We start from the raw sequence: 72,089 nt of genomic DNA, 5'->3' as shown, positions 1-72,089 counted from the left end.
GTATGTTTCTCACGAGTTTGATCAACACCTTAAAGACTGTGGGATTGCCTTACAATTAACTCCACCTGGAACACCTCAGTTGAATGGTGTGTCCGAACGGAGAAATCGAACACTACTTGATATGGTTCGATCCATGATGAGTCACACCGTGTTGCCTGACTCATTATGAGGTTATGCTCTTTCCGTCATTTGCTCTAATACTTAACCGAAGTCCGTCTAAAGCTGTTGACAAGACTCCATATGAACTATGGAAGGGAACAGTCCCTAACTTGTCCTTTATACGGGTTTGGGGCTGCGAGGCTTATGTCAAGTGGAGACACGAGGATAAGCTTGGACCGCGATCGGTCAAGACATACTTTATAGGTTATCCTAAAGGAACACTTGGTCATTACTTTTATTCGCCAACCGAACAACGTGTATTTGTTGCGGCTAGTGCGACATTCTTAGAGAAGGAATTTCTCGAGAATGCAAAGAGTGATAGAACCTTCGAGCTGTCAGAGATTCCAGAAACAAATACCGAGCAACCATTGGAGGAACTAGTTCCTTCAATCCCGGCTGCGGTTAATATTCCTGAGGAACCTAGGAGGTCGGGAAGAGTCTCTATTCCTCCGGACAGATACATTGGTATGGTCGAGGAACATGACATAGATGACATTCTACTCTTAACGAGTAGTGAACCCGCAACCTATAAAGGTGCCATGACTAGTTCCGACTCAAAGCTATGGCTTGAGGCCATGCAATCCGAGATGGACTCCATGTATGAGAACAACGTATGGGATCTTGTTGACTTACCTGCTAAGGTTCGTCCCCTTCAATGCAAATGGCTTTACAAGATAAAGCATTCTGTGGAAGGTCAACAAGATATCTATAAAGCACGACTAGTTGCTAAAGGTTTCACCCAAGTGCAGTGTCCGCACTACGATGAAATTTTTGCACCCGTAGTCATCTTTGCGTTCCATTCGGATTATCTTAGCGATTGCCGCTTTTCATGACTATGAAATTTGGCAGATGGATGTGAAAACCGCCTTCTTAAACGGTTATTTGGAGGAAGAGTTGTACATGGTACAACCCGAAGGTTTCATCGATCCAGAACATCCTAAGAAAGTGTGCAAGCTTAAACGTTCCATTTATGGACTTAAGCAAGCTTCTAAGAGTTGGAATCATCGTTTCGACCAAGTGATAAAAGAAAATGGATTTACTCGATCGGTCGAGGAACCATGTCTATATATCAAGTCGAGTGGGAGCAAGATTGTCTTCCTAATATTGTATGTCGATGACATACTCCTGATTGGGAATGACATACCTCTCTTAACTTCGGTAAAATTATGGTTGAAGAACCATTTCCAGATGAAAGATCTGGGTGAGGCACAAAGAATTTTGGGCATCCGTATCTATCGAGATAGATCACGTCGGATGTTATCTCTCGTCGGAGTCTTACATAGACAAGATCCTAGAGAGATTCAAAGATGACTAACTCCAAGAAGGGGTTTCTTCCTATGGCTCCAGGGGTGCATTTTAGCAAGTCTCAGGCACCAGAGACACCGGAAGAGAAAGAGCGCATGACACGGATTCCTTATGCCTCGGCTATAGGATCAATCATGTATGCCATGATATGCACACGTCCGGACGTGGCATATGCATTGAGTATGACAAGTCGATTCCAACAAAGCATCCGGTGAATCACATTGGATGGTGTCAAGAACATTCTTAAGTACCTACGGAGGACTAAAGCTTGGGCATTGACTTATGGAGGCGAACAAAAGCTATGCGCAACCGGTTACGCAGATGCTAGCTTCCAAACGGATCGAGACGACTCAAAATCTCAGTCTGGATTCGTTTTTACTCTTAATGGCGCTGCATGATCATTTGGAAGAGTTCCAAACAAAGTGTTACAAAGAGATTCTACGATCGAGTCCGAGTACTATGCCGCGTCGAAAGCGCAAAGGAAGCGATATGGATGCGTCAATTCTTACAAGGACTATTTGTAGTGCCTAGTTCGAATGACCCGATCACCATCTATTGCGACAATAGAGGTGCCATCTTCCAAGCTAAGGAGCCTAAGTCTAGCAACAAGTCTAGACATGTACAACGGAAAGCTCATCTAATCCGAGATTACGTGGAGCAAAAGGAGGTAGTGATAGAAAAGATTGCTACAGAGATGATAACATATGAGATCCTCTCACTAAACCATTACGACAAGATAAGCATGAAGGGCATGTTAATTCCATGGGAATTAAACATGTTCCTGAGTTGTAGTACTCTTTTATGGATTAGATTCATTCTCTTTTGTACTCTAAACGACATCATCGTTTTGATATTTATATATTCTGTTTTTCGTGTGGATTTGTACGACAATTTTGAACACCACAAAGTGAATTGAACAAACATTATATTTTTGGTCCTTAATTGCCCACGTGAGCTGATAACTCTGGCAATTATTTTGTGACGTTGGTTGATGGTGGGTTCAACGAGCCATAAGTCAAAAGGTTGAATGACCAATCACAGAGGCGATTTATACGGATATCTCGTAGGACACAATTGTGACATCGACGTGGAGTCCTAAATGTTTTATAACATTCGGTGCCAGGTCATGGATAGGACCTCCATGGTGATTCTAAGAGTCGATTCTTTTGACTATCGACTGTCTCTTGAGACTAAGGCATATTTTGGGTGACTTTGGTTTCTTTCTCACGGTCATCCGTAACAGGGGGCCAAGTAGATTTTTTCTGGGTCATTTCATGCCGTGCTTAGATCGGAAGGAGTCGAGTTGAAGGAAATATTCAGCCTTTATCAGGTACTCGATATTTCTCGGGGCCACTCGAGGAGTCAGAATCGAAATGCATGGCCATGCTCGAATACGGTCGTTTTATCGGTTGAGTTACTCTCTAGTCGGGGAAACCACTCTTGATACAGATCGATTGTAAAATACGACCTTTGCGGATCCGGATCTGCAAATTGTTTTACATTGAGTGGGAGAAATTTTAAATGAATATGAGAATCGGTTATCGCACATACACTTGTACGGACAAGTGGGAGTTTGTTGGAGCCGTGTCCTCCAGTTAGTGCGGATAACGTTATTGCACATACACTTGTACGGACAAGTGGGAGCTTGTTGGGGTGGTGTCCTCTGATTAGTGCAATAACATTTAAATCTCTAAAAGGATCAAAGGGTATAGTTTTGTATTATTATCAGTTGGTCCACGTTTATCAATAACGGTTGGCTTGCTAGATAAGTTTGACGTTATTGTCATACTGATGGCGGTGATCAACTGGTCCCTAAAAGTCACACCTATAAGATACGTTTGAGAGATGTGACGGTATGAAAATACAGTCATATTGATGCCTGAGTTGACTAAGCAGTTAGTCGGAGTTATTGACTAATAATTAGTCAAACGCGATGTTGAGATATTTTATTTAATACGGATTAAATAATAATGGCTAAGGCGAATTAAGCAGTTAATTCGTAATTTAAATATAAACGATTATATTTAATTGATGTATATTGAATTAATTATACAATATTGTCTTTGTCGGACATGTATTAATATATCGACTGAGTCATGTTACAAGTTGATATTTTAATAACCGATAACCGATGAAGATTTATAATAAAATCGCGTCATATACATTTAGCATTTTCGAGTCGGACCACGAGTTAAAATAAAGAGGAAGTGAAAGCCCACTTCCCCGTGGGGCTCTCGGTTTGGCCGAACCAAGGAGAACAAAAGGAGAGCTTTCTCTCCTTTTGTAACCTAATCATTCATTTTGCAAAAACATTAGGGTTTCGGGGCATTTTTCCTCTGAAATTTCTAGATCTCACATCGTAAAAACTCACAACAACTCTCTCAATATTGCAAGTCAATTAGAGAGTATTTCTAGCACAAGGGGCATAGTCTCAGACGGTCTTGGGTGCAACGATTAGGAGGAAATCTACGTTGATTTCTATCTTAGGCCGAATTCTCAAGGACCCGAGGTTAATTCTTATGCTTTATCGTTTTCTCTTGTATTTTGTTTTATGACAATAATCACATGTTAAATTTTGCGTTATAGTCCTAAAATTTAAGGGTTTTATACGGATATTACCCCACAAACCGGTTGGCCCTTCTGGAGTTTCGCATCAAAGAAGCGACAGGTATGCTCATAAGTAACGATTATCGGTGCTTTTGAGAACTCATTAGTGAGCGTGGTGAAAATCTTGTTTGCACCTTGGGCAATGAAGCGTCTTTGCAAATTGGTTTTCATTGCAAAAATGAGTACGTTCTTTATCGCACCCGCTTCCATAACGAAGTCACTATAAGCAATTGACTCGTTAGCTCTTGCATTGGGGTTTGGGTTTGGCAGTATTGGCTCAGTTAAGTACTTGAGCTTACCGTCAGCAATGGCAGCATTCCGCAATGACGCCTCCCAGTCCGCAAAGTTGGACCCATCATTCTTCAGTCGTGTGAACTGATTCATGTGGTCCATGAAAGCTTTTAGCCAGGACTCGCGTCCAAGTGTGGCACTTAGCATAGGGATTTCGTTATTTCCAGCCATTTGTTGTAACAGTATTATCAATATAAACGAATTCTACACTGCGAAAAGAAAAAAATATAATAAGCATACTCATCGTATTGATTTAAGTCTAATGCAATACTGTTATAACGCGAAGACTCAAGCATTTATACAATTGACCTCCCTCAAGAATTATATAAATGATCCCAAGACTCAATTATCTGTAAATTGATAAGCCAACCTCTTGGCTAATTCTACTGTTAGAATTCTTGGTTGATAAATTTCTGTAAATTCTATCTATAGTCCATCATAATCACGAGAAACTCTTCGGATTATAATGTTGAGGTAAAATAAGTCAACACAAACTACTTACCCAACGTAGAAGGGGTCACATGGAGAGTAAGGTCCTATATGCCTACCGACGAAGAAGGGATTCATAGTTGTTTGCCCTTATAAAGACTAGTCTCAATTTTATTTTAGAGGAAGATCCCATCAACTTTATTTTAATTCATTTTAAGTGAACTAATATCTAGCATGCGAGAATGAATAAACTAAGATGATGGCTTAAAATAGTGTGACATCTTTATGTCCATGATGACTAACATTCAATCTGTATGAGTCAATTTTCATGCATATAAGTAGGTGGTTTGGTTTAGGCGGAATATGATGCACTAATTATCATGCGAATGATAAGCAACGAGAATGAATAACGTAAAACCAAAATAAAGTCCTAGTGTGGCCTATCTACCAAAATGAACATAAATACAACTTTGGAATCCTTCCTAGGACCCGAGAAGCTTGTCTTGATGTTCCATCCTGGTCCATGTAGCGGGAGTGAGCAATCCAATCTCCATCTTTAGTCTTCTCAAAATTACAATTAAAATTACAAAATAAACCTATTTACATTCTAATTTCAAAAACATAATACTAAAGAAAACCAAAAGTAGATTCGAGGTCTCAAAATTACATTAAAATTATGTTTCCATCATTACAAAAACATAATTAACTAAGGCCACACTAGGTAATACAAAATTACAACCGATTGCAAAAATACGTAAATTAAACCATTCAACAATTCATACAACTAAATAAAAATGCATCAATTATAAATTAACCATTCAAGACATAATTCCTTAATTATGTAGAGTAATTTATCCAAACCACCTATTTTATAATTACCAAAATTATGTGACAATTCCTCAATTACTCACAATAATTCCAATCTTAATTCACATTAACTAGTGATATGAATTAATCCAACATTATTTTAAACCTCTTTAAAATAATTAGGTATCTAAAATTTGTGAACCTTTTCACAACAAACAATCATACATTATAAATTTAATGTATAATCATTATTGGCCAAAAAAAATAAAAAACCGAAACCAATTTTTTTTTTTTTTACTCTCGGCAAATCTGGAAAAAAAAAAGGAAAACAGTTTTTTTTTAATTATCTCGGCATTATGCCCAAAAATAACAAAAACAATTTTTTTTTTATTTCTTGCGGCATTTAGCCCTAAAAACAAAAAAAACAGGTTTTTTTTTCTTTTCATTTCTTGCGGCATTTTGCCCTAAAAACAAAAAAAAAATTATGAACAAGTTTGTTTAATGTTGCTACTAGAACAAGATTGGCATAATCATCAACTTTTAACTTAAACAAAGATTCAAACTAGATGATTCAATTTAACCTCTTAAAATGAATATCCAAATTATGATTAAATCGATTATCCGAATATTTGATTCATCACAATTGATTTGAACATTATTAAATTAACTTGTATGCCAAAACTATATAGCAAAAACAAATCATCAACAATTAAAACAATTTCCATTTACATTTTAATTTAATTCTTATTAAATCAAAACATCTACAAATTTATCATATTATCATCTTAACTAATTAAAACAACAATATGAATAAATCAAAATGGAAACAAAAACACAAAAATTGGCTCGGCAAAAAAAAAAATTCATTCGGCCGAAACCTAATTTTTTTTTTCTTCAAATTTTTTTTGTTTAAATCCATTTATGAAAATCATATAAAATAATTTCGTGGCCTATGCTCTGATACCACTTGTAGGAAATATCGGTATACTTCCTCTAAGAAATTCGGATTATAACGAAATTATAATTATGAAAAACTAGTCATAAACGAATTTACATAAACAAAAGAGAAGAGATTAAGAATTAACCTTTTGTCCTAGCAAATTTGGCCTAAGAACAATAGTCAAAAATGATCCTTCTCATCCCTCATATAACCGAAATGGGGAGTCAATAAAGGGAGATATTTTTCTTTCCTTTTTCCTCTAATTCGGTTTGACCGAGCCTCCAAAAAAATGAGGATAAAATCCTCTTATTTTTAGATGTTATCTTAATGTATAAAAATGTGCATCTTTTATAAATTGCCAATTATGTCGACATGTATTAATAAGTCCACACACAACAGCTTGCAGTCGATTTATTAATACCGGTCTGTCAACATTTACACTGACAATATCGTATAATATATACATTAACTATAAATATCGCATATTTATAATTTACTAATTAAATATAACCGATTATGTTTAATTACGAATTAACATCTTAATTCGTTTAAGCTAACATTATATACATTAATTAAATATAACATATTATATTCAATTTACGAATTCACAGTTAATTCGTCTCAGCTAATATTATTTAATTGTATTAAATAATCGTCTCATCATCACATTGACTAACTTTTTAGTCAATTACATGGACTAACCTTTTAGTCATATAAGGCATCAATGTGATTATATTTCCATAATCACATCTCTCAAACACATCCTTTAGGTGTGACTTTTAGGGACCAGTTGATCACCGCCATCAGTATGATAATAACGTCAAACTTTCTAGCAAGCCAACCGTTATTAAGTAATCGTTAATCAACTGATAAAATACTAAGTATACCCTTTTGAACCTATAAGAGATTTATATATGTTATCACACTAACTGTGGAGGACACAAGCTCCAACACATACATACCTCGAGTAATCGTCTACAAGAACGAAGACGTACCTTGATCCTCCTCTACTCCTTACCTTCATAGGTCCACATAAATCCATGTGTACTAATTCCAAGGCTTGATTTGTGCTGACCACTCTTTTAGGTTTGAATGATGATCTTACTTGTTTGCACCTGGCACACGTATCACACATCTTTTCTTGGTCGAACTTGATTTTAGGTAACCCTTCAACCAAGTCCCACTTCTTGAGTTTGTTCAAGGTTAGTGAGCTAATGTGACCAAACCGTTTATGCCATAAACAGGGATCATCAAGTATAACTTTCATGCATGAAAAAGAGTTAGTAGGCACAGCATTTAAATCTACCATATAAATATTTCTTTTCCTGTGGCCTTCAAGAATAACATTGCTAGTTCCTTCGATTATAATGCGACAACTATCAGTATGGAAAATAACTTTGTTACCTTTGTTGCATAGTTGAGATATGCTTAATAAGTTATGTTTTAGACCATCCACGAGATAGACATCAGTGATCGCGTGAGACTTAGACATTCCGATTTTGCCAATGCCGATTACTTTTCCCTTCTTGTTGTCCCCGAACGTCACTTTTCCTCCGTTGAAGGGCTTGAGTGAAAGAAATAGATTCTTATCTCCAGTCATATGTCTTGAACATCCACTGTCAAGATACCATTGATTGTTTTCTTTCACTACTTCCCGCAGAAGGGATTAGATACAGTTTTTAGGTACCCAAGCTAAGTTGGGTCCCTTATAATTAGTTACTCGATATACTAAATCCTTTCGAACCCAAACTTGTCTAATAACTATTTTTCTAACCCTTGAGTTATTCTGCTTGGGAGGAGTTTTAGGTTTAGGGTTTTCTCTCGGTCTAGGAATTTCTCTGGGTCTATCTTGACTGTTTCCCTTGTGAATAGATTTACTAGGTTTAGGTTGACAAGGGTTTTGTGAAGTGCTAGGTTTCTTGGTGTAGTCAAAGGCCATGTCATAGAACCAACGAAATTTGTTATTCCTTTCTTCGTTAGGTTCATTTATGGGGGTTTCATCATCCTCGACAATTGTGTCAACTGTTTTAACATGTTCGGCATTTTTTCGTATATCATGAGTCTTTTTGACACAGTTGTTTTGGATGTGACCCGTATGACCACAGTAATTGCAAATCAGATATTCAGGAAGATCAGCATACTTCCTTTTTCTGAAATCAAAATCCGAAGGTGTAGATTTGCATTTAGCGTGATCTCTACGGCTGTAGCACTCACGTCCTAACCCCATCTTCATATTATTGTCAGATTGTTCGGTTAGGAAGTTTAGGACTTTAGTGCTACCCTCCCACTTATCATGGACTTTCCTAGCATGTAAGAGTAAGTCCTTCAGGGTTTTGATTTCTTCTTGACATTTCGTGTGATCTGAGTCATTCTCTTTTTTGTAATTGTCACGAAAGTCTTGGAACCTTTTGTTAAGAATGAGTACAACATCTGAGTGTTGTTTCTTAACATTGATCATCTCAGTTTTAGATTCCTTTAATTGCTTTGAGAGAGAATCTATCTCTTTCTTTTGGTCTAAGATCACTGCTTCATCAGATGTGACCTTAGTTTCCAAAAGTTCTTTGGCTTTTCTAAGTTCTAAAGTTATAGCTTCATTAGCTATAACTTTGGCTTGAAGATGTTTGACATTAAGCTTTAGGTCGGAAGTTATAGCTTCATTAGCTATAACTTTGGACTCTAATTCCTTCTTTTCAGCCATAGTAGAATCTAACGTTGTTGCTTTCTCAGCTATAACCTTAGACTTTAACTTCTTAGCTTTATCCTTCAGAGTGTGATTCTCTTCTGCAATTTCGAGAATTTGTTCCTTTAGATCTTTTAGCTCCAAGTCCTGTTCGTGACACTTATCGAGAGATTGTTCAAAGAATTCAATTAAAGCACTTTTAGACAATTTCTTAACCCGTTTTTTAAGTTCAAGATAACTTACCTCTTCATCGTCATCTTCGTCTGATTCTCCGAGAAAGCAATAGTTTGAGTGAGAGTTTGTGCTTTCATCGTCGCTGTCGGAGATTAGGTCAAGACTAATTTCGCCGAGACAAAGGTTGGCTACTTCGTCATCTTGGATCCTCGTCATCTTCTGAGTCAAGGTCTCCCCAGCACGAAGCCATCATTACTTGTTTGAACTCTTTCTTTGTCTTTTCGCGTTTTGTCTTGTCCTTGATCTTCTCCCATGTAGGGCAATCCTTGATCATGTGATCAGATTCTCCACACTTGAAGCAACCTCTGTTTGCGAAGGACGAATTTGATTATGTAACCTTCTTGTTGGACGACTTGTTGTTGTTGTAATAGGATGTTTTTGTTTGTTTGTTTCGAAAGATCTTATTTTTGAAACGGCGTGCAAACAGGACAGTTTCTGTTGGAATATGTCTCCTCCGACAATAATGCGATCACAATTATCGATCATGATGACCACATATTTAAATCTCATTTTAAGAATACATGTGGGATGTAATATTTTACTGTCAACTGGTCCACACATATCGGTAATGATTGGCTGACTAGAGTTTGACATTACTGTCGTGCGACGGTGGTGATCAGTTGATCCCCTTAGGTCATACCTAAAGGGTAACACTCTTAATTGATTATTTAATTGATCGTATGACGATACGGGTTAATTAAATTACTTAAAATTGACGGACGATTTTGGAAGTAATATTTACGTATCTCATTATAATTTGATTAAATAAGATACGGTCTAAGTGATCGAATTGTTTTATTGCTTAGATGAAATTATTGTTTAAGGAAACAATTGTTGGAGCTTGTGTCCTCCACAAATTAGTGTGATAACATTTGTAAATCTCTTACAGGTTCACAAGGGTATACTTCGTATTTTAATCAGTTGATTAACGATTACGTAATAACGGTTGGCTTGCTAGAAAGTTTAACGTTATTATCATACAGATGGCGGTGATCAACTGGTCTCTAAAGGTCACACCTATAGGATGTGTTTGAGAGATGTGGTTATAGAAATATAATCACATTGATGCCTTATATGACTAAACAGTTAGTCAATGTGTTGATGAGACAATTATTTAATGAAGATTAAATAATATTAGTTAAGACGAATTAACTGTCAATTCGTAAATTGAATATAATAAGTTATATTTAATTAAATGTATGTAATGTTAGCTTGGACGAATTAATCTGTTAATTCGTAATTAAATGTAATCGGTTATATTTAATATCAACAAGATGAATGTGTCATAGTGGTAATAGTGAGGGTACTCAAACCAAGAGGTCATGGGTTCGATCCTGACTAGATGACAATTTACACATTTTATACATTTTTGGAATAACCGAAAATAAGAGAAATAACTCTCCTAATTTCGGTATTTGGGCCGAATGATTAGAAAAGAAAAATGCCTGCCTAATCTACCTCATACACGGTTTAAGAGGTAGATGGGGTGATTTTTTCTAACCTAATTCATTCTAACTCATTTTCTTTGCCTCTCATCTAAAAACACAAAAACCTAATTAATCAGTTAATTTTTGGTGGATCGATTCTAGCAAACAAGTTAAGGGCATTTCTCATATCGTCTTGGGTGCAATTAATAGGCGAATACAATTGCGATATTGTTCTTAGGCCGAATTTGCTAGGACCGAAGGTTGTTTCTTAATCCTTTATATTTTTGTTTATGCAATTTGATTCTATGACTAGTAATCATCACTTTAGTATTCGTTATAATCCTTGAATTTAAAGGGATGCATACAGATAAATCCCACAAGTGGTATCAGAGCCAAGGCCACGAATTTATTTTGATGATTTTCATAAAATTGTTTGTAAACTAATTAGGGTTTCGAAAAAAAAACCATTTACACGGCTGAATTTTTTTTGCCGATTAATTTTTTTTTTTTTTTTGCCGTGTGGTTTTGTTCTTGTTGTGATACGATTTATCATTTTTTATTTTTCATATCATTGTTTTAATCAGTTAAAATTATCATCTGAAGAATTTGTAGATGTTAGGTTTAATGAGGATTAAATCATAATGTAAATGAAAATCGTATCAAGTTGTTGATGATATAAAAATTGTTTGTGCTATATAGTTTTTAGCATATACGATTAATCATGCTTTATTAATTCATATGCTAAATCATGTTCTAATAGCAACTATAAACATTTTCTTCATCGAATTTTTGTATTAGGGCTTTTTGCCGCAAAAGAAAAAGAATGACGGCTCGTTTTTAGGGTTTGCCGAAAGCATAAAAAAAAATTTCTGTTTTTTTTTATGTTTCTTTTTTCTGAAATGCCGGAAAAGAAAAAATGGAAAGGATTTTTTTTTCGTTTTTGCCTAATTGCCGAATTGAAAAAAAAATATGGGCTGTGTGTTTTTTTTTTCCAGCCGAGAGCAGCTGGGAATTTAAAAAAAAAAAAAAAAAAAAATCTTGTTTCCCCGTGTTTTGCCGAAACCAAAAGAAAAAAAAAAAAAAAATTCGATTTTGTTTGGTTTGTTTTGGCCTAGAATGATTATACATTAAATTTGCAATGTATGATAAATAATTGTGAAGCGGTTCATAATTCTTAGATACCCAATTATTTTAAAGCAGTTTAAAATATTGATGGATTAAATTCATATTACAATTTTAATATGAATTAAGATTAAATTAATGTGATTAATTGAGGAATTGTCACTTAATTTGTTAATTTAAATAGGTGGTTTGGATAAATTAATCAACATAATTAAGGAATTGTGTCATGAATGTTTAATTTATTTTTAGTTGATGCATTTTAATTTTGTTGAATGAATCGTTGAATGAATTTATTTACGTATTTTTTTGCAATCGGTTGTAATTTGTAATACTTAGTGTGGCCTTAGTCAAATTATGTTTTCGTAATGAAGGAAACATAATTTTTATGTAATTATGAGATCTCGAATCTCCTTTATTTTTCCTTTAGTTTTGGGTTTTGAAATTAGAATGTAATAAATAGGTTTATGATGTAAATTTATTTATTGTAATTTTCAAAGAAGATCAAAGATGGAGATTGGAGCTCACTCCCGCTACATGGATCAAGATGGAACATCAAGACAAGCTTCTCGGGTCCAAGGATGGATTCCAAACTTGTATTTAATGTTCATTTTGATAGGATAGGCCACACTAGGACTTTTTATTGCTCTTACGTTTTCATTCCTATTGCTTTTCATTCACATGATAGTTTATGCATCATATTCCGCCTAAAACCAAACCACCTACTAAAATGCATGAAAATTGACACATATAGATTGTATGTTAGTTTTCATAGACATACAGATGTCACATGCTTTTAAGCCATCACCTTAGTTTATTCATTCACGCATGCTAGATATTAGTTCACTTAAAATGAATTAAAACGAAGTTGATGGGATCTTCCTCTAAAACGGAAATTAAGATTAGTCTTTATAAGGGCAAACAACTATGAATCCCTTCTTCGTCGGTAGGCATAATATGACCCCTTCTACGTTGGGTAAGTAGTTGTGTTGACTTAGTTTACCTCAACATCACAGTCCGAAGAGTTTCTCGTGATTATGATGGACTAAAGATAGAATTTACAGAAATTTATCGACCAAGAATTCTAACGGTAGAATTAGTTAAAAGGTTAGCTTATCAATTTACGGAGAATTGAGTCTTGGGATCATTTATATAATTCTTGAGGGAGGTCAATTGTATAAATGTTTTGAGTCTTCGCGTTATGACATTAGATCATTAGAATTAAATTAAAATTGATGCACATGCTTATTATTTTTATTCTTCTTCTCGCAGTGTAGAACACGTTTATTTTGATAATACTGTTACAACAAAATGGCTGGAAATAACGCAATCCCAATGCCTAGTGACACAATTGGATGCGAGTCCTGGCTGAAAGCTTTCATGGATCACATGAATCAGTCCACACGACTGAAGAATGATGGGTCCAACTTTGCGGACTGGGAGGCGGCACTACGGAATGCTGCCATTGCTGACGGTAAGCTCAAGTACTTAACTGAGCCAATACCGGTCAACCCAGGCCTCAATGCAGGAGTCAACGAGTCACTCGCTTATAGTGACTTCGTTATGGAAGCAGGTGCGATAAAGAACGTACTCATCTTTGCAATGGAAATCAATTTGCAGAGACGCTTCATTGCTCACGGTGCAAACAAGATTTTCACCACGCTCATTAACGAGTTCTCAAAGGCACCGAGAATCGTTACTTATGAGCATACCTGTCGCTTCTTTGATGCGAAACTCCAGAAGGGCCAACCGGTTAGCCCACACATTCTTCACATGATTTAGAATGTCGAGAAGCTGGAGGCACTTGATTGTAAAATCAGTGAGAGCATTGTCATAGACCGAATGCTTCATTCTCTTCACGATGGTTTTGCCCTTTTCAGGGCGAACTACTACATGAATGACTTGAAAAAGAGTCCTCGTGAGCTACACTCCCTTCTCGTATGAGGCCGAGAAGGATATGAAATTGAGTGGGAGCATGAAGCAGGATGTTCTCACGATTTCCAACAAGGGTAAGGGTAAGGGCAAGGCTCATGGCGACCTAGCTGTAGGTAAGCCAAAGTTTAAAAAGCCAGGAAACGGTAAGAGTGGGCCCGGTGAGACTAGTGGCTCACAGGGCAAGGCAAAGAGCAAGGGCGGTGACATTGAGTGCCACCATTGTCACAAGACTAGACATTGGAGGAGGAACTGTCCCGTCTGCCATGAGGACATCAAAGCAGGCCGCGTCGTTCCTGTTGGTATGTCATCTTATATTCATATGATTGAGATTAACTATGCAAGTGTCGGAACTTGGGTACTAGATACTGGTTGTGGTTCTCATCTGTGTAATCATTTGCAGGGCCTAAAGAACATCATACCTCTCGAAAAAGGTGATGTGGACCTGCGAGTCGAGAATGAAGCACGAGTTGCTGCTGTCTCGAAGGGAACATATGTAATCCAACTCCCTAGTGGTTTTGAGTTATTTTTAAATACTTGTTACTATGTACCCAGTTTGTCTAAGAACATTATTTCTGTTTCCGTACTTGCTAAAGACGGTTTTGCATTTTCAATAAAGGATAATAGCTGTATTTTCTCTTTCAATGAAATGATTTATGGCAAAGCAGTTTCCATGAATGGAATTTACATCTTAGATCAAACCACAGAAGTATTACACATGAATAATAAGAAATTAAAGGTTGGTGACAAAGATCAAACCTATATATGGCATTGTCGAATGGGACACATTAATGAGAAACGCGTAAAGAAACTTGTCGACAATGGGACTATTCCCACATTCGAATTTTCTACATATGGCACGTGTGAATCATGTCTCATTGGCAAAATGACTCGAATTTCCTTCAAAGGTGTTGGAATGCGCGCTAGTGACCTATTAGGACTCATACATACTGATTTTTGTGGACCTATGTCAATTACCGCTAGAGATGGCTATAGATATTTTATCACTTTCACAGACGATTTGAGTAGATATGGATATGTCTACTTAATGAAGCATAAAAGTGAGTCCTTTGAGAAATTCAAGGAATACCAGAACAGGGTTAAGAACCAACTGGGTAGAAAGGTTAAAGCACTCCGTTCAGATCGGGGTGGCGAATATCTTTCAAATGAGTTTGATCAACACCTTAAAGACTGTGGAATCGTTTTGCAGTTAACTCCACCTGGAACACCTCAATTAAATGGTGTGTCCGAACGGAGAAATCGGACCTTACTTGATATGCTTCGATCCATGATGAGTCACACGGTAGTGCCTGATTTATTATGGGGTTATGCTCTTTTGTCAGCTGCTCTTATACTTAACCGAAGTCCGACTAAAGTTGTCGACAAGACTCCATATGAAATGTGCAAGGGATAAGCTCGGCCCGCGATCGGTCAAGACATACTTTATAGGTTATCCAAAAGGAACATTTGGTCATTACTTTTATTCGCCTACCGAACATCGAGTTTTTGTTGCGGCTAGTGTGACGTTCTTAGAGAAAGAATTTCTCGAGAACATGACGAGTAATAGAACCTTCGAGCTGTCGGAGATTCCAGAACCAACAACCGTGGAACAGATGGAGGAAGTTGTTCCTCCAACTGATGACACGGTTAATATTCCTGAGGAACCTAGGAGGTCGGGTAGAGTCTCTCATCCTCCCGGACGAGATACATTGGTATGGTCGAGGAGAATGACGTTTTACTCCTAGAGAGTAATGAACCCGTTACCTATAAAGGTGCTATGACCTGTTCCGACTCAAAGCTATGGCTCGAAGCCATGCAATCCGAGATGGACTCCATGTATGAGAATGACGTATGGGATCTAGTTGATTTACCTAATAAGATAAAACCTCTACAGTGCAAATGGCTTTACAAAATAAAGCGTTCTGTAGACGCGCAACCAGATACCTATAAGGCACGACTAGTGGCAAAAGGTTTCACTCAAGTGCACGGATTGCATTATGATGATATTTTTGCACCTGTAGTCATGCTACGTTCCATTCGGATAATCTTAGCGATTGCCGCTTTTCATGATTATGAAATTTGGCAAATGGATGTGAAAACCGCCTTCTTAAACGGTTATTTGGAGGAAGAGTTGTACATGGTGCAACCCGAAGGTTTCATAGATCCTGGACATCCTAAGAAAGTATGCAAGCTTAAGCGTTCCATTTATGGACTTAGGCAAGCTTCTCGGAGTTGGAATCATCGTTTCGACCAGGTGATAAAAGAGTATGGTTTCACTCGATCAATCAAAGAACCATGCTTATATATCAAGTCGAGTGGGAGCGAGATTGTATTTTTGATATTGTATGTCGATGACATACTCCTGATTGGGAATGACATTCCTCTCCTATCTTCGGTTAAAGAATGGTTGAAGAACCATTTCCAGATGAAAGATCTGGGTGAGGCACAACGCATTTTGGGAATCCGTATCTACCGAGATAGATCACGACGGACGTTATCACTTAGTCAGGAGTTTTATTTGGATAAGATTTTTGAGAAGTTCAGCATGACCAACTCCAAGAAGGGGAACCTTCCAATGACGACGGGATGCGGTTGAGCAAGTCTCGATCACCCACGACGCCTTTGAAGAAGGATTGAGCGCATGAGTCGTGTTCCTTATGCATCCGCAATAGGATCGATCATGTATGCCATGATATGCACACGCCCCAGGCGTGGCATATGCATTGAGTATGACGAGTCGGTACCAAAAGACTCAGGTGAAAACACTTTGGATAATGTTAAAAACATCCTCAAGTACCTACGGAGGACTAAGGATTGGGTATTGACTTATGAAGGAGATAATAAGCTATGCGAACCCGATTCTGCAGATGCTATCTTCCAAACGGATCGAGATGACTCAAAATCTCAATCCGGGTTCGTCTTCACTCTTAATGGTCTTTGCGGTCGTGGAAGAGTTCCAAAAAGCAGTGTTCAGCAGCATTCTACTATCGAATTCGAGTACTATGCCGCTTCGGAGGCAAAGCAAAGGAAGCGATATGGATGCGTCAATTCTTACAAGGACTTACCGTAGTTCCTAGTTCGAATGACCCGATCACCATCTATTGTGACAATAGAGGTGCCATCTTCCAGGCTAAGGAGCCAAAGTCTAGCAACAAATCTAGACATGTACATCGGAAAGCTCACCTGATCCGTGATTACGTAGAGCAAGAGGAGATAGTGATAGACAAGATTGCGACGGATGATAACATCGCGGATCCTCTCACTAAACCGTTGAATTATGATAAGCATGTAGGGCACGTTATTTCCATGGGAATTAAACGTGTTCCTGAGTTGTAGTAGTTGAGTATGGATTTGATACATTATCTTTTTCATATACTATAACTTAATCGTTTTATATATAATATTTTGTTTTTCATGTGGATTGTACTGACAACATTGAACGCATACAAAGTGAATCGAATTACATTATATTTGTTTTGGTCCGTAATCGCCAATGTGAGCTGATAACTCCGGCTATTATTTTGTGCAGTCGATTGATGGTGGGTTCAACGAGCCATAAGTCAAATGGTTGACTGATCGATCACAGATGCGAGATTATAACGAACCTCGTAGGACAACTTTTTGTGACAACGTAATGGAGTCCTAAATGTTTAATAACATTCGGTGCCAGGTCGTGGATAGGACATCCATTGTGTTCCTAGAGTCGATTCTTTTGACTATCGACTGTCTCTTGAGATTAAGGCAGTTTTGGGTGACTTTGGTTTTTTTCACGATGCCGTGAATCGGAGGCTAAGTAGATTTTTTTTTCGGGTCATTTCATACGTGCTTACATCTGCAGGATTCGAGTTGAGGAAAATATCCAACCCTTATTAGGTATAGTTATTTCTCAGGGCCACTCGAGGAGTTGTAACTGAAATGCATGGCCATTCTCGAATGTTGATTCGTTTATCAGTTAAGTTACTCTCTAGTCGGGGAAACCACTCTTGATGATGATCGCTTGTAAAATACGACCTTTGTGAATACGGATTTGCAAATTGTTTTACATTGAGTGGGAGAAATTTTTGGATATGAGAATCGGTTATCGCACATACACTTGTGAGGACAAGTGGGAGTTTGTTGGAGGTTGTGTCCTCCACAAATTAGTGTGATAACATTTATAAATCTCTTACAGGTTCACAAGGGTATACTTCGTATTTTAATCAGTTGATTAACGATTACCTAATAACGGTTGGCTTGCTAGAAAGTTTGACGTTATTATCATACAGATGGCGGTGATCAACTGGTCCCTAAAGGTCACACCTATAGGATGTGTTTGAGAGATGTGGTTATAGAAATATAATCACATTTATGCCTTATATGACTAAACAGTTAGTCAATGTGTTGATGAGATAATTATTTAATGAAGATTAAATAATATTAGTTGAGACGAATTAACTGTCAATTCGTAAATTGAATATAATAAGTTATATTTAATTAAATGTATGTAATGTTAGCTTGGACGAATTAATCTGTTAATTCGTAATTAAATGTAATCGGTTATATTTAATATCAACAAGATGAATGTGTCATAGTGGTAATAGTGATGGTACTCAAACCAAGAGGTCATGGGTTCGATCCTCACTAGATGACAATTTACACATTTTATACATTTTTGGAATAACCGAAAATAAGAGAAATAACTCTCCTAATTTCGGTATTTGGGCCGAATGATTAGAAAGAAAAATCTGCCCTAATCTACCTCATACAGGGTTTAAGAGGTAGATGGGATGATTTTTTCTAACCTAATTCATTCTAACTCATTTTCTTTGCCTCTCATCTAAAAACACAAAAACCTACTTAAAAAGCTAATTTTTGGTGGATCGATTCTAGCAAACAAGTTAAGGGCATTTCTCATATCGTCTTGGGTGCAACTAATAGGCGAATATCATTGCGATATTGTTCTTAGGCCGAATTTGCTAGGACCGAAGGTTGTTTCTTAATCCTTTATATTTTTGTTTATGCAATTTAATTCTATGACTAGTAATCATCACTTTAGTATTCGTTATAATCCTTGAATTAAAGGGATGCATACAGATAAATCCCACAACAATTGCATTTGAATGAATAATTCATTATAAATACAAGATGTTGTGATTTATAATTGGTAAATTATTTTGGTACAAGTAATTATGAATTACTAAGTCGATTTTGTATATGACGTATTTTTATTAATGCGTTGATTTTTAATATGTTAAAAAATGCATAACAATTTTACATGACTTGTGACATGTGACAAATTGACAAAATAATGTGTAAAATGGATTTTCCATTTTACACCTAAATGTGCCGAAATAAGGAGGGTTATTAGGCTTATTTTTGTGTTAATTATATTTTAGTGGAAAACACAATTATAACGTAGTCTCTTAGCCATGCAAGCCTAGTCTTTTCTTGGGAAGAATAGAGGCTCATGCATTGGTCTTTTCTCCCTCCCATACCAGGTTTTTCCAACCCACCAAGCAAAGGGTTTTTGTCTTATTTTTGCATATAGACTACTCTTGTGAAAGGGTAATATTCATTCATTTTTACACATCTAAAATATTGAGTTTTAGAGAGATAAAATCTTCTTCCTCCTTCTCCTTCTCTTAACCGAAATTAAGAGAACAAAATAAAGATTTTTGGGTCAATTTTATTTAAATTAATATTGTTCTAGTATTAATAATATTAATTTTATTAAGTGGTTACCTTGGGTATTATTCCTTGGGAGGGATTCTATACTTGAATCCTTGTTCATCCATATTTGGAGAGCTCAAGAACAAGTGAGTAGGTGAACTCACTTGTGCCTAATAATCCGAAATATCCAATGTAAGAATGATGATTTCTTCTTTATGTTTACTTTTGTTTGCATGCATAAGATCTAATTAATTTTATGACTAAATTAATTTTGAAACATATATGAATATGTTAAGTAATGAGATATAGATTTCTAACAAGCGGTATCATGAGCCTTAGGTTGTTTGCATGCAAATCGGTTATAGTTTTTCCGAGTTATACGATTAACATATAAAACTTATAAATTTGTGTTTATTATGATATATCACGAAATTAATTTTGCATGTTAAAGTTTCTGATCCTAAAATGTATTTAGGATTTTTTGGTTAATTTATGGATTTTTATTGTTCATTTTATATAATAATGGCATTAAAAATGTGATTTTATGATAAAAATGTCATTTTCGGACTAAAATTAGCTAAGCTTCGAATTTTACAGGGGGTTTTGGATATGTTTTCACATATATTAGTTTTAGATGACCTGTAAATTTTCATAATTTTTGGAGTTCTTATGCTCGAAATATGGATTTTTCATAATAAAAATCGAATTTAAATGAAAAATAGGTTAATATGAGAAATATTTCGAATCTGGTCATAGAAATTTAGTATGTTGTCACATGCAATGTTACAAGATATTTGTAAAATAATAGGCTATAATGAAGTCTTTATGCATGATTTATGAATTTTTGATGAAAATAGCATAAATAGTGACTTTAATTAGTGAATAATTGCTAAAACATACTTCATGACTAAGGACAAATGTCACATGTTGCATTTTATTACCTATTTCAGATCTAAAATTGAAAAGTTGATAAATATAATTTTTCTCATGTTTTTATGATTATAATTGATAAATCCGATAAACCGCAACATTGTTTTTCCCGATAAATTTCGAAATTTTTAACCTAAGTTTTTGAACATTATGAGTGTCATGGTATTTTTCCAGAATGTTCATGAGTTTAAATTTCAAATTTCAAATTTATTTGAAATTTTTATGATTTATTTGAAGTTTATAGCATTTTATTGTAATTTTGAGTCCACTAATGAACAATTTTAAGAAATATAAGTTAATTATAGTCAAATAGTTAGTGGAGACTAATTTTGAATCCTAAGTTGGTTAGGGTAATTAACTTGTACATAAATATGAATTTATGTAATTATTGTGATTATAAAATGTTAAATCACGCAAATCCGTAAAAAATGATTAAATATACGATATTGGCTCCTTAAAGGCGATTTAGCATAAAATTGGGCATGTTCATACATATTATAATGCTGCATTTTATTTATGATTGTCATAATTTTAGTTTTAATTTTATGTAATTTTGAATTATGTAATTTTACTTAGTATGGCCTTAGTTTTTAATTGATATTACCCGAAATGTATGGGAATATCGATTCGGTTGTAATTTATTGTGATCTCGTATCACCGTTTTGTAATTTAGTAGATTTATTTTATTTTAATTACAAATGTATAATAGGAAATTATGTAATTTGTTATGTAATTTAATTTATTCCGGAGATCCTTGAAGACGGTGCCACTTAAGAAGGCGATCCATTAAAGACGGTGTTACCTCGAGATGCGTGCCAAAACCGAAGTTCAAGGGACCAATGGAGTTGGTTTCCGAATTTGTAATAGTTTATTAGATTTACTATTTTAGGAAGGCCATACTAGGATTTAATTTATGCTTTGCATTTTATTTATATGTTGCATGCATCGCTAAATCGCCATAACTAAAACATGCATTATCTATTTATCGAGTTTATCGACCGTGTCAATTACAATTATCATAGTTCACCGCTTTAGTTCACTTAAAACGTGATAGATAATAAATTGACATGACCTCTTGCAAATATTAACAATTGAGACTTAGCCTTACCAAAAAATTAGAAACCCATGAAGTACCAGTTTCATAAGGAGTTGAGCTGCTTTTTACCGTAAGACAAACCTTGTTACGTTGGTGAAGTGGGTGATAAATGTCTATCCACCGAATTCATGTTGATGAGGGTTTCATCGGCCACACCGTGCCCAAGTTAATGTGGGTTTGGATCATGGACACATTTATTCGAAATTTGGATTGAGCTCAACGGAAGTATTCGTGACCGTAGTCGCATGTGTTCCGGGCTAAAGATAATTATTAATGTAATTTTATCGACCAAGAGTTCTAAAAGTAGAATCGATTAAAGAGTTAATCCACCGAGTTATATTGATAAGGGATCCATCGGCCACACCGTGCCCAAGTTAATATGAATTTGGATCTTGGAATCATTTATCATAGTTGGGTAGAGGTTACTATGTAAATGCTTTACTTGTTAATTACAAGTATTAATAAAACGATCAATGTTAAGTTTTCCACTATTCCGTTATCATATTGTTCTGTTTCTTCACCACAATTCATATACGATATCATTTCGATTTTTGATTCAAATCTCCATTAAAACATCGTAACTAAAGACAAATATGAATTTTCTTCTAAAACCTCGAATTATCCATTGTAAGGATCTCTTGTGAAGAGTATAGATGGAAGTTATTTATGATCAAAAGTGTTTTTTATTCTTGACTAACATATCTACTTACAATTGTTTCTCATATGCTTAATTAAGTTAAGTACTTTGAAACGTTAAATCATTTTGGTAACTAGATTTGTTGGAAATCAAAATTGACCAAAATACCGCAACCACTTCAATGAAAGTTTTAAGACTAAACGAACGAATGAAGAGTAGCCTTCATGAAATTAAAATTTTGCTTCTCTAAGCAAAGACTCATTGAAATGAGTGGGAGCATTCTCTTAAACCGTTAAGAAAAGGATAAGGTTTTAAGAAGTAAAATTAGAATGGAATTAATACAAGGTAATGTTAAAAGTAACGTTATTGAGAATAGCAATACTAAACCTATCAATCCCGACCGATAAAGTTTCCATTGTCTTAATTGTTGGACGCTAGAAAGGAAACTACCCCAAATTATTGAAGAATCAACAAGTTAGTTATGGGACATCTAATGGGACCTTCTTCTTTAAATGTTTATTCGATTAACATAAATTTTGCTAGTACTACTTCGTCAATATTAGAAACCGGTGGTGGTTTTCATCATTGTATGCGATACATAGGATGATTAGAATATGACGACTGGCAACAATGATGTTGAGAGATAGAGTCATTGTGTACTCAATCTAGTTTTGGGTTTAAAATTGTACTTAATTGTGACTATTAAGTGCATAAACTCTAAATAAGAATATAAACTTGTTAAGATACAAAAGAGGTTTCACTTTTGTGACCCTATACACCATGATTTGATATATAGCTAGCCCATTATCAAGGTGATTATATTCTAAACCAAACTAGAATGACATATCATGTAGATGATGCAAGACTCAAATTGGTAACCCAAGATTAAACCTTAAATTTTGGAATGATGAACGCAAAGAGTTATCGAGTACTCTTGAAACCATTAGATTGTTAATCTTATGGTATATGCGTATCTTGTATTCAAAGCAAGATACCTCGTGTCTTTTGGTTGAAAAGGAGATCGAGGTTGTAAATCATTGATCCAAAATAGGTTGATCATTTTCTTTTACCAACGATTTAAGTTGACGCTAATAAGTTCACTTAATAAGGTAAATAGAGAAATCTTTGAAGAAGTTCAAAGAGTTCAAGGAATCACGATTTAGTCGTGATGGGATTATCAAAGTGAAGACTTTGATATAAGCCAAATAAAAGGTGATATAATATCACAAGTTAATCTCTCTTAACACACATTATGGGACAATGTGTGGTTGGATAAGAAATCAAACGCTATTCGATATGGTTTGGACTTCGATCAAGTTACTTTGAGTTACTTGATCCTTTTGGGGATTTTATCATTTTGTCTAAATTATTTTTCCACTAAATCTAAAAATGAATCATATGAGATATGAAATGGTAGGGTACCATGTTTGTAAGTTTTTCAAAAGAAACAAATGCTCATTTTCCTTATTATAATCACGAGTACAACGGGTTTGTGGCTCGTGAAGCTGTCTTTCTAAAATACAAGTTTATTTCTAGAAGACAGAGTGGGAGAAATTATTCAAAGAGCCACAAAGAATGTTATGTCACAAGAAACTGGTCTTTCTTGGCTACATGAGACGTTTTGTGTAAGTTGTTGTTTCTTCAAAACCTAGGAGGTTAAAGTCATCACTTGTTGAAGATGATGAATTAGTGTTACTTTTAGAAAGTAAAGAGCTTGCAACTTACAAAGAAATTGTTTGATTCAAGTTGATTACTTTTGGAAAGTAATGAACATATGACTTACATGAGAGTGTTTAAGTCACAACTCAATACAAGGCTTAGTGCCATGAAAATCCAAAATAAATTCCAAGTGAATTGTTAGATATCAAAGCTTGATTGGTAGCAAAGGGTTTTGCACTAGTTTAAATGCTTAAGTCTATTTGGATCTTCTTAGGGATTGTGTTTCATTATGATGATATACATATAGCGAGTGAATCTAAAACCCACTTCTTCAATTAGAAGGAATGTATTCAATACATGTCTTGAGTTTTGTAGATTCTTGCCATCCTAAGATAATGTGAAACTTAAGAGAGGGTCTTGAGTAGGACAGCAATGAGTTGGAATCAATGATTTGATCATGGTATAAAAATTTTCCCGATAAGTCGAGAAGTTGTGTTTATACATGAAGTTTAGTGGGAGTTACGGAAATTTTAATTAGTCTAATATATGGATGACATATTGATCATTGCGAATGATTTAAGACTTTGGAGAAACATAGTACATCTTTAATATCCGGATTTATGGAGATAAATCTACATGATATTAATGTCAAATTAGGAGTCTTATGTTGATAAGATTCATGACTAGTTCAATATAGTTGAACATATTTGATTGATTTCATTTGCTTCCGCTGCCGAATCAATTAAATAGGAAATGATGTATAACACTTCATATACTTTGAGTATGATGAATTGTTTCAAATCGAATTTAAGTAATAGTTACCAAGTAAGCCATAAATATTACCCTTAAGTACTTGCAGAAGCATTAAGGATGTAATGCAAAGTGTTTTTGATGCAATTTTGTGTAAGGGTGTTACACAAATGACAATTGTCAATTGAGAATTGTGCATGGTTTCCGACAAAACCATAATCAAAACACATTAGGATGGTTAAGATACCGTTGTGGCTATGTTATTTAAGAAATAGATTTTCTAGAATCGTTCTAGGCAATAAAGAACAATGAGAGATACTTACAATGGAAATTGAGTACACTTGCAATCATGAGATGTGCGAGAGGGATGGGTCCCGCACACTGTGAAAACAGTGGGAGCTATTCCAAGGCTAGAAGGCCTATGTCTTGATTGGATCTCGACACGTACTCAGAAAGTTTTGTAATGCAAATGTATACATTACAAAGGAAAACTAGTATGTAGCAAGGTTGAGTAAGGTACAAGAAGTTGATAAAACCTACTAACCAAAGCCTTCTCATAGGCTTAACATGATGAGTCATGTCATTTCAATTGGATTGAGATGAACATCTACATACAAGATCAAATTAGATTATAGAATATGAATTAATAATCAGGCATTGACTATTCATATGTGATAATCACATTTGTCGTTCGAGTTTTACTTTAAAACTCTTTTATTATCTTGTTACATCCAAACGGGTTGTAGAGACAATATTGAACCCCGTTAAAATGAACCCGGATTAACATGGTATTTCCCCATAGTCACTTGTATGAGGTGACGTCTCGAAGTGACTAGAGTGTGATGCGATTGATGGCAAGTTCAAGTGTCATAGAGTCATATGAGATGACTAGTCGATCACATAGGCAGACTGTTAGGAACACTTTGTCGGGCCTTATGACCGCTTATAGAGTTCTGGCAAATTTATATAGCCTGGTCGTGGCGAGAGCTACTATAGTATTCTAATGAGTCGATTCTTTTGACTAAAGACTGTTTGCCTAAGGTGGCACAATTTCAGATTAACTTTGATTTGTGTTACTACGACCTTCGTAAATGGGGTCAAATGGGCATATTTTGGGTTATGATGGTTGTGGCTAGTCGAAGGGAATAAGTGCGATAGGAATTGTCCACCCCCTTGTCAGGGTTAAAACAATATCTCAGGGCCACTCGAGGAGTAATGAACTGGAAATGCGTGGCCACGCTCGGAAGGTATCTATGGTAGATAACTCCGGTCAATCAGTTATTCTCCAGATCGAGGAAACCACTCTCGATATGATCACTTGCAAGTACGACCTGAAAGACACCTTGCATTGAGTGGGATATAGTAATAGGACAAGAGAATTGGTGACGCACACTTGTCGAGGACAAGTGGGAGATTGTTGGAATATGTGTCCTCCGACAATAATGCGATCACAATTGTCGATCATGATGATCACATATTTAAATCTCATTTTAAGAATACATGTGTGATGTAATATTTTACTGTCAACTGGTCCACACATATCGGTAATGATTGGGTGACTAGAGTTTGACATTACTGTCGTGCGACGGTGGTGATCAGTTGATCCCCTTAGGTCATACCTAAAGGGTAACACTCTTAATTGATTATTTAATTGATCGTATGACGATACGGGTTAATTAAATTACTTAAAATTGACGGACGATTTTGGAAGTAATATTTACGTATCTCATTATAATTTGATTAAATAAGATACGGTCTAAGTGATCGAATTGTTTTATTGCTTAGATGAAATTATTGTTTAAGGAAACAATTGCATTTGAATGAATAATTCATTATAAATACAAAATGTTGTGATTTATAATTGGTAAATTATTTTGGTACAAGTAATTATGAATTACTAAGTCGATTTTGTATATGACGTATTTTTATTAATGCGTTGATTTTTAATATGTTAAAAAATGCATAACAATTTTACATGACTTGTGACATGTGACAAATTGACAAAATAATGTGTAAAATGGATTTTCCATTTTACACCTAAATGTGCCGAAATAAGGAGGGTTATTAGGCTTATTTTTGTATTAATTATATTTTAGTGGAAAACACAATTATAACTTAGTCTCTTAGCCATGCAAGCCTAGTCTTTTCTTGGGAAGAATAGAGGCTCATGCATTGGTCTTTTTCTCCCTCCCATACCCGGTTTTTCCAACCCACCAAGCAAAGGGTTTTTGTCTTATTTTTGCATATAGACTACTCTTGTGAAAGGGTAATATTCATTCATTTTTACACATCTAAAATATTGAGTTTTAGAGAGATAAAATCTTCTTCCTCCTTCTCCTTCTCTTAACCGAAATTAAGAGAACAAAATAAAGATTTTTGGGTCAATTTTATTTAAATTAATATTGTTCTAGTATTAATAATATTAATTTTATTAAGTGGTTACCTTGGGTATTATTCCTTGGGAGGGATTCTATACTTGAATCCTTGTTCATCCATATTTGGAGAGCTCAAGAACAAGTGAGTAGGTGAACTCACTTGTGCCTAATAATCCGAAATATCCAATGTAAGAATGATGATTTCTTCTTTATGTTTACTTTTGTTTGCATGCATAATATCTAATTAATTTTATGACTAAATTAATTTTGAAACATATATGAATATGTTAAGTAATGAGATATAGATTTCTAACAGTTTCATCCTCTAGTTCAGAGTCAACTTCTTCGCTCTTTAAGGCCATACTCTTATTTTGGCTTGGTTTAGCGTCATCTTTGTTAAGAGTAATTTCATGGGCCATGAGAGCACCAATGAGTTCTTGGTTGGATAGGTTTTCAAGATCTCGTGATTCCTCCATTGCTGTGACTTTGGCACGCCACTTCTTAGTCAGGCTCCTAAGAACCTTTCTAGCAATGTCCTTTGTACTGAATTTTCTACCTAGGTTTTTCAGTTCGTTTATAATGCTTGAAAACCTTGCAGACATACTATCCAAGGACTCATTAGGCTCCATAATGAATAGCTCATATTTTTGCATTAGCAAATCTATTCGGTGCTTCCTAACAATGGAAGTACCTTCATAAGCTAGTTCAAGCCCATCCCATATCTCCTTGGCCGTAGAGCACGAAGAAAACCGATCAAACTTTGTAGAAGTCATTCCGTTTTGCAGGAGACTTATTGCTTTGGAGTTCTTTTCGGCCTTCTTGTAGTCGGCCTCGACATAGTCCTCTTCTTTCTTTTCATAGGTAGTGCCTTCTTCGGATGGTACAAGAATTTTGTATGGTCCGTTTTGGATAATCCTCCAGCACTCCCAATCGTGACCTTTCACATTGTGAGTCATCATGTTTTTCCACAATCCATAATTCTTCCCATCAAAGACGGGACACTTGAGATATTTGGAATCCATTTATCACGTGATAGGCAGCGGAATATAAAACGATAAGATAAATAAAAGATAGACAGATCAGCCTCTTTGCGGTTAGGCAATCAAGAGCACGAGGCTCTGATACCAATTGAAGAGTCTATCGATCCGAAATACTCAAGAGGGGGGGGTGAAATGAGGATTAAAACTTTTGAAAGCTTTTTCGATTGTATGAATATAATTTATTATTTAAAGTTTATTGATTAAACTTTAACTAATCAACTAATGAACAAATAAAACAAAGTAAACGAACGAATGAAAGAGAGGAGACACACGGTTTTTGAAGTGGTTCAGTTTCACAAATCGAAACCTACGTCCACTATTCTCGATTAATAAATTTAGTACCTTTCTACGGATTAAAAATTTACTAACCCAACTCGTACAACTAACTCTAGCTGTAACTCAATGAGTACCGTTAAATACTCGAGTGACTAACTTACGCTAATAAGAAAGCACTAATGATTCTTGCAAAGGTTCACGTTAATGAACAAGTAAGAAATCTATTGAGCACTATTATCTTATAACGATAACTTAACGAATATACGAGTTTTAAACACACGACCTTTCAAAAATAACAAAACGGTTTTCTGCTTGAAATACACGGTTTTGCTTTGTAAAAATAAAATCAATTTTTATGCTTAAGGTCTGTCCATTAAATGTTACAAAGAGCAAAGTATTTATAGGAAGGAAAGAACAAGGCAACTCGGTTTTGAGAAACCCTAATAGCCGAAAATAGGAGATATGTTAACAAATCATATCTTCTATTATTTCTTTCCTTAAAGCCTAAAAGATAATAAAGAATATTCCAAAAGATAGAATATAATCTATTCAATTATTATCTTTACTATAAATTCTAAGATATGATAAGATTTTCTATAACAAGAATATCTTTTATCATAAACAAATATATTAAGTAAGATATACAAGATATGTAAAGATATTCTTTATAGAATAAAATCTTCACAAGATATACCTTAAGTTACACGAGATGTCACGGCTCATATGCCTCGTGACTCGTGCAAATTCTAGCTCAATATATGGGTTAGAATTTAGGTTTTAAGAGAGGCTTTGTTGAAATCCTAATTAGTAGCATGGTCCAACTCATAAGTTGACCCAAAACAACTACTAACCAACGTTTAACATAAAACCGAACTCCGCACTAAACCAGGGTTAATTAAATAAATACTCTTATCAAAATATTTAAAATACACTTTAAACAATTTTCAAAATAATTTTGAAACAGTATATGTCGTGTATAATAAACTCATCATCTCAATGTTATAGTAGGAGAGCTATAACATTGAGCTCTTTTACTAGTAATGTTATAGCTGCAAAGCTATAACTTTACCAACTTAAGAAATTCATTCGTAGTTACCATTACGAGACAATCATCTATATTATTCTAATCTTCATAGGAGATCTTCGAGTATAGTCTACTTCATCATCCAAGCTTGATTAATCTTTAGACGGACTTCGTTTTCACATAATTCTTGAATGAATCTTCAGATTGTTTGATCTTCAACTGAGGCTTGACCATCATATACTTCCATCACAATTCTGTTTGTTGCTTGTAATGAATAAGTCTAATCTAAAAGATCTTAACAAACGATTACACGTAACGAGTATATATAATATTAAAACACCTTGACATCATCAAAACATAAACATATATTCTATATGGTTCAACAACGGGAGACGGGAATTCCGCCTCATTGTCCTCTTTCCTACAAGTCATACAAAATGCACTAGGAAAGAAAAGTAGAAAGGATTTGACGGATATAATGGCTATGAAATGTTATAATAGTATGCAAAATAGGCTCAATTAAGGAACTAAATATGCGCAATTAAGAGTCACATCAACAGCCTGAAACTTTTATTTGCGCTTGTAAATACTGCAGGCAGTAAGACACGAACAATAGTTTCATTACTGATCAGATAGAAATGGGGAGAGTTCTTAGAGTAATTCCTCTGATGTGCAAGGTAGTTCATAATCATCGACATTCGACAATAACGACATCTTTCAAAGGTGTTTTTCCTACTGCCATATGAGCCTCTCCCCTTCCCCCTCCCCATTGCTTTCCACTGTCGACCCGTCTACCTTAAAAACAAACTGAAAAGTCCCTCTCATATACATTAATTTGTCATCTAACATAATTGCACATTGCAGATGCATTTGCAGTATAAGTACTTCTAGGAAAAAAAGGGACGCCTAATGACATAAACAAACCATCATGATCATGCATTGACTTAGGACTACACACCAAATTTAAACAAGACAAGGGTCAAATGAAATTTTGCAAGAATTATCCTTCTAATTCCAAGTTCTGTACTTCCCTAAACATACTTATACTAAACTTTACAATAACAGATTAATACTAGAAATTTTAACATGACTATACCCTTACAATAACACACTTTTACCATTAGAGTAACACATGTATACCATTGTTCTAATACGATCATAACATTATTAATAGCTCAAACTAGTAAGCACATTCTATAGTCTTATAAGCACCTTCTATAGTTTTAATACCAATAACTAGTAAGCAATATTAAGAGGATTAAAGTGTAACACCGACTTTAGAATCATTGTAACAAGATTACACTATTAGAGTAACACAATTATACCACTAAAGTAACATAGTTAAAAAGCACTCGTGCAATCTACACCATTAAACTTCGTCCTACTCCCACTACACACGATTCAGTTTAACGGTCGCAACCAAACTTCGCATCCCAAGAGAAAATTATACTGTATACTAGGTAAAGGGTTGATAACATAAAATTTATCGAAAAATGGATGAACATATATATGCTCACATAACTTTAAATATAAATTAAAATTTGAATGAAAATATATCTTAGACATCTCAGCTTGTCTGAAAATTTCGACTACAATTGCTACATCAAGTTATCAAAAAGTCATGTGGACTTGCGATTATCCATAGAGCAACAAAATTTCTTAACAAGAATTAAGTTATGGACGTACCATAGTTAAAAGTAAATAAAATAGAAAATATGGAGTATTTGTATAGAAGCGAAGACTATATGATGCATGAAAATGAGCAAGAGGCCATCAAAGAAAAGCAAATTGAAAGAATTTAACAAGCGTAAGAGTATAATTTATCAATTAGCACAACTAATTAGAAACATAATGAAGAAATTGAAGAATCTAGAGAATTGTAGCACACGCGTATTGAGAGCCGCTTGATTCGATGAAAACGAAACCGAAGATGAAGAACTATGTTGAAAAAAAGTCCAGAAAATACCTAAATCGAAAGGATCAGAAAGGCGATTGTAGATGACGATGAAGATCGGCGTAAACACCTGTACACAAATAAAATAGGGAATCGTGTAAGAAAAGTTAGAGATTTAAAGAAGAAACGGAAAAATTAAAGATGAATTAGAAGAATTAAACAAGGATTGAGGATGATTAAGAAAATTCACCAGATGAAAGATCAGAGTGAAGATTATGAGCAAGCTGAACGAGGTCGAAGGAGAAATTGGAAGAATGAGAAAGAAGAGAGAGAAAAATCTTATGAATTATGACGGAAATAATGCAAGATCACGGGTTATATATCTTATAATTACAATATAATCCTTTAGATTAAATCTGAGCCATCGATTTAGATGATCAGGTGATAATCAGACGGTTAGGAATAGTAGGACGGACTCACCTAAGAAGCTAGACTCAATAGATCCTATATATAGAGTTAAGATCAAGAGAGTCCGCCCATCTTAAATGAGTCCTGCGTCCAAATCTGGACCGTCAGATCTAAGTCATCAACGGCCAAGATTGAGTGTGTGTCGTAAGGCTTTAAGCGTTATCTATCTACCAAAAATAGAATTTACTTTTCATTCCCTTCGTCACTTTCTCTTTCCTCTCCTCTTCAGTCTTCTCTCAATCATCTTCCAACGCTTCTCACAAATTGACTTCGAACTCCTACAACGACGGTCGACAACAACAATAACTCGATCAAAACTACAACCTACATGAAATTAGGTACGAATTACTGAATTTGTTGTTGAGTCTAGTTAAATGACGATAAAAATTAAGTCAAATTTGAAAGTGAACCAAGATCGAAATTAGGTCAAATAATATGCTTGGTTTGGCTTATTACTGGATGTAATTGACGCGATTGAGTTTCAATGTTGTTGATTTGATCATTTCGTAATTTTTTTGAGAAATTAAGTGCTATTTTGCTGGAATTAAGCTACAAATTTGGTTTGAATTACATTCTAATTAGCCACAGAAATTTTCAATGGATAATGATCTAGAATGTTTGATTTCAAGAGGATAATGTGTGTGAAAGCCTTGTGAATTCATGTTTGGAGTACTCAATAGTTGATTTTAAGCTATGACTTATAGTATATGATGCAATTGTTTACATTTGCAACAATTTTTGTGGTAAGTTAAAAGTTAAAAGATGAAAGAAAGAAGTCATGTAACTGTAACAATTTTGATAATGATCTAATTATCAACCTTCGATTTTTTGGAGGTGTAATGATATTATTCAGACGATATACATAATGTTACGATAGTTTTACCATATTTGTCAATCCGTGTTACTTTTATGTTGTGACCGTGTTATAATAATGGTATCACCGTGTTACATTAATAATGTATATACGTTACACAATGCTTTATGAATGATTGCTAGCGTATTTCAATTTCAACAAATCCGTCAATCTTTTGTTATTATACTGCTTTTCTAGGTGTCAAATTGAGTTTTATGTGTGTGCATAATCAAATCTATATTCTGATAATTTCCTTTGGTCTATTATATTTTAACTCATATGCTTCTCATTGGGAAATTAAGTAGCTAAAACTTATGTGTGTAATGAAGCTATAATGGTTACTAAGTTGCACAACCTGTTTTCTATACAATACCGTCAGTTATAGGCTAATCTTTGTAATAATAATGGTTTAACTGTGTTGCGATAACAGTTTAATCGTGTTACAATAACGATTATACTTTGTTACAATAATGGTTTACTCGTGTCACAATAACAGTTATACTTTGTTACAACAATGGTTTACTCGTGTTACAATAACGGTTATACTTTGTTATAATAATGGTTTACTTGTGTTATAAGAACGGTCATACTTTGTTGCAATAATTGTTTACTCATGTTACAATAACGGTCGAACTGTGTTATGTCATGAAGAAGTTTAGAGTGATCTTATGTCATGAAGAAGTTTTTCGGCTTCCTGTCAAAATGGAACTTGATGGGCAGGTTACATGTATGATATAGATAGCAGACGGGACTTATTATCGTCTAAGAAAGGATAAAGGGATTTTCTCTACATTTTTGTCAAGATTTGTATTATTTCTAATTCTATAATTTTTGTATTGGTGAAATCCTCCACAGATTCATATACTACCAAGATTTCATTCTTATTGCTCGGTGCTACTATTTGTACAACATTTTAACTCAGTTTGATGGGGTATGAAATATGGTTCATCTTTGACCCACTTAGAAATGTTGATGATCATAACTTTGTACGTATTACCTGGTACTTTAGTAAGTTACTTGTTTTTGAGAGCCTTAATCGAAGAATAATATGCGTCTTTTGGCCTTATTAGCTGAACAATCATGGTATATCAAAAACCTATTAGCTGAAGTGGTAGAGCATCGTACAATTGTGCGACATCGTACAATTGTACGAATAATGTGGGTTCGAATCCCACATAGGTTATCTCACTTTTCATATGTTTGGTGTAAATTTTTCCATGGAAACATAGATTGTGGGCTTGTGGCTATTCTTTATTTTTATTAATCAACTCTAAAAAAACACGCACATCATTATCGTAACATAATTGTACCATAGTTGTAACATAGTTTATGTTACACCATTGTCGTAGCATTGCAATGGTAAGATATTCAAATAAAACCTGTGTGAAATGCTTATCCAAAGCATGTGCTAGTTAAAATATAGGATAACAAGTACCAGCTTTTTATGCCTCAAAGTCAGTCATGTTTGAATTGGGCTCAGTCATGTTTGAATTGGGCTCATCTAGACATGACACCAGGTCAGTAATGTTTTAGAGTAACACTTGTTAGCCTTTACTGTAACACTAGTTAGCCTTTACAATAACCAGCATGGGAATTGAACCCACATCTTGTGGGTGGCACAATGCTCTACCATTTGAGCTAATTGGTTTTTAGTGTTACAATGACTACAAATATGAGTTACAATAACATCAAACTCGTGTTATAATAATAAAAAAAATTGTGTGTTACAATAACCGCTGGTATGTGTTACAATGTCGGTAAATTTGTGTTACAATTGTTGGAGTATGTGTCATCAACAATGGTGCGATCACATGTTTAAATCTCATAATAAGAATACGTAAGGGATGATTCAATTAAATTGTCAACTGATCAACATTAATCAGTAATGATTGGCTAACTAGAGTTTGACATTACTGTCGTTTGACGGTGGTGATCAGTTGATCCCTTAAGGTCACACCTATAGGACAATTCCCTTAATAGATTAATTAATTAATTGTATAACGATGCAGATTAATTAATTCCTTGAAATTGAACAATTTGTTTTGTGAGTAAGAATAAGTATCTTATTGTAATTTGATTAAATAAGATTTATTTTAGTAATTAAAAGATTTCATTACTAAAATTCATTATTGTTTGTGAAACAATTAAATTAAGAATGATTGATTAATTATAATTGCAAAATGTTGTGAATTATATTTATATGACCCATTTTAATAATTGTAATCATGTATTACTATCTAATTTGTCACAAGTAATTTATTTGTTATAAAATGATATTTAAGGGGTTAAATATGCATTGAAATATCTATGGGCATGGTGTGTTTAGAGGAGGATGTGTTAGATCATGTTAGAAATTGCCACATTTCATGATTATGAAATATGGCAAAAGAATGTCAAAACCACCTTTCTAAATGGGTATTTAGAGGAGGATGTGTTCATAACACAATCCGAGGGTTTTGTAAATCCTTAGAATCCTAACATTGAATAATCATATGATCACTAGCAAGAATAAGTTCAGAAATTTGCATGAATGGAACTAGGATAGTTGCCATTTCATCCATGAACATATGAATGATGTAGTGTACACATATTAGTTTTGTATTTAGAAATGTACCTAAATAATTGTTATGATGTACACTAACTCTAAATAAGAATATAATTCATGTTTTTGAAGAAAAACGCAAAAGGATTTCACTATTATGCAATTAAAACAAGCGTTGTGCCCTTACACACCACGATTAAGTTTATGGTGAGACCATACAAATCAAGGTAATTAGATTCAAACTAGAAATAAATGTCATATGTACAAGACTCAAGTTGGTGACCCCTATCATTTCTCAATTCTCGATTGAAAATCACATTTAGAAACTAGTTTTGACTAGTCTCCCAAATCATTTGATTGGAAATCTTTTGGTGTGTGCGAATCTTGTATTCAAAGAAAGATTAATTCATGACTTCTTTCTAGAAAAGGATTATGAATAGAGCAAGATATTCGCCCTATTTACACCTTAAAGTGTATTGTCGAATACAATTTCAATCAAAAAAGGTTATTACTTCTTCATCTCTTTTACCAACGAACTAGGTAGATACTTGGTATCCACTTAATGAGGTAAGAAGAGAAATTCTTTGAATAAGTTCAAAGAATGTTTAAAAAGTATCAAGACCTAGAGATTATAAAACCAAAGTATTAGTACTTTGTTAAAATAGGAAACAATAAAGTGAAGACTTTGATTTACACCAAATAGAGTGTGATATGGTATCACAAGATCACTATCATAATCACACCCTATGAAGATAAGGTGTGTTATAAGGATACAAAGAATCCTATACGATATGATTGAATCTTTACTATAAAGTTGGAAGTAGTTTCTATCACATTTTGTCTAGTATTTATTTTTTCTCACTAAAACAAAATATAGTTAAAGCAATCAAGTACAATTCATATATGATATGATTAGGCATGGTACCTAAGTTGTAGCTTATTTCGGAATAAAGCATATAGCTTTGTAACCCAACTATCACGAGAACAACAGGTTTGTGGCTCGTGATGCTGTCTTTTGAGAAAAGAGGATTATTTCTTAAAGACAGAGTGGGAGAAAATGTTCAAGAGCCACAAACTGAGAATAAGAAGTAGGAATATGTTCCTTCTTGGTCAAAACCAGTAATTATTGATTCGAAACCTAAGTGGACATGAGTCATGTTATTTTTAAAAGTAACAAACCTGTAACTTATTAAGATGTTTTATTTAGTCTCAACTCCACAAGAGTCTGAAATAAGCATAAACATGAAAATGTTTATCTAGCTTGGTTGGTCGGTGGCAAAGGGTTTTGCACACAACAACAACGCTTCATTGTATTCGGATTCCGAAATAAGCATAAACATGAAAATGTTTATTTACCTTGGTTGGTTGGTGGCAAAGGGTTTTGCACGCAACAACGCTTCATTGTATTCAGATATGATTTGATATAGTTATGATTTGATATAGTTGGATTTTAAAATCATCTTGGATGAGTTTTGTAAATCGCAAACTATCCTAAGGTAGGATACAAACTTAAGAAGAAATCTTAAGTAGAAGTTAAGGAGTTGAATTGTATGTTTTGATCATGTTATAAACGTTTCTCGAATTGTCGAGTAGTTCTGTTTATACATGGAGTTTTGATGCGTGTATTTTATATAAGGTTTTTGCCTCATTTTTACACGCATTTCTGTACTATTTATGTAGCATCTAGCTACAAATACCCCCGAATATTCTACTTTGGTTCATTTTATGTAAATTGCAGGAATAAACCAAAGGGGAGCTAAATCGAGCCTAATTCGTCCCATTTGCATGCATTTATGGAGAACAAGGAGCCGGAGTTTAGAATCTAACACTTTGAAGACACTTGATCAGGTTTCGGAAGATGTTTAGTGCCTAAACGTACCAAGATAGCTCGATCGACTACTTTTCTAGTCGATCGAATGCTTTATATACTGAAGGTTACTCGATCGAGCAGTCCAGTATTTACTCAAGTAGGGATTGCAAGGAAGTACTCGATCGAGTGGTTTATTTCCACTCGATCAAACGGTTTTACGCTTAGTTGCTCGATCGAGTGGTTTATTTCCACTCGATCGAGTGATTTTACCCGGATAAGAGTTATTCCGCCTAATTTCGTATGGGCTTTTGTAATTAGTCCATAGGTTAGGTTTAGGAGAGGATTTTTGTATGTTAAAAGAACACTAGACTGCGTAACTCCTCTCATTCACTTTTACTCTATCTTTTGCTACTGTTCTTGGATTTTGCTCTTCTTGTACTCTTTTGCTACTCGAATTCGGATTTGTATTGGTATTATTATCCCTTTTTAATTCCCTAATCATATTTATTGTTATTTTGTTATCTCTCTTTTATTTCTATCATCTTTACTCTATTCAATCCTTATTAGTTTTCCTATCATGTTTAATTCTCTTTATTTATATGTTGTTGTTGTTAATTCAATGATGATGAGTAGCTAATTCCCTTCTGCTAAGACTAAGGGGGATCCATGATTATGAAGGGATAGTAATCGATTTATTAGGTTAATGCTGGTGTAGTTCTTTGTTGTTAACTGCTGCATTTATCTGTATCTGTTTAATTGAGTCGACGCAATTAGGCATTTATATCTCAGCGAACCTTGACCTGGACCGAAAGGTTGGAAAGGGCGAGACTAGTAGCGAACAATAGGGCATTATATTAGAGCGAAAGCTAAGCTATTTATGTTTTAGGGCGAGTTGAGACCGAAAGGAGATATTCACTGCTCCATAGACCATACTTGCATTGACCTGAGACCTAGATTACTTAACTTTCTCTATCTGCTTAATTCCTTTCTCTGCTTTATTCTCTTTCTTACTCTCATTAGTTTAGAACAATACATTTAAAACCCCCCCAATTTGGTTACCGTGACGAACTTAGAAAAAGCTGACATCTTCCCATCTCCCTGTGGAGATCGACCCGACTTCCCTAGCTATATTAGATAGAGCCAGTTCGTTATTTTTGATAGGTATACGACTGCCCTGTCAAATTTTTGATAGGTATACGAATCTCCAAGTTGGCCTTACTCATGAGGGGCCAAAAGTACTGGAAGACGGGGTTTTGACAGCTGAAGATACCCCAGAGGATGATATGGATGAGTTTTTGGACGAAATCCTTGCTGCGTGTTGTCCAGACACTCGATCGAGTGAAATAATTCATCCCATCATTCGATCGAGTGATAATAGTGGTCGATCGAGAAGTGCACAAATTGCAGATGGTCGATTGAGTGATATTCTTACTCGATCGAGTAAATTTGCTGAAGAAATCACTCGATCAAGTGATAAAATTGATCGATCGAGTAAGCCAGAAAAAAAGATCACCCGATCGAGTGAAGAAAATGGTCGATCGAGTATTTCCCAACGTGAAACCACTCGATCGAATGGTAAAAGTACTCGATCGAGTACCAGAAGCAGCGGAGATCCTATTTTACTATCTAATTCCGCTACCGTGTCATCTTCCCCTGCTGTGGAGATGTCACGCACTAACAAAGGTAAAGAGAAAGTCGCGGGTCCACTCATTGCTACCAGAGTGCCCTTCCGTGTCGTCGAAGGACGCAAAGATCGAGCGACATGACGGTAAGTTTGTGGACGTTGTGAAGAACCCTGTAATTGTCCCTTTACCGAACTTGTTACTCAGTAATGCACTTACGCTAAGTTTATGAAAGATATTGTGACGCGTAAGAGAGATTTAAGTGAATTTAAGACGGTTTCATTTATGGAAGAGTCTAGTAATTTACTTTTAAATAAAGCTCCACCTAAAATGAAAGAGGCGACTTTTCTATTACCCGTATTATAGGCAATGTGGTTATTGATAAGGCTCTTTGTGATTTAGGAGCCAGCGTTAGTGTCATGCCCCTATCCTGTCTGTCATGCAAGAAATTGAATATGAGTCATCTTAAGGTGACTAACATTACCCTATAGATGGTCGATAGATCTGTTAGGAGACCCTTAGGTGTCTTAGAGGACGTGCTTGTGAAAATAGGCAAGCTCTTTATACCGATTGATTTCATTGTTTTAGATATAGTGAGGACACCGGACCCCAATTATCTTAGGAATACCATTCCTTTGCACAAGTGGGTCGTTATTGATGTCAAACAAGGGCGTTTGACTCTTGCAGTAGGGGATGACGTGATCACTTTCAGTCTGCCTAGTACTTTGGCTCGGCCAATGATAGAGGATACTTGTTATTCGGTTGATATTATTGACGAGTCTATTTATGACTTCTGGTCGGATTCTTTTATGAAGGACCCACTAGAAGCTCTTATGCTTTTTTATGAGTGTGCGAGATAGCCCGGATGACGATGTATTTGTGTTGGATTTGCTTATAGATGATTTAGATGAGCGTGGACTCACCGACGCTGAGGGAGAGCAAGTGGAACAGATAATTAGCACTCTTTGCTCCATTGAGGTAAAGGTACCGGAACGTAAGCCTCTTCCTTCTCATCTAAAATATGTTTTCTTAGACGATACTGAGCAATATCCAGTCATTGTTAGTGCTAAGCTTTATAATGATCAGCTGACTTCCTTGTTAGCCGTGCTTAAGAAAAACAGGAAAGCAATGGGTTATTCATTGGACGATATCAAGGGGATTAGTCCCGATATTTGTATGCACAAGATAGAGCTGGAGGAAGATCACAAACCTTGCAGATAGGGTCAGCGCAGGCTGAACCAGAAGATGCAAGATATTGTGATGGCTGAGGTAATGAAGCTGCTCGACGCAGGTATTATTTATTCTGTTGGTCATTCTAAATGGGTGAGTCCAGTGCAGGTGGTCCCGAAGAAAGGAGGGACTACTGTGGTTAAGAATGATAAGAATGAGTTAATACCTACTCGAGTAGTGACTGGTTGGCGGATGTGTATAGATTACAGACAACTTAATGCCGCCACCAAGAAAGATCACTTTCCCCTTCCTTTTATTGATCAAATGGTAGAAAGGTTAGCTTCTCATAAGTTTTTCTGCTATTTAGACGGGTATTCAGGGTTCTTCCAGATCCCTATCCACCCAGACGATCAAGCTAAGACTACATTTACTTGTCCTCAGGGCGTGTTTGCTTATCGCAGGATGCCTTTTGGTTTATGTAATGCCCCTGCCACCTTTCAAAGGTGCATGATGGGGATATTTTCAGAGTATATTGAGTCTATTATGGAAGTTTTCATGGACGATTTCAGTATTTATGGAAGTGATTTTTCTAACTGTCTGTCTAACCTTGATAAAATGTTCATACCGCATCGAGGTTAATCTTGTGCTTAATTGGGAGAAGTGCCATTTCATGGTCAACGAGGGAGTTGTCCTAGGGCACTTAATGTCTGATAGGGGAATAGAGGTTGATAAAGCAAACGTGGAAGTGATTTAGCAATTACCACCTCCTGTTAATGTTAAGGAGGTGAGGAGTTTCCTTGGCCACGCCGGCTTTTATCGCCGGTTTATCAAGGATTTCTCAAAAATTGCTAAACCACTTACACAACTGCTACTTAAGGATGCCCCTTTTGTTTTTCGATGAGTGTTTTTACGCTTTTCACGGGTTAAAGCGGGCTTTAGTCTCTGCGCCGATCATACTGACCTCCCGACGGGACTTTAGTTTGAGATAATGTGTGATGCCAGTGACTATGCACTAGGAGCGGTGCTAGGCCAAAGGAATGACAAAGCTTTGAATGCTATCTACTATACGAGTCGAACTCTGGATGAGGCTCAAGTGAAGTACACTACCACTGAAAAAGAGCTGCTAGCTGTAGTTTATGCCTTAGAGAAATTTCGTTCTTATTTGATTGGGTCGAAGATTTTGTTTTTACCGACCATGCGGACTTTGAGGCATCTCCTTGCTAAGAAGGAGGCTAAACCACGGCTACTGAGATGGATACTCCTTCTTCAGGAGTTTGATTTGCAGATTAAAAATAAGAAAGGAGCTGAGAACGTTGTAGCTGATCATTTATCGCGACTGTCGCGACAAGAAGGGGAAGACTCTCTACCTATTGATGATTCTTTTCCTGACGATACTCTATTTGCTGTATTATCGTCTATTGTTAACCAAGAGCCTTGGTATGCAGATATAGCTAACTTCGTTGTCAGTGGCAAGCTGCCGCCTGACCTCTCTCATCGCCAGAGGAAGCGTTTTACGTATAACGCTAAGCAAAGATTTACGGGATGATCCTTATTTGTTTAAGGAATGTGCGACGGTCTCTCAGACGTGTGTATTCCGCAATGGGAGGCCAAAGTAGTCCTGGAAGGCTGTCACTCCTCTTCCTATGGTGGTCACCACGGTCCATCGCGTACCGTGGCTAAGGTACTTCAGTCTGGTTTTTACTGGCCTTCTTTGTTTGTTGATGCTAAGTCTTTTGTTTCAGCTTGTGATGCTTGCCAACGATCAGGGAACATTTCAAAGAGACATGAGATGCCACAAAATGGTATCTTAGAGGTTGAGGTTTTCGATGTCTGGGGCATTGATTTCCAAGGACCGTTCCCGTCTAGTAAAGGTAACAGGTACATTTTAGTGGTTGTAGATTATGTGTCAAAATGGGTTGAGGCAATTGCCTCACCTCATTGTGACGCCAAGACCGTGATAAAAATGTTTAAAAAGGTCATATTTCCCCGATTTGGTGTCCCTATGGTCGTCATTAGTGATGGGGGAATGCACTTTAAAGAAAAGAAACTAACTTTTATTCTGTCTAAAGTTGGTGTCCAACACCGACGTGGTTTGGGGTACCATCCCCAAACTAGTGGTCAGGTTGAGGTCTCTAATCGCGAGTTGAAAGAGATCTTGTCTAAGGTAGTTTCTAAATCACGGAAGGACTGGAGTCTTAAATTAGAAGACACATTATGGGCTTATAGAACTGCCTTTAAGACACCAATTGGTGCATCACCTTATAGGTTAGTTTATGGGAAATCATGTCACTTACGTGTTGAATTGGAATGTAAGGCTTGGTGGGCAATTCGTGAGCTTAACTTTGATCCTAAGTTGTGTGGTCAGAATCGTCTTTTGCAGCTAGATGGGTTGGAAGAATTTAGGCTTAATGCCTATGATAGCTCGCGCATTTATAAAGAAAAGACGAAGAGATGGCATGATAAGAGAATTCTACCTCGGGAGTTTCATGTTGGGCAAAAGGTGCTACTGTTCAATGCCCGATTGCGATTGTTTCCTGGCAAGCTGAAGTCCAGGTGGAGTGGTCCTTATACGGTGACGGCTGTTACCAAATTTGGATCCGTGGAGCTCGAAGACTCCGAAGGTAGTAGGTTCAAGGTGAATGGGCAATATGTGAAGCATTATCACGAGGCAAATGAAGTAGACAATCGTGTTGAAGTCTTGTACTTTGACGAGCTTGACGCGCCAATTAATTGATGCCAGAAAGATCGTGCGGGACCTCTTAAACTTGCGCTCTCCGGGAGGCAGCCCGGACTGTTTTATTGTACTTTTGTTGAACTTTTTATTTTTCCTTTAGCTTTATGTTGAACTTTAGACGCTAGTTTTATGCAACTTTTGTATTTTCCTTGCTTTAATGCGTGTTTTGCAGGTTAATCAACTCAATCGAGTAGTTTTTCTACTCGATCGAGCACTTTTGGGGTATTATTCACTCGATCGAGTGATATATATACTCGATCGACCAGTTGCATAAACACGTTTACTCGATCGAGTGATTATTTTACTCGATCGAGTCCTTCCAGCCACCAGTTCACTCGATCGAGCTATTCCAAGCTAGTCGATCGAGTAGTTTTGTCTGCCAACTGCTATTTTACGTCTATTGAGCTACTGCTTGACTTTCTTTGACATCCCATGTTCATGGTCGGTTTGGGGAGGTCCCTCTTCATGACGTCTTGTAAGTATTCTGACTCCACTTCTCCTTTTCTCTTCAGTTTGCATTTCTTTTCCTATTTTTGGTACAATGAGGGCATTGTACGGTTTGGTTTGGGGAGGTATGCATCCATATCTGTGTCTGCACGTTTTCTTGCATTTTCGCTTGCACGTTTATTTATTTTCGCATGCATTGTTGTTTTTAATTAAAAAAAAATCATAAAATTCAAAAATTTTCACGTTTAATTTGAGTCGGAACGTTTGAAATTTGACGCTACATTGAATCCTTACTTGAGCCTTGCATATTCTTGATATTTAGTTGGCATGATTATGTGCATGATCTACGAGTTTTTGTTTCTCTCTTATCTGAACGAATAGACTTGATTCATATATCGGCAAGCTACATTACATTCTGAGGTTAGAGCTTTATAAACTGGTGACATTCATGACCGGTTTCATTTAGGATGTGAGTAGTACTCTCTTTAAGGCATGTAACATCAATTTGCATAAGCATGAGTCTAGTCTTCTTAATACCTGTATGCATTCGGTCTATGGATGGTGACACATGTTAGGAGAGGCAGTTCCCTTTTATTTCATTCTACCCATGAACCCCACATAGCCAAATTGCCTTTTTGTCCGATTAGCTACTATCTATAATTTTTCCTACCTTAGCCGAGCTAGTGATGAGTAGCTGTTTGGAATGTTTTACTGCAGTTGGGTTATTTTTATCTGATTTTCAGAAGCTGGTGGAAGAATTGAAGGGAATGAAAGAAAAAAAATGGATGAAAATGAAAAAAAAAAGGAAACAAAAGAATGGAAAAAATGGAATATGGAAAAGAAAAGGAAAGAAAAAAATCACGTGAGAAACGAAAAAAAAAAAAAAGAGAAATTGTACGGATGATCTTCACTCCCATGTCTAATGTATATCTTATGGGGAGTTGACAAGTATTGGTGTTTCGTGAGTTTAGTGCATGGAATTTGCACTGTTTTGTTTTGTTATATTGAGTACGAAGTTGGGATGCAGTTCAAAATTTGGATTCGTTGTTGCTAGCCTGGCTATTAACTCCACATATCCAAATTCATCTTAGCCCCTTCTTACCCATTACCTCACTTACCCAAATGTAAGTCCTCGACATGTGTCTTGGTCATTAGTATGGTTGGAATGCGTATGTATGGTTGTAGAGACTTTATTCATGTTAACTGCATGCATGTTCTTAAAGATCGAGTTAGGTGAGTGTCTTTACTTCTTTCTATCTTTCACATATATACTCACCTTGTGCCTAATTTTGAGTGATGAGCGACCCGTGAGAGTCCGATATCTTTTGAGTCTTGCAAGGTCGACGGTTCAGTAAGTTTGAAACATTGATTTAACTCATTTGCACTTCTCATTTGCCACTGTGTTAGTTGTTGCATTAAACTGGTTTTGGTGGGTGATTTGTAGCTGATGCGTTGGTCTCGTTCCACTGTTTATTTTTAGTTGCATTCATAATTTGCTTGGGGAGAAGCAAAGGTTTGGTTTGGGGAGATTTGATGCGTATATTTTATATAAGGTTTTTGCCTCATTTTTACACGCATTTCTATACTATTTATGTAGCATCTAGTTACAAATACCCCCGAATATTCTACTTTGGTTCGTTTTATGTAAATTGCAGGAATAAACCAAAGAGGAGCTAAATCGAGCCTAATTCATCCCATTTGCATGCATTTATTGAGAACAAGGAGCCGGAGCTTGGAATCTAACACTTTGAAGACACGTGAGCTGGTTTCGGAAGATGTTTAGTGCCTAAACGTACCAAGATAGGTCGATCGACTACTTTTCTAGTCGATCGAATGCTTTATATACTGAAGGTTACTCGATCGAGCAGTCCAATATTTAGGCATTGCAAGGAAGTACTCGATCGAGTGGTTTATTTCCACTCGATCGAACGGTTTTACGCTTAGTTGCTCGATCGAGTGGTTTATTTCCACTCGATCGAGTGATTTTACCCGGATAAGAGTTATTCCGCCTAATTTTGTATGGGCTTTTGTAATTAGTCCATAGGTTAGGTTTAGGAGAGGATTTTCGTATGTTAAAAGAACACTAGACTGCGTAACTCCTCTCATTCACTTTTACTCTATCTTTTGCTACTGTTCTTGGATTTTGCTCATCTTGTACTCTTTTGCTACTCGAATTCGGATTTGTATTGGTATTATTATCCCTTTTTAATTCCCTAATCATATTTACTGTTATTTTGTTATCTCTCTTTTATTGCTATCATCTTTACTCTATTCAATCCTTATTAGTTTTGCTATCATGTTTAATTCTCTTTATTTATATGTTGTTGTTAATTCAATGATGATGAGTAGCTAATTCCCTTCTGCTAAGACTAAGGGGGGTCCATGATTATGAAGGGATAGTAATCGATTTATTAGGTTAATGCTGGTGTAGTTCTTTGTTGTTAACTGCTGCATTTATCTGTATCTGTTTAATTGAGTCGACGCAATTAGGCATTTATATCTCAGTGAACCTTGACCTGGACCGAAAGGTTGGAAAGGGCGAGACTAGTAGCGAACAATAGGGCATTATATTAGGGCGACAGCTAAGCTATTTATGTTTTAGGGCGAATTGAGACCGAAAAGAGATATTCACTGCTCCATAGACCATACTTGCATTGACCTGAGACCTAGATTACTTGACCGAATGATCATGGTGAACCGTCTGTCTTAGCTGCTTTCTCTATCTGCTTAATTCCGTTCTCTGCTTTATTCTCTTTCTTACTCTTATTAGTTTAGAACAATACATTTAAAACCCCCCAATTTGGTTACCGTGACGAACTTAGACAAAGCTTACATCTTCCCATCTCCCTGTGGAGATCGACCCGACTTCCCTAGCTATATTAGTTAGAGCCAGTTGGTTATTTTTGATAGGTATACGACTGCCCTGTCAAATTTTGTATTATTCACTCGATCGAGTGATATTTATACTCGATCGACCAGTTGCATAAACACGTTTACTCGATCGAGTGATTATTTTACTCGATCGAGTCCTTCCAGCCACCAGTTCACTCGATCGAGCTATTCCAAGCTAGTCGATCGAGTAGTTTTGTCTGCCAGCTGCTATTTTACGTCTATTGAGCTACTGCTTGACTTTCTTTGACCTCCCATGTTCATGGTCGGTTTGGGGAGGTCCCTCTTCATGACGTCTTGTAAGTATTCTGACTCCACTTCTCCTTTTCTCTTCAGTTTGCATTTCTTTTCCTATTTTTGGTACAATGAGGGCATTGTACGGTTTGGTTTGGGGAGGTATGCATCCATATCTGTGTCTGCACGTTTTCTTGCATTTTCGCTTGCACGTTTATTTATTTTCGCATGCATTGTTTTTAATTAAAAAAAAAATCATAAAATTCAAAAATTTTCACGTTTAATTTGAGTCGGAACGTTTGAAATTTGACGCTACATTGAATCCTTACTTGAGCCTTGCATATTCTTGATATTTAGTTGGCATGATTATGTGCATGATCTACGAGTTTTTGTTTCTCTCTTATCTGAACGAATAGACTTGATTCATATATCGGCAAGCTACATTACATTCTGAGGTTAGAGCTTTATAAACTGGTGACATTCATGACCGGTTTCATTTAGGATGTGAGTAGTACTCTCTTTAAGGCATGTAATATCAATTTGCATAAGCATGAGTCTAGTCTTCTTAATACCTGTATGCATTCGGTCTATGGAATGGTTGAGAGATCTAGATAGGGCTGTTTACAGAGTATTGCTCTACCATTCCCCTTTCTACCATTCCCCTTTCTGCTGGGGTGACACAAGACAAAGTTAAGGGAGCTATTTTTCCTTTTTCTTTAGCTGATGATGCCCAGGAATGGTTGAGAGATCTAGATAGGGAGGCAGCCGGTGTAACCGACTGGAGTTCCCTTGCTTTGGCCTTTTACAGGCGATATTTCTCACCGCAGCGCACCAATACCTTGAGAGCTCAGATTAGTTCTTTTGAGCAACTATCTACTGAAGACTTGGATGGGGCTTGGACTAGGTTCAAGAAGCTTGTCCGTTCTGTGACTCATCACGGGTTCAAGCGTTGGTTCCTTTGCACCCAATTTTACAATGGGTTATATCGGAGCCAGAGAGCTATTCTTGACAGCGTAGCTAAAGGGAGATTCACGAAGAATGTTGAAGATGACCAAGCGTGGCGTCTCATTGAAGAGATGGCTATTCATGTCTCTGAATATGGAAATCCCCGAGGTAGTGAGCAAGTTAATGAATTGGCAGATGCTGGTGTGGAAGGTCCTAGCAAAAGTCTAGGTAATGTGGAGATTACAGAAGCTATAAGCGAAAATGCAAGAAAACGTGCAGACACAGATATGGATGCATACCTCCCCAAACCAAACCGTACAATGCCCTCATTGTACCAAAAATAGGGAAAGAAATGCAAACTGAAGAGAAAAGGAGAAGTGGAGTCAGAATACTTACAAGACGTCATGAAGAGGGACCTCCCCAAACCGACCATGAACATGGGAGGTCAAAGAAAGTCAAGCAGTAGCTCAATAGACGTAAAATAGCAGCTGGCAGACAAAACTACTCGATCGACTAGCTTGGAATAGCTCGATCGAGTGAACTGGTGGCTGGAAGGACTCGATCGAGTAAAATAATCACTCGATCGAGTAAACGTGTTTATGCGACTGGTTGATCGAATATATATATCACTCGATCGAGTGAATAATACCCCAAAAGTGCTCGATCGAGTAAGTTTAGTAGGAGTACGTTGGTATTATTAGTCTAATATATGAATGACATATTGATCACTGTGAATGATGAAAGACTTAGGAGAGGAATAATACATTTCTAAGGTATCCAGAGCTATAAAGATAGTTCTAAGAGGATATTACGTTAAATGAATATTCTTATATTGATAAGAGTCTAGACAAGTTCAAAAGTATTGAACATGTAGAAATTGAATCCACATGCTTCCGCTGCGGGATTCATTCATTACGCTAAGATGTATCACTATTCTTAAACCTCGTATACTTGGAGTATGACGAGATGTTACAAATCGAATCTTTGAGAGAAGTCTCTATATAGCCACATAGTTCATTAGTTGGTACTCAGGAAGTACTAAAGATATGAAGCTAAGCATTTAGAAATGAGATGGATTTATGTGCAAGGAGTTACACAAAAAAAAACCATATTCTAAACGCATAAGGATGGTTAGAGAACCATCTTGGCTATATTATTTAAGGAGGATATCCGCTAAAAACGTCCTAGGCAGTTGAACAATGAGATATGCTCAACGGAAATTGAGTACACTTGCAATAATAGGATATGCAAGAAGGAGGGGATGATAATAGGATTCGGTTTTGTGAATTGGAGGAACTATGGTAGTTCATTCCAATAACCGAAGGTCCTATCCCTACTCAGTGTGAGGACAGTGGGAGCTATCCTAAGGCAAGAGAGTCTATGCCTAGATTGGATCTAGACATGTACTCAAGGGTTTTATAATAAAGATTATACATAACCAAAGGGAAAAAGTATATAGTAAGGTTAGGAAAGTGCAAGGTGTTGCTAAAACTTGCTAACCAAGGCCTTTTCATAGGCTAAGCATGATAAGTCATGCCATTTCAATTGAGTTGAGATGTATAGTTATATACAATATTAAGTATGGATTATAGATTATGTAGTAATTGATATGGTATCAATTTTACATATGTGATAATGCACTCATCGTTTGAGTTTTATTCAAAACTCTTTTCTTATAATACTTTGTTTTCCAAATAGGTTGTCGAGACAATATTGAAACCTATTAAAGTGAACTGGATTAACATAGTATTCGCCGCTAGTCACTTATATAAGGTGACATCTCCTAGTGACTAGAATGTGAGTCGATTGATGGCAAGTTCAAGTGCCACAGGGTCATAAGAGATGACTAGTCGATCATATAGGCAGACTATATGGGACACTCTGTCGGGCAGTGAGTGCTTATAGAGTTCTGGAAATTTTATATAGCCTGGTCGTGGCAAGAGCTACTATAGTATTCTTTTGAGTCAATTCTTTGACTAGAGATTGTTCACCCAAGTTGGCACAGTTTCTGAGTGACTTTAAATTATGCTCTACGACTTTCATGAATGAGGTCAAATGGGCATCTTTTGGGTCATGATGAGCTGTGGCTAGACAAAGGGAATAGTGTGATAGGAATTGTCCACCCCCTTCTCAGGGTTATTTTGAATCTCAGGGCCACTCGAGGAGTAGTGAACTGAAAATGCGTGGCCACGCTCGGAAGGTATCTATGGTAGATAATTTCGGTCAGATAGTTACTCTCCAGATCGAGGAAACCACTCTAGATATGATCAAATGCAAGTACGACCTGCAAGACACCTTGCATTAAGTGGGAGATTGTAATAGGACAAGAGAATTGGTGACGCACACTTGTCTCGGATAAGTGGGAGATTGTTGGAGTATGTGTCTTTAACAATAGTGCGATCACATGTTTAAATCTCATAATAAGAATACGTAAGGGATGATTCAATTATATAGTCAACTGATCAACATTAATCAGTAATGATTGGCTAACTAGAGTTTGACATTACTGTTGTTTGACGATGGTGTTCAGTTGATCCCTTAAGGTCACACCTATAGGACAATTCCCTTAATATATTAATTAATTCATTGTATAACGATACAGATTAATTAATTCCTTGAAATTGAACAATTTGTTTTGTGAGTAAGAATAAGTATCTTATTGTAATTTGATTAAATAAGATTTATTTTAGTAATTAAAAGATTTCATTACTAAAATTCATTACTGTTTGTGAAACAATTAAATTAAGAATGATTGATTAATTATAATTGCAAAATGTTGTGAATTATATTTATATGACCCATTTTAATAATTGTAATCATGTATTACTAGTTAATTTGTCATAAGTAATTTATTTGTTATAAAATGATATTTAAGGGGTTAAATATGCATTGAAATATCTATGGACATGGTGTATGACACATGACCTACCTTATTACAAATGACAAATTGACAAACATAAAATGGATGTCCATTTTATTTATGGACCGAAAAATAGAGGGTTTTTGGGGTTAGTGGGTGTTTTATTTTAATTGTTAAAATGAAACACAATGAGTACCTATTGCTAAGCCTTACACACCTATGATTTAGAGAAGAGAAAAAGCAAAAGGGTCAAGGCCATGCATTGGCTTTCTTGAACCCCCAAACCGGCTCCCCTCTTTTAGGTAGAGAAAAATGTTCTCATTTTTCTCTTAATCAATTATTCACATTCTCACATTATCACCTCATCTCTCTAAAATAGTTTTAGAAACTTTGATTAATTGTTCATCTAAATTCTAATATCACATAACATTATTACTAGTGTAGTAATACAAATATTATTAGAATCTTTAAGGACAACTAATATATTAATCTAATTAATTAGTATATTAGTATTAAGGGTTATTGTCTTGGTGCAACTAAGAGGAGAGTTCCTAATATGGAGTTTGGGTTTTGGAGGATCATCCTTTTACTAATTGCTCAAGATCTACAAGAGAAGGAGTCTCTTGTGGTGCCCTATTTCGAACCATGCAACAATGTAAGGAGAATTGTTTTTCTTCTTAATCTTCTTATTTTGTATAATTTCATTTTGCATGCAACTAGATCCAAGAGATAAATTAATGAGTAATTTATAAAATCTATTAAATAAGTTTAATAGGGGATTTAGAAACTTTCAACAATAATAGCTTGTATGTGTTACAACATCGATAAATATGGGTTTGAATAACAACTAGTAATCTAGTATATGTTATAACATCGGTAAATATGTGTTACAATAACAGCAATGATATGTTATAATGACACAAATTAAACAAAGACAATAACTAATTGTTACAGGTACACACAAAAATGATGCGTGTTTCCTCATTGTTGAACATAATCAAATTATACACACACAAACCCTAAATAAAAAAAATAGCTCGATTTCATAAGAACGGATGAATTTTCAAGAATTCAACACTAAGAGAAGCAATAAGCCAATTAATAATCTATGATGTAAAAATCGAGATAATCAACGAGATAGATGTAGTTTTGTACCTGAATTCATATGATTTGTTATTGAAGAGAAATTAACCTTAGTTTTGAATCCCGATGCTAAAAACTCAGAAATGACGCGAACGCCTACTAGTAAGGGTCCGAGTGAAACTCTCAATTTCACGTGTTGTTCATTCTTCTACCAGCAAATTTAGTTCCTTCTGAGTGGATACCACATCCAGCAGCAAGAGTAAAACTTTCTTGTCAAAGATTGGCAAGCTTTCTGTTAAGAGCGACTTGAAGTGACTGGTTAAGCTTACCATGACAGCCTGTGATGCATTTTCAGTTTATAACATCAATATCTTTGCTCCAAGAAATTAGTCTGACAAATTTATGTTACAATAACCTGCAAGTTGTGTTACAATACCAAGAACATGTATTACAATAATAACTAGTACGTATGTGTTACCATATTTGAAAATATGTGTTATAATAATTGGAATTTTGTGTTATAATCACACACAATTTCTACATCCACATGCTCATATATTTGGGAAATGAAAGCTTATACAGTACATATTCGAGCCGAGAGTAGTGCAATACCAGCAAGTTGTGTTACAATACCAACAATGCTGTGTTACAACAAGAAGCTCATATTCGTTAAAATGACAATACTCGTATGAATTCTAAGGAATATAATATAAACACAATAAATCCACAGATGTGTTAAAACAACAAGTTAACAACGAACTTTGGTATAATGACAAAAAAATGAGTTATAGTCATAGTTAGTATGTGTTACAAGAATACTAATTATGTGTTACAATGAACATAGATATGTGTTATATGACCAACACTAATGATATAGGCAGATTATCATGCTGAGAAAGTGCGTATATGATTTCAACAGATAGATGATTATATTTAGAAGATGTTAAGTTTATAATAATAATGCAATACGAACAGTAGAGCAATATTGATCGTAAACTGAAACAATAAAAACTTCCTGAATCCGAGCAACATATAGGACAAATGAACATAAATTATATCCGATTACTCTCACTTGAACGCGATATAACTAACAGAATCAAACTCAAAAACTTTTAAAACATCAAATTTCACCAGCTTGATGCAAATTTCCTTCACTCTAACTATAATAAAGCATTTTATATATCATTTGTAAGTAACATTTTCGTATAACAGATACACTGAAAAGCACAATATTATTTTCAAAATTAATCCGAAATTAAGCCTCAATAAAAACATAATTTAATATAACTATGTGAATAAAACTAAATTGAAGTATTAAAATGTAACTTATACCTTTTATAGGTAGAAATACAGAATATTCCATCGTTTGTTGAAATTTCTTCGCCTTTCTCTTGCGATTTGTCAATTTCGCGTTGAACCTTGATAGAAATTAGGAGAAATTGGAATGAATAAGTTGAATAAATTACTAAACGAAAGTTGTTGATTTGATTAAAACCAACGAAATTGTCAATTTTTCATTCCAATTTTTAGATTTTTTTAGGGTTTTTGGATTTGGGGATTAATTTAGAGAGAGAGGCAGGAAGAGGGGGCGTGAGGAGAGAACTGATAAACTGAAATAAGGAGAAGAGAGCGGTTCGGTTTGCTGTTTATGTTATGTTGTACACGTGTCTTAATCTGAGCACTCCATTCTAACAGATCCTATGGTCCATATTTGGACTCAAGACTCATCAGAAAGTGAAGTGGACTCAGGATCCTCGCCGTATATATATATATATATATATATATAGAGTGAAAGATCGTAGTCAAAGATCTTAGATAGTCTAAAGATATCAATAAGAACCATTGGATCTTATTGATCCAACCGTCCTAATTATGACACGTGTGTTTATTTAAAAAAAAAAAAAAAAAAAAAAAAATAGGCGTACGATATATAAAAAGAACGACACATTCATTATTCATCATAAATTCACTTCCTTTTCTCTCTCTAAAACGCCTGTATCTCCATGTACAAACCGCTTCACGTTCTTTTTGTTTGGCAGTTAATTCACTAAACCATAAATTTTTTCCGAAAATTTTATTACATCAAGCAAAATCGCACTAATCAAGTGAAGATCATTATTATATTTACTCAGAACAATCGTTTGAAGATGACGAAGAGGTATAAAATCGCTCTATTTCATTATATTGTTTTTAAACTTATTTCGCCACTTCATGTTGTTGTTGTTCTTTATTATTGTTGTTATTGTTGTTGTTTTTAGTGTTGATTATACTATTTTTTCTTCAAATAATCATCGACTTAGGGTTCATATTTTGCTCAAAGTAGAAATTGATTTTTCCGCGAAAAATTAGGTTATTATTGTTGTTGTTGTTATTCTTGTTGTTGTTAGTCTTGATTATAGTGATTTGAAGCGTTTATTAATTGATCGAAGAAAGAAATTGAGTTTTGGTAAAAAAAATTAGGTATTATTCTTGTTGTTGTTGTTGTTATTGTTGTTGTTGTTAGTCTCGATTATAGTGATTTGAAGCGTTTATTAATTGATCGAAGAAAGATATTGAGTTTTTGTAAAAAAATTAGGTTATTACGAGTTCTTGTTGTTAATGTTCTTTGTTGTAATTGATTTAGGCTAACTGTTTTGCTCGAAGAGAGTAAATGATTTTTCGCGTTCTAGTTTTTCGCTTCAAAATTAGGGTTAATGATTTGTAATAAATGAGCAATTAATGTGTATTACCGTTCTGCTTTCGATTGATTTATTTGTTCGTCGTGTTGAGTTATTTGTGATTTGCAGGGAATGTTCATTTTCCTGAAGTTAATAAAATTTCTGAACAAATCTACAAGAATAACAATATTCGTAACACTTTGTCATAGTAAAAGTGTATCCCCTATCGTTTGAAAGAGTAGCAATTGCGTGCGTAATAAGTTGTTATTGTAGTTTTATCTTAAAACAATTGTTTGACAATCTTTGTAACACTTTGTCTCATTCGGTGAGGATACTATCATTCTTATTCCATTCCACATTCTTTCTAAGACTCGTCCACCATCATTCCTCTTGATTAGTGTAATAGTTGTAATTGTTTTAGTTTTAATGTTATTCTGTTTTGGTTTTTTGATAAACAATCTCAGGAAAGCAGAGGTAGTAATCGAAAAATCGACGCGTCGTAAGAAGGCTAAAGTGGAAGCATCGGAAAAGCCGGCCCGAGCAAAAAGCGCCGACACGAAGCCTTCCAAACCGTCGCCACAGAAAAACGTCGAAGCATCTCATGCCGATCAAGTATGTCCCTATAACTCTTCGTCGTCTTTGAGTGATTTGAATGAAATGTCCCTTTTCCCGAAATTAATAATATTTTTCAACAGATCTACATTAACAATGTTCTTGTAACACTATCGAGTAAAAGTGTATCTCCTATCCTTTTCAAGGGTCGCAATTGCTTCTCAGAATAAAGTGTTATTGTAGTTTTTTAACAAAACAAATGTTTGACAATCTTTGTAACACTGTCTCATTCTATGAGGATACTATCATTCTTGTTCCATTCCACATTCTTTGTCAGACTCGTCCACCATCATTCTCGCTTCGGTTTAATATTTGTATTTTTTGATAAAACAATGTCGGAAAGCGCACGTAGTAACCGAGAAAATCGTCAAGAAGAAGGCTAAAGTGGAAGCTTCGGAAAAGACAACGAGCAAAAAAGCGCCGACACGAAGCCTTCCAAAATGCCAAAGAACAAAAAACGTTGAAACATCTCATGCGGATCAAGTATGTCCCTATGACTCTTCGTTGTGTTGAGTTGTTAGTGATTTGCATGAAATGTCCCTTTTCCTGAAGTTTATAATATTTCTCAACATATATACATTAACAATATTTATGTAACACGATACGAAAGAATAACAGCGTATACTACCCCCTATCCTTTTAAAGAGCAAAGATCAATACCTATCGGTGTAGTATTTGTAATTGATTTACTTTTAATCTTATTCGATTTTGATTTTTGGAAAAACAATGTCGGGAAAGCGGAGGTGCCCGAGAAATCAGTGCGACAAAGAAGGCAAAAGTAGCAAAGATCGAGAAGACACCTAGCAAAAAGGTGCCGACACGAAGCCATCAAAACCAACAAAGACAGAAGGAAGTCGAAGCATCTCATGCATCCGAGTATGTGTCTACAAATCTTTGCTCGACCGCAAGTCACTACTATTAGGGTTTATGATATATTGTCTCATTGTTACAGTAAAACAGAATCAATTGATCTTTAAAAAATTATTCGACCGCCATTATTCGTATTCCATTTGTCATTTCTTCAACGACTTGACTACCATCATTCCTTTTCAATTTAATTGTTGTCTGTTATATTGTTATTGTAAACTTCTGATTTAAATTTTTGAAAATAACAATGTTAGGAAAGAAGAGGTACTTGAGAAATCAGCTCCAACTAAGAAGGCTAAAGTGGCCGCATCAGAGAAGCCACCGAGCAAAAAGGTGCCGACAGAGAACTTGCCAAAGCCGACTAAGAAGATGCAGACCGAAAAGCTTTCAAATCCTACAGCCGAAAAGGCGACGAAGGTGCCTACAGAGAGTCTACCCTAGGCAACACCTGCTCCTTCAAAAAAGGTGCCAGTGAAGGAAAGTAAGGTGCCTACTGAAAAGGTGCTTAAGCCCACCAAAGAAGCGAGTACCAAAGGAGCAGTGCGAATGTTCCGATCCGCAAAGTAAAAAAGAAACCAATGTGCCGAGGAAGAAGGCGGCAGAAAAGCCGTCGCATGATGTTCCGGTGTTGTCGAAGGAGCAATCGTGCCCATTGAGAAGCAAGCAAGTGCACCTCCTCAAAAGGCAAAGAATCGTGCCAACGTCAAAGGCGGCGACTAAGCAATCAAAATCGGTTGCAAAGGAGACAAAAGAAGAGGTGCCCAAAAAGTTATCAGTAACAAAGGGTCGGACCAAAAAAAGAACGGCCAAATCAGAGTTGGTGATGAAGAGGTGGCAAAGAAGGTGCCCAAACAAAAGATGGCGGAGAAGGTTGTACCGAAAAAGAAAGTTTCAGCGGCAAAAGAGCCAACACCAGAAAAGGTAGTAAGCAAGAAAGAGAGCGTGAAGGTGTCTGTAAAAAAGAAACCGACAAACGCAGTGCCAAAAAGGGCGTAAACAAAGAAACCCAAAGACGAGTAACAAAAAAGAGACCTAGAGATAAGCCCATGTCATCTGAAGATGAAAGTGATAGAGAATATGAGGTTTCGGATGACTCGAGCGTCAGCTCCAAAATGTCGAAGAGGGCTAAAACAGAGAAGAGACCAGCCAAGACGGTGGTGAAGGTTGAAAAATAAGAGGTCTTAAAAAAGTATGTGTCTTTCTAGTGGCCAAAACTTGTATGTTTAAAGTTTGGCCAGATTTCATTGTTACAAAGATAACACCTATCTTTGTAACATTTTTATGTTGTTTAAGTGCTACGTAATGAGATGTCTTTGTAACATTGTCGATTATACTTGTTTGTTAATTGATCTTAGAAGGAAATTAATTTTCCATTAAAAAAATTAGCTTGTTCTTTGTTCTTGTTGTTGTTGTTGTTTGTGTCGATTATCCGATTCGTAATAAATTTAGCCTAACTGTTTTGCTCGAAGTGAGTTATTGATTTTTTGCGTTCTAGTTTTTCAATTCAAAATTAGGGTTAATAATTTGTAATAAATGAGCAATTAATGTGTGTTACCGTTCTCCTTTCTACTGATTTATTTGTTCGTCGTGTTGAGTTGTTCAAAGTTTCGGTGTTACAAAGAATAACACCTTTATGTATCCTTGTTTTGTTGCTTTCTTACTTTGCTGGTTTGTTGGCATAAAATAGTGTCACACTTTGTTTAGCGGTGGTGCTAATTTACACTTCCTTAATACAGGCCGGATAAATACCCAACTAAGTGCGGGGCCCGGTCGTTGGTCGATGTTATGAGCAAGTTTACCGTAAAGCAAAAGAAAGCCATTAAAGAAATTGGTTTTGGAGGACTATTGAAGATGAATATATCGTAGTCCCTTAGGACTAACAGACTTGCTTGTTGAGGCTTTTGATTGCGACAGTTTGAAGGTTCATGTAATCGAAACAGAGGAGTTTGTCTTTGTCACAAGTATGATGTTCATGACCTATTTTTACCGCCGGTGAAGGGTAATAATGTGGTGCTGACCGCGATCGGTCGCGGATCCCATGCCGAGGACACCGAGTTAAAAAACAAATGGAGAAGGAAGTTCAACATCTCTACAGCACAGAACATCAAGCTAGATTTGGTGACTAGTTGGTTCAAGAATAACAAGGGTGCCTGCGGTAATGAGTTCAAGCAGATGTTCGTTCTTTATGCGCTCTCCACTTTTTTAGCGCCGACTCCAAATTATTCTGTTGATTTCAGACTGTTGAAGGCTGTGGACGATGTTGAAAAAATAAAAGGTTTTAATTGGTCAAAGTATGTCTATGAGAAGGTAGTTGAGGGTGTCAAGGGGTTGAAGACAGGAACGGTTAAGTGTCTTTGTGGGTGTATTGTGGTGTCTTTGTTGGCCTACATTCACCGGTTTGAGTTCCATGGCAAGGTACAACCAAGCGACTTACCTCGATACAAAGCATTGGACAGATGAAAGTCTTTCAAAAAGAGTCAAAGACGAAGGAAAGATTGGTGTCTAGGAGCGATGAGGTTTTAAACTGTCTATCCTATTTGCCTTAGCAAGGGATCCCAGTGAAGGTAATGTGGCACCTTCGTTAGTGTAATATCGTCATCGTAATATAGTCACCGTAATATCGTTTCGTAATGGCACTACTTGTAATACTATTATCTGTTACCTTACTATATTGTTAATTATTAATATTAATTACTAATTACTAATATGTTTCGTAAATAGGATGGGCGAGAATCGATGAAGGTGAGGATGACAAGCCAGTTTTTCTTAAGAGTAGTGAGGGAAGGGAGTGCATCTTGATGGAGAAGCTTCCTGGCATTGAAACAGATGCCGAGTTGAAGGAAAAAGTTGTTGATGTGAGTTGTTTTTATAAATTTAATTGTCTGCAATTGTTACAACTCCCAAATCTGGTATCTAATTCATTTCTTTCTGTCTGGTTTATTGACTTAGGAGACCGACCTGATGTTCTTTGATGTATAGAAGGGATTGCAACCTTGTTCACGAGAGATTTGCTCGACCGAAAGTTTTCGAATCAAAGCGAAACTTGAGAAATCACCACTAAAGCCCGAATACCTTAAATATCTTTCAAGATGTTGTGCGAAAGGTGAATCGTTGAAGAGGAGGGCGAATGACTTCCGGTATATACAAGGTCCAAAGTCGTAGGAAGTTGGAACCATTTCCAACAAGAGAAAAGTCCTAGGACAGTTAAGTCGAGAATCCCGGTAAAGGAAGTATTGAGCGAGTTTAAGTGAGCAACATCATGAAGAAGATGATGAAGAGGATGAGGAGGTTCATGACGAGGACAGGCAAGATGAGATGGAGGACGGAGTGGAAGGTGATGATGAGGACGGGACTGATGATGGCAACGATGATGACGGGACTGATGATGGAGAGGATGATGATGAGGACGGGGATGACGATGGCGGCGATGTTGAGAGTCGTCTTAAAAACAAGAGGCTTCAAGAGGGTGGCACGGACATAGATAACGATGAAGAAAGTGCTGATGAGGAGGAAGACGATGAAGAGGATGAAAAGGAAAAGGAGGATGAAGAGGAAGAAGACCAAGAGGACAAAGAGGAGGATGTAAAGGATCTTTGAAAGCCAATCGGTGAAGGTAATAGATCGAGTAATGTGTTCTGTGTTATTACTTTTAGTTATAGTTTTACAATAACACTATTCTTTGTAATATTTTATATATATTAATAGTTAGTAATATAATATTCAATTATTTACTTGTGATGCAGATGAAGAGGATGAGGCAGAGCAACAGGATGATGCGTATGATGAAGACGATGATGCGGATGAGGAGGATGAATCGGCAAAGGTCAAGAGGATGACGGAGATGAAGAGGAGGAGGATGATAAAGAAGAAGAAAATGAAGACGACAAAGAGGGGAGTGGCGAGGATGATGAAGATGCATCTGATGAAGGTAATATAGTAACAATACTACAATAATCTAATCACTATGTACCAAAAAAAACAATAATCTAATCACTTGCACTAACACTGTTACATGATCGCTGTTATAGAGTTTTCATCTTACAAATAATTACTAATAATCAATTACTTTCCTTTTAGATGAAAACGATGATCTTTGATGAATATGATGCATCCGGCAGGTGACAAAACAACTAGCGAGCCGAGGAAGATGAATCGGTGAAGGTAATAGTGTAATCTTTGTTATAGCCTTTCACATTCTTGGGTGCTTTTTTAACAAACAATTTAGTAATATATTTTCATTCATTATCTGCTACACAGATGACAAGGCAGAGGCCGAAGGTGATGCATCAAAGCCACCTGAAGATAACCCAACTAGTGAGGCGGTGAAGAGGCATCTCCGAAGGTAATTGAGGAATCTATTTAAACTCGTTGTATTAGCGATGTAACATTGTTAGCATCGTTATTCGTAATAATCGTTATAGTAACAATGTTAATGTGACGTAGTTTTAACGAAGTTTTGATTTATCTATTGTACCTTTTTTGGTTCAAAGAAAAATTGTTAATATATATTGAATCCAATTTACGTGACACGGATGACGAGGAAGAGGCGGAAGTTGATGAATCGGCAAGCCTCGAAGACAACCCGACCCAATGAGGCAGTGAAGAAGGATCTCCCGAAGGTAATAGAGAAATCTATTTGCACTCGTTGTATTAGCCGATGTAACATGTTAGATTAAGATTATTATAACATCGTTATAGTAACGTATTTATTCGTGTCGTAGTTTTATCGAAGTTTACAATGATATATATATATATTCAATTATCTCGCTACACAGATGACAACGAAGAGCCGAAGATGATGCATCCGCCAAGTCAAGAGAACCCAACGATCGAGGCGGTGAAGAAGGATCTTCGAAGGTAATTTTCAAAGAAATCGTTAGTATAACTATGAGACATTGTTGATCCGAAAAACATTAGTAATTTATATTCTATTCAATTACTTGTGCCACAGATAACAAGGAAGAGGCCGATGATGATGCATCAGGCCAGGTTGTTGACCAACCAACCAGTGAGGGAAATGAAAAGGAAGATGACGATAAAGATGAAGAGGATGATGGGAATGAAAAACCAGATGAAGAGAACGATGATGATAAAGATGAAGACAATCTTTGGCGATAAAAACGAAGATAACAAAGAAGGAGGATGAAGCAACTGGTAATGAAGACGCCGATGGGAATGATGAAAAAGGCGAGGAAGGAGAAAAACCCAGTGAGGCTGATGATGAGACAGTTGGCGACGAAGAACTAATAACTACTCAGTGCAGTCAGGTAGCAGAAGATGACGACGATGATGAAGTTGATATTGTCGATGATTGCAGTGATGAGATCCTGTATGACAATTACGACGAAGATACTGGCGACCACTATTTGTTACATGTCGAAACAACTGAAGAGTGGATGCGCGTGATGGATCCTCGCTACGGCTGCACAATCGAATGTGGCCTACCAGCTCCGGATCTAACACTTGTGTCCAAGAGTATGATAAAACACAAGGAGATAATGGCGCCTATTCTTGAAGTTAGGAAAGAAACAATTGACTATTGTTTTATCGACGATGACGAGAACCTCTCGGATACGTGAGTACTTTATTTACTCTTGCACTGTGATAAACAAAACGTTTTACTTTGCAAGTGAATACTGTTTCAATGAATAGTTATTCTTGTTAAACTGTTACTCTATTAAAAGGTGTTCGACTATTACATCTCATTGTCCAACAGGAAAGGCTTGTCTCGTATGGGAAGTATCACTTCATTCCAAGGGAAGATTTAACTTCATTGGCTCCTGGTGAGCTTATTTATATAATGGTGACTGAATGTTGGTCAATGTTTTTGAATGACCTCATCTCCGTAAAGGTAGCAAGTGATACACCATTGAGGATCTTCATGGGCTTGGGTCAATCAGTATGTTCGTAATAAATAAATTTTTATTCTTATTGATTTTGTGTTTCTATAATGTTTATTGACTTTGTATTTATATTTATTTTTGTAGGACACATTAGCAACGATGGCTCTTGGAAAACCCATTCAAAACAGACATTTAGAAAGTGAAGTTTTTTTGGCCTTCACACAAAGTGGATCAAATACAACAAGAGTCCACCTGAATTTCGATTTGTGATATGGTAAACCACATTCTCGTTAATATAATTTTTTTTTTATTCTTATATAAGTAGAGTGTATAGAAATTTTTTAACAATGATATATATCGCTTAATTGCAGATATTCATTCCACTCATTCGGAGGACCACTTTTTCTCGTACTTGCATAAATTTCATGTCGAAAACCGTTGACTACCTAGACAACAAACCCTTATATGCCAGATCCCGAAAAGCAAAAATGGCAAGAAATGCGGTAAGTTTCTCTACTTACAGTGACAATGTTATACCTTTAAAATTCCATTAATAAATTTGGCAATCATAGTTACAAGAACATAGATACAAAGAATGATGATTACTTTTTGTGCAGGCAAATATCATGGGGAAAATGTTGTTAGAAATGCAAATTGCAAAAGGCTCCAAAGTGGAAAGTTTCCCACTTAAGAATGTGAAATTTAAATGGCGAGCAACGCAAAAACGTGGATTGTGGGGTTTTCATGATGATGCACATGGCTTTCTACACGGGGAAGGTTTTTGACTACGAGTGGGGATGAACGGAAAAGAATGTTGTACCGTGTCTTTGAAATATGTGCAATACTTGTTCTTAGCGACTTGAATCAAGTACGAAAAGAGGTGCAAGGGAGGATATCAAAATTCAGGAATGAAAGGGAACAGCTAAAGGAAAAGCTGCTGCAAAAAAGAAGGCTGGAAGAGAAGAAGGAAAAAAAGGAAGAGGAGAAAAAGGAAGAGGAAAAAAAGGAAGAGGAAAAAACAAAGAAGCCACAGGAAAAACAAAAAGGGGAAGAGCCCAAACAGCAGAGGGTGAAGTCGGTTGCTTACAAGCATTCTCCTAGAGCAATTGGTGAAGATGAGGAAATAGTATTTAAATTTCATAAAGATGATGTTATGGGATGCTCTTTAGGTGACGGTGAAATTAACGGTGATATATTCCTAGTCTCTGAATTTATGAGAGCAAATCGTAAATATTGTCAAAGACAACTAATCCGAGAAGGCACGTTCTTGATTATGCGTTTATGGATGATATCGACTTCCACAAAAGGTAAAATACTTGTTGTTACTGTGAAAGTGTTCTTTATTAATCGTTTTCGTAAAACTGGTTTTTAAACACCGTTTATGTTACACTTTGTTTCTACGAAAACTCTTGAGTAATCGACTCTTATGGTTCGTAATAAAGTGAGATCCTGGCTGCGTTTGGAGACAACAGGAGGTTGACAAGAGCTGATATACTCTCACTACGTCCTAGGAGTCACACAAATTGGATGGTGTTTGAATGCTGGTCTCTACTCTTGAATTATGTCGAGAACAGCAAAAGAGGCACAAGGGCAGCAGGCCAACCATACTTTACTTAGGACTAGGTCACATGGTAAGTTGCATCGGTGTTAAATGTCCGCTTTCGTTCAAGAACATATGATTCTTTTACAAGGGAAATCTAACCCTTACATTTTTTTTTTTTTTTTTTTTTTTTTTTAAAACTACAAAGCATGCTCTACTTGGTCGTGATGCGGGAGGATAGTGAAATCGATATAAAGAACGAGTTGTTTGAAATTTGGGATAATTTCATCAACGCGAGCAAGGCAAATTACAGACTTGATGCCGAACTTATTTTTATACCTTGTTTGGATGGCTATCACTACTCGTGTGTGTATTAATTTCCTCAACAAAGAGATTAGTGTGATCGACAGTCAATCGTATGCTAACTGGGAGTCTTCATTCACTTACGACATCGCAATGGCAGCAGTAAGTCCCCTGAGTTGTCGAATTGTATGTTTACGATTTCGATTTGATTTTGTTTCAATTTCAAAGTGTTACAAGAATGTCATATCGTAACGTTATTATGTTGTTTCGTTGTTCTTTGTTACACCTATCTTGTAACATTGTTGATTACTCGATTTCTTAATTGATAGTAAAAGGAAATTAATGTTCATTTCTCGACAGTAGGTTGCATGAGTGACTACCTGGACACAAAGGGCGACGTGAGGGTAACTGAAATGCTCCACTATCCTGTGGTAAATGTGAAGTTTAAATGGCAGAAACGGGCTTCCGTATTTGAAGAGTCAGCCTGTATCACTATGACAGCCGTCTCCAATTTTTTGGGATATGCAAACAAGTCTTCTTTGCTCAACAACACATTTTATCGGCGGGCATGTGCTTCCCAAATTGCTGCATGTTTGCTCATGGCTGACATCAACAAAATACGGGAAATTTGAATTGTTGGACGATTTGTTGAAATCTTCAAAAAATCAAAGAAAACAATCTGGCCAGATATAGCTGCAAGGAGGGAAGCGGCTAGAATGCTCAAAGGGAAGGCAACGGAAGATGAATTGGCAGACAAAGAACCACCGATTGAGAATGAACCGAAGCCACTCAACACCGAAATGCCTGTACTTCGTTTTAAAGTGAAAATCAAGTGATGTACTCTAAAACAATGTTACTTTGACAACGTAATAGTGGCTGTCATAGACAGTGGAACATATTTTCGAATATTTTGAAATATATTACAAATAAGTTTGTTCTTCGTAATAAAGAACTTATTATATGCGAGAATTCATTAACTATGTTATCAGAATAAAGGTGAGTGATTTCAAGAGTGAAAAGAGAAAACATAATTTGACGTTTTGAATTCTTCACTCTTGCAGCTGTTATAACTGCACTTCATAGGGAATACGAAACATGGGTTGGATAAGTTTCATGTCTGATTTTGTCTGTTGGAATTCAAATATTAACTGTTTGTTTAAAGCAGTTAATTTTGAAAACTTGATTTTAAAATGTTAAGTGTTTTTTTTTAAAAAAAAAAAGTCGAGACAAAAATGAAAATATTGTGTGTAACAAATTTGTGATAGTAATAAATGAAAATTATAATAAAAAGATTTTGACGCTTTGAATTCTCCACTGCAAACATTTATAATCTGGACTTAATTATGGGGAACATGCACGTGGTTAACATCAATCATCATTAAAAAACAGTTTTCAAAGCGATTAATAAAAGTGGTTTTTAAAGCGAGTTAATTGTTTTTTTTGTAAAATAACTGTTTTGTTTTTCACAATTATCTATAAATAATATCATTGTAAAAAAGCACAATTATGTTCTGTAACATTTGACGGTTTTGACGCTTTGAATTCTACAATCTGCAGTAGCGATTATCTTTCTAAAAGATTTTGCACTTTGTTCAAAGTGACGTGTTTCAAGGCGTTATTTTTTTATTTTTTTTTTTTTTTTGTTTTAAAACTGTTCTGTTTTTTGCAATTATCTATAAATAATCTCATTTTCATTCAACATTTACACTTCATTTTCTAAACATTTTTCATAAGCCAAGAGAAATTCAAAGGTTTTTCATGTCTAATTTTTTTAAATCATGTTGTAATATTAAAAACCTTGCTCTAATTGAGGGAAAACAGTTTCTGTTTGGTTATAAATAGATTTTGTTTTCTCTTATTTAGGGAAAACAGTTTATATTTCTGGTTTAATAGGGTTTTTTTTTTTTTTTTTTTATTGTTGCAGCAAGAGAAAAATGGAACGAATTCAAAGGAAACTAGAAGACACCAAGTTTGAACTGGAAGAAATGACAAGGCATAGAGATTCATTACTTGAGCAGGCTATATCATCTGATACTAAGGTAATAGAAATGGTGGAACGAGTACAAGTGCTTGAAAATGACTTGAACAATGTCAAGCTCATATCGAGTTTCGATGGCGGAAAACAAGTGTATTGGGAAACAAACTAGAAGAAAATAAGTCAAGAAGTACATCAAACCGATTTAGACCGTCAATTTCTCCTTGGTGTTACAGCTCTTAGGGAGTCATATGCTAAACTCAACCCTTCGATTAACAGGAAGTGGCCTCTTGTTGTCAAAGCTATTGAAGAGATGGAAGGTTACAGAATAATCTAAAAAGGGAGTTGCTAGAGGGCGTAAAGCAGCGTTCATTATCCTCCCGTGAATAAACGACTAAGAAGGGAGTAAAAGATTTAATATTTCCTTCTTTATTACGATTTTTTATGCTTATCGTGATGACTTATATTTAAGTTAACTCATTCTATGTTTCTAAGTATTTCGTTTGTAATCGTGTTTGTGACACTTGTTTTTAATGAATGACATCTTAATTCGGTTAATTGTCCAATTTACTATTAGAATTGTGGTATATTAAATTGAACAACGATTATGTAACTATGGTTAAAATTGTCAAAAACGCTCCTAAAAACGGGACGGAAAAGGGTTTAGGGTTGGATTAGGCGGGAATAATCCAACCCTAAACCCTTTTCCTTAAACAAAAGTTGTTCGTAGTACAACGATTGTTACTGAAAAAACGAAATCTAAACCCTAGGGAAGGACGGGTGATACCTGTCGTGGACGGGATTTAAATTTGGGGAAAAACGCTCCTAAACGGGACGGAAAAAGGTTTAGGGTTGGATTAGGCGCACCGCCGCGGAGCCGCCTAATCCAACCCTAAACCCTTTTCCTTAAACAAAGGTTGTTACAGATTAAACCAAAACTAAACCCTAGGGAAGGACGGGTGATACCTGTCGTGGACGGGATTTAAATTTGGGGAAAAACGCTCCTTAAACGGGACGGAAAAGGGTTTAGGGTTGGATTAGGCGGAACCGCTTCGCGGAGCCGCCTAATCCAACCCTAAACCCTTTTCCTTAAACAAAGGTTGTTCGTAGTACAACAGTGTTACAGTAAAACCAAAACTAAACCCTAGGGTAGGACGGGTGATACCCTGTCGTGGACGGGATTTAAATTTGGGGAAAAACGCTCCTAAAACGGGACGGAAAAGGGTTTAGGGTTGGATTAGGCGGCACCGCTTCGCGGAGCCGCCTAATCCAACCCTAAACCCTTTTCCTTAAACAAAGGTTGTTACAGTAAAACCAAAACTAAACCCTAGGGAAGGACGGGTGATACCCTGTCGTGGACGGGATTTAAATTTGGGGAAAAACGCTTCTAAAACGGGACGGAAAAGGGTTTAGGGTTGGATTAGGCGGAACCGCTTCGCGGAGCCGCCTAATCCAACCCTAAACCCTTTTCCTTAAAATATCGTGGTGCGAAAAAACCAAAACTAAACCCTAGGGAAGGACGGGTGATACCCTGTCGTGGACGGGATTTAAATTTGGGGAAAAACGCTCCTAAACGGGATGGAAAAGGGTTTAGGGTTGGATTAGGCGGCGGAGCCGCCTAATCCAACCCTAAACCCTTTTCCTTAAACAAAGGTTGTTCGTAGTACAACAAGTGTTACAGATAAAACCAAAACTAAACCCTAGGGTAGGACGGGTGATACCCAGTCGTGGACGGGATTTAAATTTGGGGAAAAACGCTCCTAAACGGGACGGAAAAAGGTTTAGGGTTGGATTAGGCGGCACCGCTTCGCGGAGCCGCCTAATCCAACCCTAAACCCTTTTCCTTAAACAAAGGTTGTTACAGTAAAACCAAAACTAAACCCTAGGGAAGGACGGGTGATACCCTGTCGTGGACGGGATTTAAATTTGGGGAAAAACGCTCCTAAAACGGGACGGAAAAGGGTTTAGGGTTGGATTAGGCGGCACCGCTTCGCGAGCCGCCTAATCCAACCCTAAACCCTTTTCCTTAAACAAAGGTTGTTAAAGTAAAACCAAAACTAAACCCTAGGGAAGGACGGGTGATACCTGTCGTGGACGGGATTTAAATTTGGGGAAAAACGCTCCTAAAACGGGACGGAAAAGGGTTTAGGGTTGGATTAGGCGGCACCGCCGCTCGCGGAGCCGCCTAATCCAACCCTAAACCCTTTTCCTTGAACAAAGGTTGTTCGTAGTACAACAAGATGTTACTGATAAAACCAAAACTAAACCCTAGGGTAGGACGGGTGATACCCTGTCGTGGACGGGATTTAAATTTGGGGAAAGATGCTCCTAAAACGGGACGGAAAAGGGTTTAGGGTTGGATTAGGCGGCACCGCTTCGCGGAGCCGCCTAATCCAACCCTAAACCCTTTTCCTTAAACAAAACAAATCGTATAACAAATTGTATAATACATTCTTTGTAAAACTTAGGAAATATGCTCCTAAAACGGACGGAAAATGGTCCTAAAACAATATGTATTGGTGTATAAAAAATTGTAAGTCTTTGTATAAAATGTTAACTATGATGTAGCACAATGGAATGACTTTTTTTTGTGACATGTTATTGCCACAAAGAAGACACAATTCTACTTTTTATTTTTACTTGTGACATATTATTGTCACAAAGAACACAAAATCCTACTAATTATTGCTAAGGTCACAATGTTACTGTAACATCATAATAAAGATCAAACTTTTTCTTTTTAGTGCTTTCAAAGCAGACTACATCACTATGCGAAGAGGGCATGTTCTCTGTCGTGGGTAACTCTTTCTTTGCAAAGTATGCACATAGCCTCTTTGGCTTGGTCGCTTTTTCAATGGCCTCGTTGTTTAGCCGACTTCAATCTTTTTCCACCGCCCTTGTTGCGTGCTTGTTCCGGAGGGTGGATAGTGACTTCAGACGACGAGCATGCAGCCCAACAAAGATCTCCATCTCTTGGTCTTTTGTAAGCGGTTCAATACATAACTTCTGCCGGAACTCAACTAGGAGGGATGCTAACTCTTCCGTGTGTTCAACAGGTAAAGTTTTGAGAACACCAACAATCGACGGAACTCGACCATACGTTGCACAAAATGATGTTATCGACGTAGCCATATATGAATCCTCAATGACATTCCCATTCGAATCAAGCTTGGAAGTAAAACAAGAGGTTCTTGTTTATCATGGTGACAATGTTACTTTAAGAAACTATGGTTACAATGTTATCAAAGCAATTTATCGTAACAAGACAAAATCATCCATGTAATAATGTTTTCGAATCAAAACGTTCGCTGCGTGTGTGTTATTTAGCCAACGATCTACAATGTACTTGCTTGGTATTCGTCCAATTCCTTTGCCCTTGTACACCCACAAAATATGCCTGCAGAGTAATCCAATTCTTTCGAACAGTTTACACTCGCATACCGCATCCGTGCTTCTAAGGTCCAACCTCACCTTGAAAATTTTCGTCTGTCTCAAAGATCGATTACATGAATTATGCGCAAATGCTCCTCCTTCTCAAAGTCATCAACACCACATGAATCGGCCGCCATTACTTCTTCTTGGAACACCTTGAACACAAAGATGTGTGTATATAATTGCGCCATGCTTTTCTATAGGTAATTCTGTCTTAAGCTCAGGGAATGAGTGATCATTTGTTATAATCATCGCACCTTCGTGTATAGCGCCGCTTTGGTCCATAGCAGATTTGGAACCTGGTTTTAATGCAACAAGGATTCGGCAACAAATTAATTATGTAACAATGAAACAATGGTACTGTAACATACACTGTTCCGGCAATCGTAAGGAATGAAAAAGAGTTGTTTACCTCATCCAAAATTCGACCAGTGTACCAAAGTGATTTTCATAGCGCTTGAAAAACGAATTTGTACTTTTCGATGTTGTGTTGTTCTTAATATGCAGCCCAAGGCAAGGTCACGATGGTAGGCAGGAATCCAATGGTGTCTGTCGTCGAACATTGTAGTCAACCAATCATTATCTTCCAGCTCGAAATCTAAAATGACCTTCTGCCACTTCTCTTCGAACTCCGACGGCTCCATATCGGGTCCCAAAAACAACAGCGTTGAAGCGAGCAAGGAAGTCCGTGTCTCTGCAGAGTGTTGAACCAACTTTGTCCGTGATCTTTTGTGTAATATGCCACATACAATAACGATGCCTAACGTCTTGAAAATGAAGGGAAAGCTGTTGTATGCCGGTCATAATGAAACAAACAAGTCGAACGTGATATTGACCAAAGTGATAGGGAAAGAGCAAGTGAGTAAATTATATGTTAGTAATTTAGTTACGATAACATTGTTATTGAATAACCTTGTAAAAGAGGAAGAGATGGATGGAGCAGTGTTAGTTGGAGTCGAATGTTGTGGTACAATAAATTTAAGTAAGTCTCATTAAAGATAACATTGTCACACTATTACCTTCTTTATTCCGGGCATTGATCCGTGATCATGAATCGCGGCTCTTTTTGTCCCATGGCGTCAAGAAATCTTTGAAAGGTCCATTGGAAGGAGATGTCATCCTCGTGTAACAGGAGACAACCGACAAACAACACCGACTTTTTGTGGTGATTAACACCTGTGAATGGTGTAAAAACCATATCATACTTGTTGGTTCCGTAAGTAGGGTCGAAGCTCACAAAGATCCCCAAAGAATGAGTAGTTTCTAATACATGTAGCATCAGCCCAAAAAAACTTTGTTAGACGGTTTTGCGGATCAACATCATAGGCGAAGTAGAACTGGGGTTGGGTCGCTTTGAGTTTCTCGAGTCGATCGATGAAAAGGTCAGCATCTCTTAACCCAATGTAGCACTTGATATCTCTTTGAAAGTTCTTAAAATCTATCAATGTAGCACCGATATTTTCATACCCATTGACAAGTTCCTTAACTTTGTCTAAAGGTCGATCCAGCGCCAATATTCAACTTGGAGTTGTCCAAGATAAGCGTCTTCTGGAACATATCAAGGGATCGTGAAATCTTATCGAGATCTCTGTTACAGACAGAGGTGAGACGATGATTGTGGACTTCAGAAAACTCGTCAATAATATTTGGGCCATCAAGGCCATGTAGAAGGGCAAATCGACGTACGCTCGGCATCCAATTCTTGTGATTTTAACTCGCCGTGTAATTGTACTAGCTGTGGACGAACCATCACCCATATTCTCATCATCCTTGGTTCCGGGGACGCTGTTTCGGTTTATATTCCCGAACCCTTGACGGTTGCGGACTACGAATTTTTGGTGTGCAACACCACCTCGTAGTGTTTTCGCATCGTGCTTCCGAGGGGTAAATCCACATGCCCGAGCATAAACCTCGTAGAACTTGATTCCAGCCTCAAGGGAGGCGAAAACTGCACCAATGGTAGGTCTAAACTTGTGCTCAACCACACGCATCCAGCGCTCACCTCCATTAGGCGTGTGAGACAGAACAAAGTCGATTATTTGGTTGAGGATTGGGTTGCTCTTGGACAATTGGCGTAGAATGGGGTTGAGTGACAAGAGATTTTGAGTCGTAATACAAAAAGGAAAATACGAGTATTAGTGACTGAAATACAACGGTGGTATTACAAAGAGTAACATTGTTACTGATAATACTAGTACTATGACAATGTAGTGACATAAGGATGGACGGGAGAACATGAAATATGCGAAGAGGCTGGACTACAATTTAGAACAAGAAACTAAAGTACATTGAATTAACAAATGAGAACAAGAGGACATCCGAAGTGGTACAAAGATATGTTATATGTGCAATGGAAATGAATATATGTGAGTGTGTTACAAGAACATTGATATTGTAACAAGTCGAGCACTGTAAGCATTGACATGTGAGTAATGGGAATATGCGATGACGGGGAACAGGAATATAAAAGACAGGAAAAGAGGTCAAATATAATGAAATTTGACCGAAATTGAACGAGAAAATCAACAAATACAAGGATATTTGACCTAATTTTTAAGACAAAAGCAACTACGAGTATAATCAAAGGAAAGGAGACCGTAAATTGAAGTAGAAGTGAACGGATTTGGTAGAAATTGAAGCAAAGAAAATCGATTAACCTAAAAAGCGAAAAGCAAAGAATAAAGACAAATATAATCAAAATTGACGGAATGTGACGATAAAGCAACTGCGATTGTAAGCAGAAGCAGAGGAGAACGCAAATATGAACATTCGATAGGAAAAACAACAAATACAAGGAGATTGCACCTAATATTTAAGAGAAAAGCAAATACGAGAATAATCAAAGGAAAGGAGACCGTCAAATTGAAGTAGAAGTGAACGGATGTCATTAAAATTGAAGCAAACATAAAATCGATTAACCTAAAAACTGAAAAGCAACGGAATAATGAAATTGCAATAGCGAATAATCAGCGACATAGAATCCAGATGAAATCGCGAAAAGGAAAACTGAAAACGAAAGGATTACGGAAATTACCTGTTTGCATGTTAATGTCGGTAGCAAAAACAAAGGAAAAAGCGAATTTGTAGCAAAAACATAGATTATAATCAAATTCGATCAAATATGACGGAAAACAACAACGATTATCATGAAAGCAAAGGATAAAGCGAAATTGCAAATTCAAGAGAGAAAACAACGATTCTAATCAAATTTGACAGGAAAAACAATAACGATTATAATCAAAGAAAAGGATTACCTGCGCGCAAACTATTTTCAGTAGAATCGGCATCCATAGGAGTATCAACCATCAAGCAAAAACTGAGAACGATTGAACTGTAGAAATAATTGAATGATGAATTGAAAAGTAAAATTATTTGTGTATATTTTTTGCTGGATTTGTTTTACGCGAGAACGAAGAAAAACAGAGGGAAATTCGTAGAGAGAGAAAAAGTGTGAATGAAGAGAGAGAAAGTGAAACAGAATTGTAAGGTTAGCAGCGTGAAATATGAGCCTTATATAGTCTAATTATAATTTTTGAGATTTAATCTCAGCCGTTGATTAGGAGTAGATCTAATGGCTGAGATTAAGATGCTAGACTCACCTAAGATACCTAGACTCACTTGATGCAATTTCTATATATATATATATATATATATATATATATATATATAGTGTAGAGATCTTATAAGTCCCCTCCTTAAGTGTGAGTCCATAAGTCTCATTGTGAGCCTTTGGATCATGAAGATGGAGGGTTGAGATTAAACACTCAAAATGGTCATTAATAATCTAATTCACCACTCTCTCTCTACCTATACTAATTAATTACTAACTCATCCTAATTAACTACTAATCTAATATATATACTCTTCCAAACATTCATTTTTCTCTCATCTCCCATAATTTCACACATTTTATCTCTCAAAAACCTCTCCTCTCCTAAAAATC

At 36.2% G+C, this 72,089-nt stretch overlaps 1 long non-coding RNA gene across 6 annotated transcripts; it reads right to left on the bottom strand.

The window, feature by feature from the left end:
- Positions 1–29,226: 29,226 nt before the first annotated feature.
- LOC141643030 (uncharacterized) lies at positions 29,227–52,530 on the bottom strand. Of its 6 annotated transcripts, none has more exons than XR_012543589.1 (5): positions 52,250–52,530; positions 50,990–51,332; positions 31,916–32,006; positions 31,333–31,390; positions 29,227–29,620 (listed from the first exon to the last, which is right to left on the bottom strand). It is a non-coding gene; the product is annotated as an uncharacterized LOC141643030 (long non-coding RNA). The 6 variants fall into 6 exon arrangements; XR_012543593.1 differs by having other exon boundaries at positions 29,227–29,591; XR_012543591.1 differs by lacking the exon at positions 31,916–32,006 and having other exon boundaries at positions 29,229–29,591.
- Positions 52,531–72,089: the final 19,559 nt, after the last annotated feature.

The sequence above is a fragment of the Silene latifolia genome, chromosome 2, assembly GCF_048544455.1.
Source record: "Silene latifolia isolate original U9 population chromosome 2, ASM4854445v1, whole genome shotgun sequence".
NCBI lineage: Eukaryota > Viridiplantae > Streptophyta > Magnoliopsida > Caryophyllales > Caryophyllaceae > Silene > Silene latifolia.
Note: the sequence above shows the minus strand (reverse complement) of the source record. Positions and strands in the feature narration are given on the sequence as shown.